Source organism: Adiantum capillus-veneris, chromosome 4 (assembly GCF_014529385.1).
Source record: "Adiantum capillus-veneris isolate H3 chromosome 4, ASM1452938v2, whole genome shotgun sequence".
Lineage (NCBI taxonomy): Eukaryota > Viridiplantae > Streptophyta > Polypodiopsida > Polypodiales > Pteridaceae > Adiantum > Adiantum capillus-veneris.
Genome location: NC_140934.1, coordinates 157,393,000 through 157,464,632, shown reverse-complemented (window position 1 = coordinate 157,464,632; position 71,633 = coordinate 157,393,000). Strand labels below are relative to the sequence as shown.

At 42.0% G+C, this 71,633-nt stretch overlaps 1 protein-coding gene across 8 annotated transcripts; it reads left to right on the top strand.

Annotated features, from left to right (window-relative positions):
• Nucleotides 1-13,516: 13,516 nt before the first annotated feature.
• Nucleotides 13,517-46,557, top strand: LOC147460205 (co-chaperone protein p23-2-like). Of its 8 annotated transcripts, none has more exons than XM_086511299.1 (6): nt 13,517-13,673; nt 44,673-44,859; nt 45,558-45,726; nt 45,830-45,867; nt 46,013-46,061; nt 46,148-46,557. In XM_086511299.1, the coding sequence occupies exons 1-6, from the start codon at nt 13,669-13,671 to the stop codon at nt 46,174-46,176; spliced, it is 477 nt and encodes a 158-aa protein (XP_086367425.1). In that variant the 5' UTR covers nt 13,517-13,668; the 3' UTR covers nt 46,177-46,557. The 8 variants fall into 8 exon arrangements, 4 of the variants coding, with proteins under 4 accessions (XP_086367425.1, XP_086367424.1, XP_086367423.1 ...); XM_086511298.1 differs by lacking the exon at nt 13,517-13,673 and adding an exon at nt 13,761-13,918 and having other exon boundaries at nt 46,016-46,061; XM_086511297.1 differs by lacking the exon at nt 13,517-13,673 and adding an exon at nt 13,762-13,918.
• Nucleotides 46,558-71,633: the final 25,076 nt, after the last annotated feature.

Below are 71,633 nucleotides of genomic sequence, written 5' to 3'. Positions count from 1 at the left end.
TGATAAATCACTTGAGAACACATCACTATACTCCGTGAGTAAGTGAGTCAGCTTTTGCCATGCAAAAGGAGAAAGTAAACTAGAGTTATGCTGGGATGGAGAATCTTGTAATTCTTGTAATGTTTGTTTTACCATAGTTGCACGTTGCTCTATAGAATTAAAATTGAGAGCACTTTGCTCGTTATATTTGTTAACACTTTGTTTATCAGTAAAATTCATTGCACTTTGCATACCATTACTAGAATTCACCGCACTTTGCTCTTAAGAATTCACAAGATTTGGAGACAAGCAGTAACACAAAAAGACTTCATCTATTAAATTTGCTTTCTACAAAATAGAAAGCTCGGCTGTACATATAAGAGGTGCAGATGGCATATTTTTCTCACCAAGCAAAAGCACATGTTTACCATTGGCCATAAAGGATAAGGAGTTGTGTTCATAACTAGTGTGCAATGTGTTTCCTAAACCATGCAGCCACTTCCGTCCTAAAACTACATCAACATGGTCCATGTTCATAACTTGGAAGTCAAGGGTCATCGTATGATCTTGAACAATAAACTCAACCCCTTGAAGTACCGTGTCCCATACTTCTTTATCATTCCCAGACATCTACTCCACCACATACTTGTGAGAGCAGGGAGTCTGTGTAAGCTTCAATTTCTTGACTAGCTTATAGTTCAAGAAGTTATGAGTTGCACCATCATCCACTAAAATACGAACACGTTGTCCGTTAATAGTGCCATGCATGCGAATCAAATCATGGGGGCCAAAGGTGGGTTGCCACATTGAAGCAGGCACACAACACTTGTGCTTTTCTTCCATATGAAGAACCTCTACAACACAATATTTAGGAGATGAATCTAATGTGAGGCGTTGCACCGTGTGCATGGCCTTTTCTTTGCCTTGCAAAAGAGGACAATCTTTCTTGTTATGTTGGTCCGAAAGACATCTAAAACACAAATTGTGTTTCTTTGCACGCTCAAAATCAGCAGTGCTGAGAGACCCACATGGAGTATCTCGTGATTGCTTAGGCTTCTTAGCCTCTTGTGGGCGTGGAGAGGTAGATTGTCTCTTGTTCCTCTTGGACAGTGTGGGAGATCTACCTCACCATTGGCTCTTAGCCACATTGCTCTTAACAAAAGTATTCTTAGAGTAGGGAACATTTCCTTTCCTCTCTTGGTCATCATCATATCTTTGTGCATGACTAATGGCTTCTTCCTAAGTTTTTGGATGTTGGGTCTTGACATGAAGACGATAGTCTTTGTCAAGACCCCTATTAAAACCCCGTATCTTTTGGAATTCATCTAGACCTTCTACTTTTAATATGATTTTCCATTACTTTGAAAGATACTGTGTGAGAGAGAGACCATACATGCAGCATGTATCCCATGCTAACCAATTATTATCTTCTTCATTGGAGTCCAAAAACTCTTTGGAGAAAGAAGCTTGAAACGCAGCCCAAGACGGAGGACGAGCATCTATTGGAAATGTCATCCACCACTTATAGGCCTTGCCTTTAAGAGATAGACTTGTTTCCACAGCCGTCTTTATATCCGGGGTGTGTCTCAATCTATGAATATCACTCCATTTGTGTAAGAACATATTGACCGCATCCTTGTTGCGATCACGCTCTTCCCTGTGAAACTCGAGAATGGTGATATTCTTAAGTAATGCATTGCTACCTTCTGCATCTTCTGCAACACTTGTCTCTTGGACTCCTTAAGTCGTGCGAGCTTGGTTCCCTTGAACCGTGCCACTTGTGGCTCCTTGAGTTGTCTGTGAATTCATAAATTTCACAAGTAACTCTGTAAGATTGGTAACATTTGCATTGAGTGCAGAGAGGTTTTTTTCAAGTATGCTTTGGCGATGTTCCAAAGTCTTGAAAGAAGCCATATCTACAAGCCCATGATCTCCTAGATCATCATCATCATGCATTGTGCGCTCCTTGCCGCACTGTCGAAGCAAGGGACTTGCCAATACACCGTGTGCGAGCCACAAACGGCTCCAAGCACACAACAAGCCTAAACTAGCAAGCTCAAGAAAACAAAGGGTGTGTCACTCACCGCTCTACGCTCGCCTTCGTGGTGGATTCCTCGCCGCGATGAAGAAGAAGCTGCAGTCGTGCCGCGCTCAACCGCTTCGCCGCCGTCGTGCCTTCGTAATGCTCGATCACACACACACTCTCCCTCTCTCTCTCTCTCTCTCACACACACACACAAGGAGGTGAAGAAGAAGAAGATGGAGATGGAGCAAGAGCACTCTTCAATTGCACAAATGAGAGAATGAGTAAAAATTAGGTTTAGTTGGCTTTTATAGGAGCTCACCTCATTCACACTTGGGCGCCCATGCTTAACCAACTAATCCCTTGAATGTCCAAGTTAAAGTGCGCCTCTCATCGGCGATCACTCTACCTTTCCCTATTGGTCCGACAAGCCCGGTACCTGACTCTAAATAATACAACGTTTATAGATCATAGGGTGTCCGTGTGCCGTGAGGGTTAACATGCCCCCCTTCCTGATGTAGATTCCGTCCTCGGAAGCTATTGAGTTGAAGCTGGTTCGTCGAGGTGGAAGAGCATTTGAGATGAATGTCCTTAGCCTTCGTCAGTCACTGCAAAATCAAACAACATTGGCACAGTAATTGCATTCTCTTAAAAAGCATATGCAGTTTTAGGTAGACACATTGATTGGTCAAACAATTTGTTAGCAATGAACATTAAATTGCAATGTAATCAAATGCATAAACAGATGTAAAGGTAAAAAATTAAACAAGTCTGGGGTCACTAATTTGACGGTCGAAAAGCACTAGAGATCGAATATTAATACCATGGGTAAGCTTCTTAATTTTCTGTGGTCAATTAAGTTGTTTAATCGCGAGAGCCAAGTATTCATGTTCGAGGGCTGACTAGAGGCTATACCTAGAAAACCTTGTAGTTAAGCTACCATAAAAGGAATTTCTCATGAAATCATCGCCTGACTGATTACTTTTTCTTTGACCCCCCAAAGTCTTTTCACATTGATTCAATTATGAAGTGGGTGCTTATTTTGTATGCCTTGGGTTTTTTGCTTTTCAAGGAGAAGCGCCCACACTGGGAACCTCTAGGGCTCTAGTACCATAGGCGATACATGTGAGTGAAGTACCAAATCAAGCTGAGATTTCTCTTCCAGCTTAAAATTTTACATTGTGGCACTTTGATTTTTTGTTTGTTCATTTTCAACATTTTAATTTTGTAACTTTGGGGGGTCATATAACATTGTTACACTCCCCAGGCTCATCACATTAGTAAACTCCCTTTATAATACTTAAGCTAAAGGTCACTAGGGTTAAGCCCACTAGAAAGCCCTAGTACATTTCATACAATGCTGCCTAAATCGGATTAAGAACCTAAGTAACCATTGTTTATTAGGAAGGCATTCCCCATGGTATTAAGAGAAGATTTCTAATACCTAGCTTGGTCAAACTAGCTTAGTCGGACTGCTTGATTTTTAAACCTAGACAAGTGATTATGACAAAACATTACATTGAATTAAATGTTTGATACTAACCAATGCGCTGAATATTATGCTACCAATCACAATCAAAGCATACAAACATGCATGCACAAAAGATAAGGGCAATGCTAATGGACAAGAAACACCTGTTTGTGTTGATGGTCGTGCTTGATTTGAAGGTTCCATGAAGGTCCAAATCCTATCAATAGCAACACGCTCCTGTACACACTAGGAAACAAAAACAATACCTCTAGGAGGCACATTAGTGGGAAAAGAGAACTTCGCTAATCTCTCAACTCTAAAACAGAAACACTCCTATCGTACTAATCTTACCTACCCTCCATCACTCAAGTGATGAGGATCAAAGGTGTTTTATGGCATAGGTTTCTGTTTCACTGTACCAGATGTGACATGTGTAGGTCTGAGTCAATGTTTTCACTTTTATTGTGCATACTCGTTTGCTAATTGCTCTTGCTCTTTTTTTTTTTTTATGAGTATAAAGCTTTATATGTACATTCCCTAAGATTGGTGATTGAGAGGTCAGGGAAAAAGGTTGAGAGGGAAACAAGTGAATGATGGATGTCCACAAACACTCCCCCCTTCCTTGGGTAGATCATACCGTTTGAAATGAGCTTGTCACCCTTTGAAACCAATTGTTCCAGTTGATAATAGGTGAGGATTTTTGCCAGTAGTTTTCTATTACCCTAGGTGCCTTGTCAAGTTGCAAGGGTGGTAAGGTACTCTCCCAGGATTGAACTTGAAGTGGTTCATCAGGTGATTCTTGAACACTGGGAGGTGTGGATTCTTTTGTAGCTTCATGGAGGTCCACTACTATAGATGGAGGCTGTGTAGAAGCTTTTACCTCTATGGATGTATTACATGATGAGCTAGAATCTTCATGGGACTCTCCCCTTCCTGAGCTAGGTGGAACAAATCGTTCTTTCTTTGGTACCCAAACTAGCTCGGGAGCGGGTGTGTAGCATTCTGTGATTTTTTTCTTTTCACGATCATTGATTCGTTTTGGAGCTATGGGATTGGGCTCACTTGGGTCAGGTGATAGGTAAGAGCACAATCTACGTTTTGGCACCCAGATTTGATCATTTCCTTGATAGTAGCCTTGGGCTTCCAATAGTCGTTTAGGGATCCATCGCAACATTTTCTTACTTTTCTTGGAGCGAGTGGTACGTTTCTTACAAGGCTTCTGTTTTTTAGCACTAGCTATGGTCACTAAAGAAGCTTTAGGGACCCACTTGTATGTTTTCTTCGTTACATTAGGATGAGTCTTGTCGGAAGCGATATGCATTGCTTGTAGCATATTTAAGGGTATAGGCATTTCATCCCCCTCAGGTGTTACCGAGGTCGTCCCCCTATTTCCCCAAGTGTCTATGGTTGATGCTAGGTGGACCCAATCCACATTGTCCGACTCAGTCATCCCAGGTAGGATATCCATATAAGGAGAATCTTGGCCAATGTCTGTATCCTTCTTACAAGTGTAACAATATTGTAGTGGGGTCGAGTGAACTGTGGTGTCAGAGCGATGATCAATAATGGTTTTACTCCCTAAGGGGTGTACCTTACCAGTCACCAAATCCACTCTAAGGACAGAGTCTTGGAATTGCAAATAGACATGATTTTTAGACCAATCGTGAACCATTTGTGCTTCCCTCATGAATGGTCGTCCTAAAATCATTTCATATGACATAAGGTGTTTAGAGAAATCCATTACAATGAACGTATGTCGTACCTTGTGTCCTAGAACTTTGATCTTAAGATCCTTGAGCATCCCCATAGGTTTGGCTATGGTACCATTTGCCATCTTTACCACAATGTTAGTAACACTGAGGCGGGGTTTTCCCATGGATTCCCAACAATCTTTTGTAACGATGCTAACTCCCGCACCACCATCAAGAATTCCCTTTATAGTTAATCCCTTGGCAGTGATGGGTAGGGTCGCATTAGACTCGTCGCCTTCAAAATACTGCCCTAATTCGTTAATGGGTACCTCGATCACAGACTCGTGTCCATCTAAGTCAAGTGATTGCACATGATTTTCCTCATCAATCATAATCGAGTCAGGCCTATTTGGTTGCGCAAACTGCGGTAATCCCGTTCGTAGCTCTCCGTTAAGGAATGCTCGAAGTGCAAGGAATAACTCAGGATCTCCATACAGCTTTGCTATGATCGTGGTTCGGACCTCAGAAGACATGAAGTCCACTAGTTTGGCAACATTCATTGGCGTTTTGCAAGGTGTAGGTCCTTGACTAGGAACTGGTGAGGATGGAATCTCATATTCCTCAATGGGATCAGGTATTCCTTCATTAAACATCCTTTCCAACAAGAAGGGTGTATGCTCACTTTCTGATGTCCCATCCTCACTCCCTTCTTGGATGATACTAGATATGGCTAACGGTCTATGATTCATGTGGGGTGGATGAACTTGCGTGGGAAACACTGTGTCATGAATTTTGACCTGCATGGGTTCTGGTTCTAGTTTCCTTTGAGTCTCCTCCACTAAACCTCTTAGATGTTTCACCTGCTTAATCTCGTCTACTGGGTTTGGGTACGTCCCAATCTTCTTTTTACGATTCTTCCCTTTTTGCCCCTGCGGTTTATCTTGGGAGTCTTGGATTGGATTTGGAAACACTTGTGGTGTTTTCAGAGGCTCTTTATGGTTTTCTCTCATTCGGTTTTCATTTGGTTCCATGTTACGGTTTTCTTTGTCGGTCTTTCCCTTTGTGGTATTGGTTCTAGTCTCCATTGTCTCGATTGAATCTGAATCATCCTCGAGGTCATTCATATACACGGGGTCATCTCCTGTTCCTATGTTTGTTTTGGAACTTGGCTTTGAATTTTCCGTATTCTGCGACTTCTTCCTTCGTGTCTTCTTTTTCTTTGCTTGGATAACTGACGCGGTATCTCTCTCTTCGAGGATATGTCCTGGCCCTTGAAGCATGGACCGTGTAATCGCATAAGCAGGTGCGACGGGTGGTATTGGCGACGTCACACTAGCAATTTCGACCAAATTCAGGGGTGTGATTTTAGGCGCATTTGGGTTATAGGGGCATTGGGCAATCAAGTGATCTATGCCACAACGATTACATGTGAGTATTGGCATTGCAGACGTGCTCCCTTGATTCACTTGCATCTGTGCAGCATTCTTTTGCAGCCTAATAGGGCACTCCGCTGCTCGATGTGGTCCACCACACTCGTAGCATTGAAGAGGTGGCCTCCTAGCCTGGGTGTTGATATTTTGACCTCTGGATGCGAGAGCAGCAGCTTGATAAACCGGCTTGACTTGTCCCCAACAATCTTCCATGTAGTATATAGGACACTCTTCCAATGTATCATGTCCGTAGGCAATACTAGTGTCTATTTCCTCCTCACAACCATCTGCATAAGCATTAGATGGCTCGCAACCCACTTGGTTCATAGGGGCGACTCTTGGATGCGGGGGCTGCGGTCCTAGCACAGGAGGTGGTAGCGGTGTCGCTTGTACAACATTTTGAGATCTAGGGACCATGTGTTGCGGTAGTTGCTCAACAGGTGGAGTAGGCATCAATACATGAGCTCGAGGCGCATCCGTCCAGGCTACAGGTGGTCTATTTGCCATCATACGTTTGATCATTAAACAATCCTTAGCTTGGTGACCATACCTACCACATGCGTTGCAAGTTCCATTAAATTTTACTCTAAACGTAGGGCACTCACTAGTGCTATGTGGACCTAAGCAAATGGAACACCATTGTTGCTCCCTTCTTGGATACATGTGACTATTTTGAGGGGGTCGGTTATCCTTAAGAGACTCTTGGATTGCCTTGGTGAGGTCTGTCAAGAATGTCTCAAATACCTTTGGCTCATTGGCAATGGGCTTTGCAGTCATGGGTTCATACTCCATGGCTTGTGAGCTAGTGGATCTCGTGTCAGTAGACACCCTCATGCCTGCTATCATCAAGTTGTCCTCTAATTGGATTGCATTGGCAGTGACATCTTCCCAGGTTGTGATACCTCTAATCACTAGTCCATTATAGATTCCTTCATTCCTCAACCCTCGAATGAATCGATCAAGCAGTTGGTTATTGTTGAAGCGCTCATTTACAGGGCAGCGAGAGTTTAAGTGCTTAAGACGACTAATGAAGTCCCTTACTGACTCTCCTTCCTTACGTTCGGCCTTCTGTAGCTGAGATGCTACACCCCAAAGCACACCTTCTCGTATGTACTCCTTTAGAAACAACCTTCGAAGGGTAGGGTAGATTGTTTTCTCGTCCACCCTTAGGGTCCTATACCAATCTCCGGCCTTCCCACTTAATGTCAAGCTTAAGGCATTGCACTTATGTAGTTCGTTGCGTTCCCCTAAGGAATCACATACTTGTTCAAACACTTCAATGTGTTTTCTAGCATCTTCGTCCCCATTGAATTTTTGCGTGAGTTTGGCAATTTGTACTGCCTTACTTCTAGGCTCTCTATCAGATGCGTGACGCATATTTTCCGCGAAAGATCGACCTATGGTTTGAGCAAACGCTGCCAAGTCACCTATGTGAGGAGGCAGGGCCGGTGGAGGTACTCTTGGAATCATATGTGGGAGAGGAACGGGTGCCGGTCTTGGCATATGGGTGGATGATGCAGGATATGGAACATAACCGGGCATAGGTCCACTCGGATAAGGGCTAGGGAGCGGCACTCGAGGAGCATAAGCAAGTGGTACAATTGGAGGTGTGGGGGCCATGTGTGCATAAGGGGCTAGAGGCACATATGGTCGAGGCCCCATATTAGGTACTACGACACTAGGTAGTGGCACTGCGCTAACCGTAGACGTCATCGGTACATTCTCTGTCAGGCTTATCCCTGGAGTGAGCACTGTGTTTTCCTTGATAGAGGGTTGAGCCAAGTTAGGGAAGCTAAAGTTTTCGCTCGGAGGCTCAGATTGCATAGAGACCCCAGGTGAAATGACGTAAGATGGGTCCATGGGGCTCATTAGAGGAGTCTCCATTTGTGATAGAGTAGGCTGTTGAGCCTTGCTCGTATCCAGAAATCTCATGGGGCCAGTTGAGAGTATATTTACCCCTCGGTTTTGCCTTTCTAATTGAATAATGCCATGGATAACATTACAGATCATTTTCTGTTGATCTTCGATGCTCGTGGCACTAGAGGTGGATTGTACAATCTCTATCCATCCTACATGGTAGGCGTGGCCAGAGTGTAGATCCGTCAACACCTCAGTGTGGAGGTCGTATGCCCAATGATCATTAATGAACAATCCTTCTAGAGTCGACGTGTTAACGGTTTCTTTTGAGGTAGAAGCAATGTTGCTCCCCGTGGTTTTACTTGTCACCAATGGTACTCTAGAGGGAACTTCTGAAGGAGGCAGCTCAACAGGGCCTTCTTGGTAAGAAGTTGGCAGGATATCCACATGGACACTCTTTGGGGGTGTGGGGTCCACGTGCGATGTGAAAGGAGAGTCCCCTTCCCCACCCCCTTCGTGTGCTTCATTTGCATCAGGTTCCGAGCGAGTAGCTCTACCTAATGTTTCCATGAAACGGCTAAACATACTAGTACTAGGCTGTGGAGCTTCGGGAGGTGCATGGCCTTCTCTCTCAGTGTTTTGGGTAGGGTATGCTTCCATGATTTCTGAGTTGGAGGAGGAATCACTAGCGGCTATTTTAGGGTCTTGGGTGGTGCTACCTTGTGTCCCCGCTGAGGGTCTAGAGCTTATCGTGGATGGGTAATGGGTGTCCGTATGAACAGAGGCACTCTCAATATGCTCGTGCTCTAACACTCGTCCAGAGCGTAAGTGCATGTGCTTTTGATACCCTAAGGTGTAAAAAAGCTGCTCTAGGAGGCCTCGTGACTAGTTTTTAGCGTGTTTTTTGTTTGATTTTTTTGCTAGATTTTTTAGAGCGTGTCATGGAATGGGCCGTGTGATAGCTCGAAACGAGCGTATCGGTCAGAGGGTCGTGCCGTGCTTTACAGCCCTCCGTTTGGTCACTCTATGTCCTCGGAATCCCTAAAATTGTCAATTTCCAGTAGGGAACTAGGCCCAAACTAGAAAGTCTAAGGGTGCAAGTGGGAAGAGAAAGGAGGAGAGTGGAGGACTTGTCCCACATGCTCTCATTCTCTCTTGAGGGAGTAGGGTATATATATAAGAGTGGGTCTAGTTTATATCATAAAACTGAGGCCTGAGGCCTGGGCTTGGGCTTGGGCTTGGAAAAATGATCCTGATCCCGATCTATCTTTTATACAAACCAACCCGTCCGTTTTAAGAGTCACGTTTTTTATTTTCGAAAAATTTACCCGCTCGCTCGCGTTTTTATTTTCCGATTTTTTTTTCCTTTTTCTTTATACAGAAATTGAAAACGCAGATATGCAAAAATTGCAGAAAACGCAGATATGCAAAAAATTGAAAAGCGCAGAAATTGCAGAAAATTGCAGAAATTGCAGAAAATTGAAAAAAAACGCAGAAATTGCAGAAATTGCAGAAAATTAAAAAAACGCAGAAACGCAGAAAATTGCAGAAATTGAAAACGCCGAACTTGAAATTGCAGAAATTGAAAAAACGCAGACAATAGCAGAAATTGAAACTTGACAGCAAATGCAGAAAACGCAAAAAACAGAAATCTCCACACACTCCTTCCCTGCCTTTCCTATGATAGAAATTGCACCACAAGGAAGCGTAAAGTGCTAACCGAGCTTAGTGTAGGGCATATCCCCGGCAGCGGCGCCAAAAATGTGCGCTCCTTGCCACACTATCGAAGCAAGGGACTTGCCAATACACCGTGTGCGAGCCACAAACGGCTCCAAGCACACAACAAGCCTAAACTAGCAAGCTCAAGAAAACAAAGGGTGTGTCACTCACCGCTCTACGCTCGCCTTCGTGGTGGATTCCTCGCCGCGATGAAGAAGAAGCTGCAGTCGTGCCGCGCTCAACCGCTTCGCCGTCATCGTGCCTTCGTAATGCTCGATCGCACACACACTCTCCCTCTCTCTCTCTCTCTCTCACACACACACACAAGGAGGTGAAGAAGAAGAAGATGGAGATGGAGCAAGAGCACTCTTCAATTGCACAAATGAGAGAATGAGTAAAAATTAGGTTTAGTTGGCTTTTATAGGAGCTCACCCCATTCACACTTGGGCGCCCATGCTTAACCAACTAATCCCTTGAATGTCCAAGTTAAAGTGCCCCTCTCATCGGCGATCACTCTACCTTTCTCTATTGGTCCGACAAGCCCGGTACCTGACTCTAAATAATACAACGTTTATAGATCATAGGGTGTCCGTGTGCCGTGAGGGTTAACATGCATATTAGTGTCAGCAGCACCCGTGGTGCCCTGATTTTGATCTACGTGCTCAAAATCAAACGTGTGTGTAGGTTGGATATCCTCACTGGCCATGGTAAACACACACTAATGCAAAGAGAGAAAAAGAAACGACAACTTGTACCTTGAGAAATTGAAGTCTTTGTGTTTTGTATGCTCCGCGATTTGCGTTGCATGCGAACCTCGCCTTGCGGGAAGTTGAGCGCTTCACTTGTCGTTCTTGTAAGAACACCGTTGATGATTCTTCACAAAAACTCGTCGTTTTTGTGAAGACTTTTCTTCACTTTGAAGCTACCTCCTTGACGAAAAAAGAATTTTTGGAGGAAAACTTGTCTTCCTCCAAAAAGTGAAAAGGAAGGGTAAAGCTACTTCCTTGAAGTTTGAAGCTTTCCCTTTCCTTCTAGACTATCTTTCCTTGTTATACACAACAAGGGCCAATAGCTTGATGGTAAAGTGTTGGCCTCTTACTCTCATGGGGTGGCTTCAACCCTCCTTCATGCAAGGGTTAAGCGGGCCTTCCTACGCGCGCAACCAACAACGCCAATGGAAGCCTTCGGAGCCTCGGTGCCGTCGAGTTGCCGGTCGAGTTTGCCTTGGTCGCCCGCCTTGGTCGGGCGTAGTTGGGGCGGGCGCGGTCGGTTGTCGCTGTCTGTCCATGTGTCGCACAGAAAACTGTGCCTGTATTCTTTTTGCTGCACTGCGGAACGTGGCGGAGAAGCACGACGTCGCACACACATGCAAAGCCGCTTCTAGCCTCCTTCCAAAAATAGCTCGAATACCAGTGAAAGGGCGGTGGTAATGCGCGTGCTAGTCTCCACCCAACCGTGCTATCTTATAGCCTCCCCCTAGCGTACACACTGTCCGGCCGTGCGGTGGCCTTGCCCATAGGACCCATGTCCTTACAGAACTATGTATAGCCAGTTGGCAGATGACTCATATTTCATACCCAAATTGACGTGCTCTTGAATGTCAAAGCAAACAATGGCACTCGAATTCTTTCTGATTGACGAGCTCCTACTCTTTCAACTTCAAGCTACTTTCCAGTAGTCACATGGTTTTAGCTTCTTGACATATTAGCATGCTTGTTCAAGAACCATGGCAACTCTTGTGAGACGTTCACAACTCTCCCCGAGTGATTTGCTGCAAGGGGAAACACTTAATAATTGACTTGGCCAAAATTTTCAAATAAGGCCCAGCGTCATCCACATACTGCAATTATCTAGCGTTGGATTGCTGCAATCATCCGACGGTACCGCAACACTGCTTTATCAGTGCAAATTTATGTCCTTGCTTGACGAGTTGCGTATAGTAAGCAATAATAAGAAGCAAACGATTGTTGCAATCATCCTATGATAGCAACAAACGATGAGCAACAAACCTGCAACACTGAGCAACACAACACCGATCATCAACACAACACCGAGTAGTGGACGTCGTCGTAAGCAACGTGCAACGAGCAGCAACAACATCCAACATGTAATATGCTAATATTGCTCTCTCTCTCTCTCTCTCCAGCCCGCATGTGATGAAGAAGATGAATATTCAGAAAGCCAACGGTCATTTTCTTTTTCTGTTCTTGGGAGTTGTCTTACCCAAAGAGATCATCATAAAGCTAGGCATATATATTGATGTCTCCGAGGACCACATGACTATAGAGGATGCAAATCGCCTTTTGCAGACAAAGACAAACGTTAGACCGTACATTTTAGAAATGCTACAGTACGCCTATGATATTGAACCCGTAGAAGATTTTGGTCAAGTTCAAGAAAGAGTGCAAAGAATACATGGCATCTATCACAGCACAAAAGGTCACATGGCAGCACGACAAAGAACTTTACGCATTGTGATTCAAACAGTTTGACCCACATGCCTACATTAACAACCAGGCCTAGCCTATAGGCGAGCTTCTTTTGAGTTAATCAAATTTACCTGCATATATTCTTTCTTGTAATGTTCTCTCCTTTTTTTTCGTTTTTATCATGACTCTTGCCATTTAAAACATGACAACAAGAATCATGTACTGCTACTCAAACAGGACAATGCAGGCATCAAGAGGCATTGAATAACAGATACATTGTATATTCCATCACATGTAGCAGGAATGGACGCAAGTATATAGGCGTCACTAACAACTACGATAGAAGAAAGAGGGAGAACACTCAAAACCCTTCTTCCAAGATGCGTAATGATGTGCTCTGCTTCAAACCTTTTGCTGAAAACTTCATTTTTTGCGCCACTCGTCACTTGTGAGCATTACATGTAGCAAGAATAATAGACAAATCATTAATTTGTAAGTATAATACCACAATTTCCACAGGATACAACATCTTGCAAGCTCACCTGCCACATTGCACAAAATATACATACCTAAAAGAAACATGAAAAATCTGAAATCTTTGAAATCCTGATAATGTCTTCTTTGTCTTGTCTTCCATGTTCGAGTTTAATGTGGTCTCATTCATATACATTTTGATAACTTCAACTGGACTTAGTTTTGGAATGCATTTAATTTTGAATATATTGTAATTTGAACAATCTTCACTCTAGCTACTACTGTATGTTGACTTCTACTACCTGATGTTCCAAATGTTGCCACATTCATATGTCTTTCTTCCAATTTCAAATTGAGTTTGGCCGAAATTAGAGTGTTTTTTGCCAATCTTCTCTCTCACTAATGTTTTCTACTGCACTCTAGTGCCTCATCTTCACAATGTGTGTCTATTAACACTAGGTATGTTGTCATCCTAGTTTGAAGAGCGATTTCCGGCAAAATATGAGGGTTCTCATATAAATACGTATCTCGAATACAAAACCCTAACTTCAAAGCACGCTGCCGCTTGTCTTGTCGTCTTGCTCACGTCCTCAATATGAGGTATGTATAACCGGTTCTTGCAAATTGCATTGCGATGCATGAGGGCACTCGTGATTAGAGAGAGAGAGAGAGAGAGAGAGAGAGAGAGAGAGAGTACGTCGGTACGTTGCCTTTCATTTGGCTGCCATACCATAGGCTTAGGCTTAGGAACCCACCTTACAGGTCTAGCAAAGCTGTGGTGTTTTGAAGAATGGAAGGCAGTGGATCGGAAAGTCTCCTTTTTGAACATGCATGTCTGATCAATGGTAAGGGGAAGATTAAGCGCAGCATGTGAAGGAGCCAATTTGATTTGCATAGTATTGTTATGTTTTTACCTCGGGCTTTGTCACTTGGTTGACTTTTGAAGTCTACGGACTTCAAGTAGAGACTTCTGGGGATTTCTAGGGTTGAACATTGGGTCAGGGTCAAAAAGTTTGGAGACCAATTAAACAAGTGTGATTAGTACTGGTAGTTATAGCTGGTTTGCATGGAGTTAGTCTAACTTAGAGTTAAGAAAACAGCTACCTGATGCATGGGAGCTGCCAATGCCATCTCAAAACAGCTCACATGGGACTAAACCTTATTTATGTAATTTGATGTCTCATGCGTAATGCCACCCACACACACAATAGAAACGTATAGATTTAGATGTTAAAGTCATGGCGCTTTAGTAAGAAACTCATGAAAGTTATCCAAAACCATCAATACCTTCATGTGACTAAATTCTAGCATGTCTCTATTGATCTGTTAAATTCGGTAGTGGGTGTCGAACAAGGCATCAATCCATAATTATTCTTCATCGTAATTATGTGTGAAGTTGGATAGAGCTTTTACTCATCTCAGTAGCCAAATGGTACTACCATGGTGTCGTTTTCAAAAGTTTAAGCACTAATAAGAAGTTTGATGCCTTATGAAGAGGCAATATGTTTTTGTTTTTGTAGCTTTGAATGTTAATACTAGTGTCTATTGTGTTTGTGTTGCTGCATATTGGTTTTGATGTGCCACATGACTATGACTAAGAGCCAACCTGTACTAGGCAAGCCTATGGGACTCTGGGCTAGTAATTTTGTGAATCTATTTGCATTCCTCGCATGTCCAAACATTTCGTTAGGTCCATTAGTTTAGTTAAAATCCATTGCCCACTTTGCATGATTCATTGTTCAATTTATTTTGCACGCTTGGTAGCCGACTCTATTAGTTAGTAGGATTGACTAATAGCACGCATATTCTTGGTCATGTATAGCTCGAATCGGTGAGCGCAATGGAGCTACCATGCGCATGTCTTATCAGACACATTTTTGCAGCTATACTCAGTGCAGATGAAGTATGAAAACTTGTTTGATTCTTATGGCAGATTATTGTCACGACGTCTTTTCGAAAAGAAGTATCACAAACGAGAGGGCACACGAATAATCAACAAGGTGGAAATAAATAAACTCTCAATCAAAAGAGACGAGGGAAAAGATTGACACAGTATTGGGGACTAGAAGATGGGTTGGTTCCTTCCTTACAAGGGAGAACTTGTTTACGAACACAAGAACTGGAAAAATCCCTCCGTTCTTAATCTTGAATTGGATGGTCGATTCCATTCCATGCGGGATATTGAGAGAGGCGAGCTTTCAATTTTGTCTTCATCCGGAGTATGAAACTCCACACACCGTTCTAAATCTTGTTTTCGGAATCTTCGAGCATAGGCCAAGGTCCTTGCTCCTTCTCCGTCTGAGAAAAGCACAAATACGAAATGACGACTTGTATAGCATGAACACGAAAACTTGTTTGACTCTTATGGCAGATTATTGTCACGACGTCTTTTCGGAAAGAAGTATCACAAACGAGAGCGCACACGAATAATCAACAAGCTAGAAATAAATAAACTCTCAATCAAAAGAGACGAGGGAAAAGATCGACACAGTATTGGGGACTAGAAGATGGGTTGGTTCCTTCCTTACAAGGGAGAACTTGTTTACGAACACAAGAAGTGGAAAAACCCCTCCGTTCTTAATCTTGAATTGGATGGTCGATTCCATTCCATGCGGGATATTGAGAGAGGCGAGCTTTCAATTTTGTCTTCATCCGGAGTATGAAACTCCACACACTGTTCTAAATCTCGTTTTCGGAATCTTCGAGCATAGGCCAAGGTTCTTGCTCCTTCTCCGTCTGAGAAAAGCACAAATACGAAATGACGACTCGTATAGCACAAACACGAAAACTTGTTTGACTCTTATTGCAGATTATTGTCACGACGTCTTTTCGGAAAGAAGTATCACAAACGAGAGCGCACACAAATAATCAACAAGCTGGAAATAAATAAACTCTTAATCAAAAGAGACGAGGGAAAAGATCGACACAGAATTGGGGACTAGAAGATGGGTTGGTTCCTTCCTTACAAGGGAGAACTTGTTTACGAACACAAGAACTGGAAAAACCCCTCCGTTCTTAATCTTGAATTGGATGGTCGATTCCATTTCATGCGGGATATTGAGACAGGCGAGCTTTCAATTGTCTTCATCCGGAGTATGAAACTCCACACACCGTTCTAAATCTCGTTTTCGGAATCTTCGAGCATAGGCCAAGGTTCTTGCTCCTTCTCCGTCTGAGAAAAGCACAAACACGAAAAGACGACTCGTATAGCGTATTTACAATGTTTCTCTGTCGCTCTCAAATGCGGAAAACCAACTTTCGCACGATGGCTTCTTGCAATCACTCGCAGATTCGTGGCGGTGTGGAGTCTTTGTGCTAGCGTTGGTAGAATTGAGAAGAGAGCAAACGTTGGATTGCATTTATAGGTTCTAGGTTGTGGTAGTAATTGTCACAAGACGGGCACGTGCCAATAGAAAAGAACAGATTGAACAAACTTTAGCACTTCAATAACAATTGAACTGAAAGAGAGAGAGTACACGCGACACGGAGTGGCGGAATTCCACCCCAGAGAGTATTGGCCCCAAACCTTGGCGTCCCTTTCGATATTTCTTTTTATTGATTCAAGTGAGTACAATGCCAGTACTCCAATCCTTGCACCTTCGTACTGAAGCATGTCAGAGAATGAGCCCTCTGCACATATTTAAAGGCCCATGGCTTCAAAAGCAGTTACATGAAAAGCAATGAACTCAAAAGCATATGGTCCAATAGTAGGTGCTTAAAAGCTGCCATCGTAAATAACGGAAATCCGTATAGGTTGCCACGTTAGCAAGTCAACGGAAAAAGCGAAAATCCGTACAAGTTGCCACATCATCAATCAACGCGAAATCTGGGATCCGTATTGGTTGTCACGTGATCAATTTTTACGCTATTCTTTTGTTTGGGTGTGTGAGTGGGTCTAGCTTTATTTTAATGCCTTTATGTCCTTTGGGCCCCATTGAACGGGGTCCCAAAAGTTGTTGGAACTTTTACTTCTTTTGCTACTTCTTTCTAAGGTTCAAGCCCCTCGGCGGGGATCTGAAGGTTAGCTCCGTTCTTCAGTGGCTTTACACGTCAGCAATTTGTGACAGGATAGCTGGTTGGAATCCTGTAACAATAACAGAGGGTAGATAGCGATGGAAGAGAGAGAGAGAGAGAGAGAGAGAGAGAGAGAGAGAGAGAGAGAGAGAGAGAGAGAGAGAGAGAGAGAGAGAGAGAGAGAGAGAGAGAGAGAGAGAGAGAGAGAGAGAGAGCTGGCGGAAACTTCTAAAGAGAGGAGATAGTGCGTGCTGTTTTTAGCCGTACTTAACAATGCTGGTCTTTTTTTTTATAAGCTTGGCTTTATTTTTATTAAGCTGCCAACTTATTAAATAGATGGCCGATCACTTGATAAAATATATGAACGTGTTAAAAATAAGAACTCAATGAGCTGAAAACCGATGCTACATAATACTTTCTTAGGCGTCCCTGGATGCAACCTCATGCAAAGATGCAACGCAGACCCAAATTTCTCGCGAGAAAGCATCTGTCTTCTTGAAACACTTAAAAATATTTCGTTTTTTAGAAAAAGCTTCTCACAATCCATTTTTATTCTTTTGTCTGGGTCTTTACACGTATTGCTTTGTTTAGTTCGGACTTCCTCTCAGATCAATGGAATATTCCTTATTCGACGCTCTCATTACCCACCATGTGACGCATCGGGAATACCCACTTCCCGGTCTCTACCACCAAACAAACAGTACAACTCCTTCACGATGTTGACACATCAAAGTTATCCGTTCCTGATGGCTTTTATTATTAATTCCAGTAGATCTATTGTTCCTAACTTTTACAATTCAAGTGTACACATTTAAATATCCTAATTTTAATAAATAGAAATTACTGAGAAAAATAACAAAATAGTCCATTTAGCTACATCCCTCTAGCTTCTAAATAGTTTTTCCTCAACTGCAGTGCTTGTGCATATCGTTCCAATCTCAAGATAAGATTCTAATTCCTACTGCGTCATCCAGTGAGCGTTTAGATTTGACTTTAGTGGCAGCTCTTGATGATGAATGTTCTGCACAAGATAGAGTATTTTTTCTGTTTCCTTAACCTTAGGAGGTTACTCAACAATAGGCTGACTTTGAGGCATTCCACATATGGACGGAGTAAACTAACATGGAAAGCATTATGGATCTTTCAATTTTGAGGTTCCACACATGGCCAGAGTAAACATCTTTCAATTCAACAATAACTCTAATCGGAATGTCACATCATTCACTTGGTCAATTATCTTGAACGGCCTATAATAATGATTTGAAAGTTTACCACTTTTCCTTTATGAGTTGCTTGTTTCTTTAGTCTTACCTTCTCAGACTTGAGTAGGACCAATTGAGCGAGTGTTAACTCCAAATTCCCTTTGTGCTTGTCCGCAACTTTCTTATGTTTTTCATGAGGGCGTAATATTGCTCTCTTAACTTGCCGATATGGAGTGTCCATTTCCCAAATAAACTTATCCGTTGCAAATACCTTATCATTAGTTAAAAGGATAGGTGGAAGCAAAGGCTTATCATAAAGAATCTCAAAGGGTGCCTTCCTCGTAGACGAATGTACGGTATTGTTATACGGGTACTCAACAAGGGGCAAATACTTTTCCTAGCCAGATTGTCTCTTAGACACATAGGATTTCAACATATATAATATTATGGAATTGGCGATCTGACTCTACCCATGCGTTTCGAGATGGTATGCAAAAGAAAAATTCAACTTCGTGCAAAGGTTATCAAATGAGGCATGCCAAAAATTTCCTGTCATGCAAGGATTTCGATCACTCACAATAGACTTGCGCATCCCATGATGCTTGAAAATCTGTTCTAGAAAAGTTCTAGCCATATGATCAGCTTTGATCGTTGTCCTGACTAGAATAAAGTGAGCTTACTTGCTAAATCTGCCCACGATGGTCCAGATCGCATCATTTCCGGTATGAGTCTTTGGGAGATCCATAATAAAATCCATGGCAATGCTCTCCCAAGGTTGATCAGACACAGATAAAGGTTGGAGTAACCGGGGCGTCTTATGCCGATCGTACTTGATTTTATGGCAACCCAAACATTCCCTGACATATTGGTCGATGTTTGCTCTAAGGCTTGGCCAAAAGAAATATCTTTCCAATGCAAAAGTTGTTACCATATACATGTGGTAGTGATGTGTGTCAACATGTCACAAACTGTTGACATGTCAATCCACCGAAGAATGGAGCCAACCTTCAGATCTCGGCCAAGGGACCAAAACCCTAAGAAGCAACAGCAGCAGAAGAAGTTTTACAGACTCACAAAGTCTTGACGAGTGGCCTATTTTTAAAGAAGACTTCCACCAACTTACGAGACCCCATCCGATGGGACCCAAGTGACATAAAGGCATAAAAAATAAAGCACACTCAAAAGACTTTGCACAACAAAATATGATGATGTGGCACCTGTATGGACGTTCCGCGATTCGCGACAGATTTTTTCGGAAAATCTCAAAATTTTAGGAAAGTGTTTTCTTAGGGTCAGCTTTTCATACTTGATGCTTTTAGGCTTTGGGCCTTTACATATGAGCCTTGGGGGCCCTCTCTGGCAGTCTTCAGTGTGCAGATTGCAGAGGAGGTGCTCCATTGCTATTGTACTTTGCGAATCAGCAATATTAAAGAAATACCGAAAGGGGCGTCAGCGTTTGGGGCCAGTGCTCTCTTGGGGTGGAACTTCGTCACTCCCCGTCTCGTGTGACGCTCTCTCTTTTAGTTCGGTTGTTATTGAAGTGCTAAAAATCTGTTCAATCTGTTCTTTTCTATTGGCACGTGGTGCCCGTCTTGTGATAGAACACACCTAGGATCGCCGGGGCATTTTTTCCCTTACTAGGAGGTTTTTTCCCTCGTGCATTGTATATACGTCCATCACTCTAGAGCTATCTATCTTTCCACTGTACACTAAGTAATACACTCTCTATTGTGTGTCGAGCTTCCTTCGTCTTCTCCAAGCTGTGCGTGTTTTCTTGCAACCCTAATTCCAACAATTGGTATCAGAGCAGGTTATGTCCTCCTTTGCTTAGTCGCCAACAACTCCAGCACATGCTTGCTCACTTTCTCCAATTTCTGTGAGCTTTGGCCAACGTCAGCAGGCCGACAAATACCTCGAGATAGTTCGTAGAGTTGGGTCTGCTCATATTTTCGTTTTAGGCTCATTTCGGCCTCTGTTTCCACTACAGGTAGTACTGTGCAGGCAATTTGTTCATTTTGTGTAGAATTTTTGTCAGTGTCGTTTTTTGCATAACAGGTCCCTTACAATCTTCTACGGTTTGTGCTATATAGCACGTGTTCTTCGTTTCTCCTCTTTTCGAGCAGTTTTCACATTACGTGCAACATTTGCCATGGTTGACAACAACACAAATGTACAAATGTGTTCAAGATGTTTGCTGTTGAGGATAGATTGGATGGGGACAATTATCTTATGGGGGCTTATATGATGTAACATGTCCTTGTGTGAAAGGTGGTTCTGAGGATATAGGTGATGTTGAGGATGTTGCAGGTTTTGGTGGCAGGATTGCAGCTGCTAGAGTTGTTTTGCCTAAGGCCGAGCAAGCTCGTTGGGATGTAAAAGATGCACAGTCTCATACATTGATTGCATTGTCTGTGAAGCGCACTATTACTCCTCACAGTCGTTAAACGAAATTTGCAAAACAGGCTTGGGATATTCTGATTGTTCTTTATGTAAGTCGCAATGAGGCAAAAATTGCATTGCTGCATGAAGAGCTGGAGTCGAAGATTATGCATGAGGAAGATGATATGGACACTTTCCTTGTTGGTGTCAAGGATATCAATAAGCAACTTATTTCTGCAGGCGAAGTCATTTCTGACAGTTCCCTTGTGCAGACTGTTCTTGATGCTTTGCCAGATTCTTACCATACTTTTGCTAGTACTGGGAGACTTATGGCCCTAGGAAATCTAGAAGTTGTTAAGTTTGATGCATTATGCACATTGCTGTTGCAAGAGTCACTTTCCAGAAAAACAGGACTAGATAATGTGCAGTTGAATAAGCCTTTATTGCTGTTGAAAGAAAAGGTGGTAACAGCAATGTAGCGACTTCTCATGGTTCTTCTACGAGTGGTGAATCACTTGTTCCTAATGTTTCTGTTGGTAGCAATTCGTCAGGGAATTCTTGTGAAAAGGGCAAAAAGAAGATGCATTGTCATTATTATAAAGCTAATGATCACTTGATCAAGGAGTGTCCTAAGTTGAAGGCCAAAGAGGCTAAGAAGAAAGAGGCTGGTTCCACTACAAATGCAACTATTGTTGAGTCTTCTCTGAAAGGGGAGAGTGCAGAATGGGCTTTTAGTGCAGAATGCACTTATGAACCTTTTGTCCATGATGCATGCATGCCAGTTGCTGCAGATTCACATGTGTGGTATTTTGACAGTGGTGCTACAAAGCATATTTGAAACAGGCCCGTAGGGCGGTAAACTTTAGCTCTCACCCGATCTTTATACTTTTAAACTTTACGACACAGAGGAACTTCACGCATAAACTTGTGATTGGGAATTTCACTTCAAAACGAACCACCGCGTGGCAGCTAGAGCGCTCCCTAGCAGACAGTGACACTCTGTAGGCCCCAAAGACTGGCGCCCCTTTCGATATTTCTTCATTCTTATTCAACTTGAGGAAAACGTTAAACTTGTATAAGCTATCCCACTTTTATCGAGCTGAAATTCCCCTACTCTAACCCGATTTCGGCAGCATGACAAAATCCCAAGTAAACAATGACTTTCCATGCACTTTAGAGCACTTTAGAAAACCTGCCAAGAAATTACAGCACACTGAATTCTTTGTTTTGCGCTTTGATTCGCGTGTCGATCACGATCACTTCTGTGGATAGCTCTCGAGCTCTCGCACCAGTAGGGTCACTTGCCCGTTGAATTACACGAGATTCCTCACTGGAAATGTCTCTAAATTGTCCTGTACAAGCACCCAATGCTTTCTCGAGGCTCCCTTGGCATATAAACGATTTGAACGCTTTCACCTAACCCTCACCAAGCTGTCCAAACCTGTCCATGGCTGTAATTGCTGGTTTTTGACCCAATTTTGCCAGCATAATGATGCAAAAATCGCGGTAGGTCAAAAGTACTCGTCAAGGACACTTTCTCTTGCGGCTGGGAAGCTTTCCAATGAGCTGCATGTCAATTTCAGCTGTTGTAATTCCATGTTTTGTCACTGTCATGTGCCCAAAGCCCTGTTTAAGCATCCAACGGCTTTCCGAGGCTCCCTCGGCAATGTCCTGCAGTTTAGGTGCGAAACCCTAAACTTGCTGAAAAACACAACAGGCTGTAAGTTTCTATTTTGGGTGGAGCAAACACGTCTATGCGTCTCAGAGGCACCCGCACGAAATGAGACAGTTTCCCTGTAAATCAGACGAGTTTTGCGCAAGAAAACTCTTTGTTTTCGTGATTCTTCGCGATGGAACTGCGCGTATCTGTGGGGGTGTCACGAGGACGTGGCAATTGCTAACTCGAGTTATTGGTTTCTTTTCGATGATTTTTGTTTAATTTTTGGGTCTTCTTTTTGAAGTTGCAAATGTCCGAAACATTGTATGGCCAGTGTGAAAAGGTAGTCTCACCCGCAGACATGAAGTTGGTCGACATTGGAATTCCAGTAGTAAAAGGGTGTCTAGGCTCAGTTCAAAGTCATCTAGGTCCCCTCGTCGCACTTAATATGTTGGTGGATATTAGGAAATTAACTTCACAGAGGCACAGTGACAAGGTGGGATCACCCATAGAAAATAACCCGAGAACTAGGCTACATTGCATTTTTGGATGTGGTCCCAATGGTAAAGATGGTCAGATGACCAGTGAGAGTCCAATGGAAGCATCTCTTAAAATTTAGGGAACTGCTAATTTGGGCCATGAAATTAGTTCGCGTCATTAGCTCCAGAATGACAAGAACATTTCATTACTCTGCCGCTAAGTCAACTGAGCAACCGATTGAGATATTTTTAGACCAGAAGGTCCAAAGCGGGGAATTAATGTACGAGTGCCACTTGGCACTTTTTGGGCATTTTCCAACTTGAGAGAGAGAGAGAGAGAGAGAGAGAGAGAGAGAGAGAGAGAGAGAGAGAGAGAGAGAAGCTTTAAAACAAAACATGGGCTGCCCTATGGACAAAGTTGTAGATGCTCAGATTACTGAAGAGAAGAAGCTGATTTAAGAAGGAGATGTTATTCAATGCAAGGGAGATGAAGTCCAAACGATGATGGAGGAGGAGGAAGCCAAGAGCAACTCATGAGCCAAAGGAGTTAAGAGGATTGTCAGCTACCCCCAAACCTCACATCAAAGAGACTCACCTCTTTGCAGGAAGAGAAGACGAGCTACTCAAAAGAAGAAGTGGTGATGGACAAGAAGGGAATCCAAGTGGGGGTGAGCAACAGAAGCCACCAATATCCCATACAAACCCATATGGACATCAATCTTGAAGAGGATGAAATTTAGGGAGATATCAGATTTCAGTGTAATGAAGAGAAAGAGATGAAGATAGATAAAAACATAGTGTGTGGTAATGATGAGGATGACGTGATGAATCAGTTTTTGATGTATCTTGATGAGGATTATCATTCAAGCGATAGTCAAGAGCGTGTTTGTGTTGATGGAGAAGTGTTTTTTGGAGTTTTGAAAACTGAAAGACAATTTCCATGAGTGGATATGAGTTATTCAAGTTGTGAAGATAAGGTGTCACGTGACACATCCAACCCTCTATGTGTTCGTGGACAAGCTACAACACGACAAGGGTTCAGTCAGTCCAGTTAGTCTAGATTTAGCAGTGATCTGGCACTTTTGTGAGTCTGTTCGCAGACCGTGCATGTCCAGACACTTAATTTAGATGCATATCCTCTGGTTGCACATAGCATGATCATAAGCATTCCCATCAGAATCCATCAGAATCCTTCAAGGGAATTTTCGAGTGCATTTAGCCTATTTTCCTATTTTTGACATTTGTCACTTATTATTTTTAAGTGACTTTTGTTGGAAAGTAGGTAGGGCAAATTGAGTAAGTTTGTATATAAGCAAACCTAGGCTAGCACTAATTGGCAGAAGAGGCAGCAGGAGCACTCGCTCAATAGGCAACTTCTCAACAGAACCCCAAGTCCTAGCGTTTTTGCTCCACCACAACCACCTAGCGTTTTTGGATAGCAGAACCCCAAGCCCTAGCGTTTTTGCTTCACAGCAACCACCTAGCGTTTTTGGACCAGATCAGCCAGCGTTTTTGCTCTTGTAGATCCCTGGCGACAGAAGACTCAACAAGAGACCTAGCGTTTGGCAGTTGCAGGCCATCCGGCGACAGCAGAACCATTTTCAGCCCTAGCTTTTTTGATTTGCAGATCAGCCTCAACGTTTTGCAGATTCATCGCGACGGAACATCAAGAACCTCCAGCCTTTTTTCAGTTTTCAGCCTTTAGTAATCGCAGATCAAGTCCCGAACCTCGCAGATCTCACCTTCTCGCGGTAGATACTCGACGCACGGTCAGATTTCGCAAGGTTGACAGTTTCAGCCCAGAAAACGCAGATTTGAGCATCTGCGTTGTCAGCGCGTCGTCATCACATCGTCGCCACCGACATCATCATCGACATAGAGTCAGAATTCAGCAGATAGAAGATTTGCAGATTTCAGCCCTTAGCGTTTTCAGATTTCAGCCTGTCTCGTCGTCGTCCTCATCGTCGTCGACATCATCGGCAGGTCCATTTAAGCGCGAAGCAGAAGGTACCGGTAGGTGCGCGTCGCGATGTAGTGCAGGATTGGGGCAAGAAGCAAGAGCCGGAGTGCAGCAGAGAGGAAGCGCTAGGGATCGAAGCAGGGAGAGAGAGAGAGAGCTCATGTTTTTAACTCAATAAGTGAGTTTTGGGTTTTCTCACTTTTATTATAAGTGACTTTAAAAAAATGTGTATTGAACTTGGATAAAGTATAAAAATGTACAAAAAGGGGTTATTTAGGCTTTTAACCCAACAACCTTCCACTTAAAGGCATGAATGACGCCTTTAAGTTAACCAACTCCCACTAGCTGTATGCAATGCTCATGTTGAGCCTTAGCAAGACTCTTGGTGAGAACATTTGCAAGGTTATGGATCTTAGTCAAGGTGACTAGATCATCCTCCAATACCTGTCGTATGAAGTGGTACTGCACATCTATGTGTTTGGTACGCGCATGAAACATGGCATTTTTGGCTAAATAGGCAGTATTTTGGCTATCACAACCTAACACGGATGTATGAGCAGGCATGCCAAGTTCTTTTGCAAGTCTGCCCAACCAAATGGCTTCTTTTGAAGCCTCTGTGCCTGAAATATATTCAGCCTCAGTAGTACTCAATGCCACATTTTTCTGTAACCTAGAACACCAAGAGACTGCACCACCAGCAATGGCAAATACATATCCACTGGTAGATTTTCTACATATCCACTGGTAGATTTTCTGGTATCCATGTCACCTGCCATGTCTGCATCACAATATCCCTGCAACTTTAAGTCACTTTTGCCATAACAGATACACTTTGATTGTGTACCTTTCAAATATCTCAGAATGCATTTGAGAGCTTCCCAATGCGCTTTGCCGGGATTTGACATGTATCGACTAACAACTCCCATTGCATAAGCAATGTCGGGACGAGTGGCAACCATAGCATACATAAGAGAACCACAAGCTGATGCATAAGGGATTCCCTTCATTGCTTTTAATGCCACCTCATCCTTTGGGCTTGCTTTGCTAAGCTTAGTGTATGGAGGCAAAGGTACCCCAAGAGACTTAGCATTAGCGATATTAAATCTGTCAAGTACTTTTACAATGTACCTTTCTTGAGATAAAAAGAGCAATTTCAGCTTTCTATCTCTTTTACTACGCATGCCCAAAATATGCTCTGCATCACCCAAATCCTTCATAGAAAATGCTGAATTTAGCTTACGTTGCAGAGCATCAAGACTAGTTTTATATTTTCCGGCAAGCAGCATGTCATCAACATAGAGAACAAGTATGATGGGACTACCATCTTCATCCCTTTTCGTATACAAACAATGATCTGCATGGCTGCGTTTAAAGCCTTGAGACAGCATAAAAGTGTCAAACTTCTTATACCACCGTTGTGATGATCGTTTCAAACCATACAGAGCCCTTTTCAGTTTGCATACAAGCTCCTCACGTGTAGGAACTACAAAACCTTCAGGCTGTTTCATATATATGTCCTCTTCAATGTCACCATGCAAAAACGCTGTCTTTACATCCATTTGATTCAATTCCAAATCAAGCACTGCAACGAGAGCAAAAAGGATACGTAAAGTTGTAAGCTTTACAACATGAGAAAAGGTTTCTTGAAAATCAATTCCTTCTTTCTGTGCATATCCTTTTGCAACCAATCTTGCCTTGTACTTAGGTTTTTCATCCACTATCTTAATCTTGTATACCTATTTGTTAGGAAGAGCCTTTCTCCCTTTAGGCAATGACACAAGATCCCAAGTATCATTTGCATACAAGGATTTCATTTCCTCTTGCATCGCAAGCTCCCACTTATTGCTTGACTCACATGATTTGGCCTCTTTATGTGTAAGAGGTTTACCCTCATCTGTCAACATTACATGATCCAAAGAGGGATTAAATCTCTGCGGTTGCCTTCTCAAACGAGTTGACCTACGTACCCAATTATCTACATTCTCAGGCAACGGTTCTACATCATAAGGCAACTCATTTTCAGCTCTATCATGCTGCTGAAAATCATTTTCAGCCAATTCAGGTGGCTGTCCATCCTCATTAGGAGCATCAAAATCATGTCCTACCTATCCTGGCTCAAGGTTAACCGGTTGATTATCAATTTCAGGTTGCGGTAATGCATCATGAGGCTCTTTTTCAACATCAATGGGTGGCACGGAAGGTTGGAATCTGACTGTTTTCTTGTCAGCATTAGATTTTGTAGCATTCGTAAGCAATTTTGTCTCATTGAACACTACATCTTGGCTGTGTATTATCTTTCTAAACCGTGGTAATCACACTCTATAGCCCATTTCACCTTCTTCCCCATAACCTAGGAAGACTCCTTTAATGGACTTCATATCAAGCTTTGTTCTCAAGTCATTGCGTACATGAACAAAAGCTTCGCATCCAAATACTTTCAAATGATCAGGTTTGCCAGACCAAACCTCCTCTGGAATGTCATTTTTCAACGTACTATTAGGAGAGCGATTGCAAATAGGAACTATAGTTTTCAATGCCTCCCCCCAAAACTCTTGGGAAAGATTAGCGGTGGACAACATACAACGCACTCTCGCATAAAGTACGATTATACCTCTCAGCCACACCATTAGAAGACGGATTATAAGGGGCTGTCAAGTCCCTATTAATCCCATTTTCATCACAAAAACGTTGAAATTCAACTGATACATACTCTCCTCCATTATCAGATTTGAGATATTTAAGCTTAGTACTCTTTTGCGTAGTGACAAAAGCATGAAACTTCTTAAAAGCATTAAAAGTCTCACTCTTACTTTTCAACAAATGCACCCATCCTTTCCTAGTACAGTCATCAATGAATGTAACAAAATACAATGCACCACTGAAAGACTTAACAGGTATAGTGCATACATCGGAGTGAATAAGATAAAGAGGATTAGCGTTGCGAGAGACACGAGAGCAATAAGAAGATTTTTTTTGCTTTCCATAAAGACAATCGTTACAAAAATCCAAGTTTTTGCCTTTTACATCAATCCTCTTCAGAGAGGAAAGCACATCAATACCCTTTTGGCTCATATGGCCAAGTCTCTTATGCCACAATTCCGTATGTGAAGCAACTTCAGCAACAACAAGAAACTTGCCAGGCAAAGCTTTGCATCGAAGATAGTACAAAGTACCTCTTTTAGATCCTTTTGTAACAAGCATAGAGCCTCAAGCAACTTTCATGAACCCCCAGCAAAGATGGTAGTATAACCATGTGCATCTATCTGGGGAACAGATAACAAACTTTTCTTAATGCATGATATAAACCTGACATCATTCAACACAAGCTCTTGACCATTGTTAAGAGCCAAACGCATAGTACCAATTCCCTTAATATTGCAAGCAAAATTATCACCAAGGTATACCTTGCTATAATTGTCTGCAATATATGTAGCAAAACACTCCAAAGATGGAGTCACATGGAATGAAGCACCAGAATCCACTATCCATGACTGGAATAGGCCATCATTAGCACTGAGCAATGTATCAATGACATCTTTCTTCGAGATAAGCTTTCTTCGAGATAAGCATGTATTCTGCATTAGCTATCACCACATCTGAGGGGCATGAAGCCGCAACCAAGATTTTCTCAACGTTTGAAAACTCCTCAATGACCACACTAGAGGATACATTTGCATTCTCAGCATCCCTGGAGGAATCACCTGCTGATTTTTCCTTTTTCTTCTCATCTTTCTTCTTCTTATCTTGCGTTTCCTTTTTCCTTTCCTGTTCTTTCTTGAAATACCTACAATCGGGTTTCTTGTGACCCTTTCTGCCACATTGATAACAAGTGACATCCTTATTCTTTGTCTTGCTCTTACTTCTATTTTGAGTCCTGTTGCCCGCATCACACTTTTGATTTCTACCTCTTACATTGTAAGCAGAACTGCCACCTTCCCCACTAGAATTGCGTCTAATCTCTTCATTGAGAATAGACCCTCTCACACCGTCATACGTGAGGGTGGGACTGTTGCTCAAGAAGACAACCAAGGTCTCCCAAGTATCTGGCAATGTCATAAGCAAGAAAATAGCTTTCAGCTTATCATCGAATTGCCGAAGCCCACTGTCCTGCAACTGACTCAACACAACTCAAATGCTCAGAAGCTGACTTCGAGTCATCAAGCTGCATATTCATCAACTTTCGTATCAAATACACCTGGTTCAAGGCGTGGTGTTTTCATAATTTGACTTTAGCTTTTGCCATATTACATAAGCAGAGTCCAAACGCTTGATGTCCGTCGAAATGTCATCATTGATAGCCATTTTGATGTAGGCCATAGCCTTCTTATTCAACCTGGCCTACTCTTCGTCAGACAAACCTGACGGCTTATTCTCTTCAAATGCATCTTCACAATCTTTTAAGAAAAGGATACCTTGCATGTGTTCTTGCCAGAGGTCGAAGCCTTGACCATCGAACCGTTTGATTTTCATCAAACTTTTAGTGTCAGATGCGGAAGAGGAAGAAGCCATTTTAATTCAACCACAAGTGTGTATACAAGTGAGATGCAATAGGTTGAACATTTCAGCAAATACGAGCAACCACAAGACTTTGCATACGATAGACCACAATTTCTTTACATGAAACTGTCCAAATCTGAAATTTTAGCTGAAAAGTGCAATTTCAAGCACCTGTACTCAGCTTTTGACTCAATTTGTCGCGACAAACATCAATACATGTGATCCCACAACTTTGGTACACCTGCGTATTGCTGTTTTGACCCGTTATAACCTGTAAATCACTTGTTTTGACCTAAAAACAGCTCGTTTTGGATTGTTTTGGCAGTTTTGGTGACCTTTTCGACTCTGGAAGCAAGGGGTTATTCCAATACCGAAATAGAGACCTTTTTTCGCGATGGAGTCGCACTAAACTTTATGTACGTGTAATGTAGGTAGAGAAGAACTAGATTCTATGAGTACTTGGCTGAAATTCACCCTAATAGAGGTGGGTAGGGGCTGAAAACAGAGAATTTGCAGCAGCTAGGCGTGAGAGAAAGAGAGTTTTGTTCTACTTTTTGCGATGAATCTTCCCCCACAACAGCCTATGATAAAGAGAAATGTTGTTTTAGGTGATGGGAGCTCCAAAACTCCACATACACAACAAAGGTTGATTCTCAAGCTTCAATGGAGAGCTCTGGTGCGTAGAGTATGCTCACTTTAGGGAAGGTGGGTGCACTGTCAACTTGTGAAGAGGGTGCTCTTATAAAGCTAGCAAGAAGAGGGGGCACTAGAGGATGAGGGAGGGTGAGAGAGAGAATGAGAGAGTCACTTTGCATTGGTAAGTGTGCCAAGTGTGACACACTTAATAACGTAAAAACCATTCAACTTTCACATTTAAAAGTTCCTATGTTATGAATGAAATGTGCAAATTAACTCACAACTACACACTTGGATGCTACTTATGAAAACGTTAGCTGCTCCTCGGCGCAATGCCGCACCGGCACTGCTCCGGCATTACCTGTTCGCACTTGTTCGGCCATTTGGTTTGCGGCACAAATAATTAAAATTAGTTTAACTGACTTATCCTAAGGCCTTAAAAATAATCCAGGTCTCAGGATTACTATTCTAAGGACCCCATCTCATTCTTGTGCTCCCATTGATGCGCGTAATTTTTTGAGTCTTAAATTTGAGGCTACTATCTACCCCTTATTGAAGATCTAATTTCCCAATCACTAGGGCTTCATGGTATTTTCTGCTAGGGTCTCCTTGAGGTGCTTTGGCCCAAGTTTGGGCACACCTGAGGCCCTAGAACTGCTAGTTCTATTCTGATGTGCACACTACTAATTAGATAACTATTTTTGCATGAACCCACACAACCGTAAATACAGTGGACAACCCTTGAGCTGGGCATTACGATTCTCTATCCAAAGGGGGAAAGAGATGCGCGAGAGCGGAATCATCGCGCTACATAAGACAAGGGAGAAGGGAAGCTTTTCATTAAAGATGTGATCACTTGCACCCACTACTCACACACACTTGTGTTCAGTTAATGAAGCAAAATTCAGTCTCGACTCTCAAATTGGGCCTCCTCTTCATGGTGGACTGGCAATTCCACCTAGAGCCGCCATGTGTCCCTTACGTCTCTTTTGAGTTAATTCCTAGTACCTAGCGACTTATAAAGTGTAGCGAGGGGCCTAAATGACTTTGAACTGAGCCTAGACACCCTTTTATTGCTTGCATTTCAGTGCCATTGGCCCGATCATCTTGTGGCGACCTGCCCTTTCTGACTGTGAGAGAAACTCTCGGCCGTCGGCCACACAATGTGCGGCCATTTGTGACTTCAAAAAGAGGTTCCCAAAAATTAAATAAAAATCAAGGGAAAGAAACCAACAACTAAGGTTAGTGGTTGCCACAGCCTTGTAACATAACTTCATCCATCGAGACTTTCTAAAGCAAATGGACTTTCATTATGATGCAGAGAGTGAAGAAATTGAAGCCGAGTTAGCGACCAGTCAGACCCTAGAAGGTGGTACCTCTTATTGGTGCGCTTCCAGTTACCATACGAGGATACCATGGAAAAGCCAATTTCGACATCATGAAGTTAGGTAATTGCGACGCTTTCTTGGGCATGCCTTGGCATGAAAAGAATGATGCTATTCTCTAGATCTGGAACTGTACCATTACATTGATGCAGAAAGACAAGCCAATTGTCCTCAAAGTTCGGATGTTCGAACAAAAACCTGAATGTATTATCTAGTTGTTTCAAATACTTTTGAACTCTGTTTGAGAAAGTAGTGTTTGAAATGGATGGTATCTGTTTAAACTTGCCTTGGTGCTGATTTGAATTGTTTGACTTTGATTGTAATATTGGTGCAATGTTTGGTGATTTACTCCAGGGTGTAGTAGTGAAAAATGCTACTTTGGTATTGTCTGAACCTCGGACTGACGCGGACGGGATGTCTGGGGAGCGTTTCGTTGTATGCTTGAAAACCTCGGAATGACGTAGATGGGATGTCTAGGGAGCGTCTCGTTGTACGTTGGAAAACCTTTGAACGACGTGGTCGGGATGTTTGGGGAGTGTTTCGTTGTACGTTTGAAACCTCCAAGCGATGCAGGTTGCGGTTTGGGGAGTGTTTGGTTGTATCGGTCCTTTGAGCTCATGACGTGGACATTTTTAGATCATTTGCTGGGGGAGTGACGAGGTAGTTGTTGAGTAGCTTCATACTGCAGATCGTTTGTCTTGGGGGAGTGCTTAGCGGCGCTGCTCGTTGTGTCTTGTAACATAGCATATGTGAGCATTTGTGTTGCATTGTGATGTGCCAACCATTGAATATTCCTAATTGGGTGAGATTGATTGGTATGTAATTTTAGTGCATCGAGACACCTGTTAGTGATCAACGTGGTCTGGGTGTGATGGCTAATTTTGCTACGCAAGAATATCAAGAGCTCTGATATGGAATGAGACACCATTACAGATCAATGCGGTCTGAGTTTGAAATTGATTGTGCCTCGGAATGTCCCTCGGAATGACCCTCGGAGCTAACTTGAGCTGCTTTGCAGATGTGCGGTAATTGTTGACGATTACTCTTCTATCAAGAAGGGGGGATGTCACAAACTGTCGACGTGTCAAGCCGCTGAAGACCTGAGCCGACTTGCAGATCCCGGTCAAGGGGCCCAAACCCTAGCCGCAATAGAAGAAGAAGGAGTTCTCACCAACTTACTGACCCTCGCTGATTGGGGCCAACAACTTAAAATAAAGTGTTACCACCTATGAGACTCCGTCGGATGAGCCCAAGTGACCCAAATACAATATAACAAGGCAGCCCACACACATTGGCAAATGGTTGATGATGTGGTAGGCCTGTACAGACGTCCCTGCAATTTGCGCCGACATGTTGACGTGGCACTGTACGGATTGCCATGATTTTCGTTGCTGCTGTTGATGAGAGTACGAACTTTCAGCTTTTACGCTTTTGGAATCCAGATGCTTTTCAAAGTTGATGCTTTTCATGGACTGCTTTTGGATAGGCCCAGCGCCTTTAAATATGTGGCCAAGGCTCCCTCTCCGGCATGCTTCTGTGTGAAGGTGCCAAGATGAGTTGCCATTGTTGTACCGATTTGAAGGAATATAAAGAAATACAGAAAGGGTCGCCAAGGTTTGGGGCAGTGCTCTCTTGGGGTGGAACTCCGCCACTCCCCGTCTCCTGTGTTGTGCACTCTCCCTCTCATTTCATGGTTATTTGAAGTGTTTAAAGCTTGCCAGTGTTTTCTTTCGTGATTGGCAGGTGGTGCCCTCCCGTTACACTGGGACTGCTTTTATAGGTTCCAAGTTGCGGCAAGAATAGCTGGTGGGAATCCTGCAACAATAGTAGAGGGTAGATAGCGCTGGAATAGCTAGAGAGAGAGAGAGAGAGAGAGAGAGAGAGAGAGAGAGAGAGAGAGAGAGAGAGAGAGAGAGAGAGAGAGAGAGAGAGAGAGAGAGAGAGAGAGAGAGAGAGAGAGAGCGTTGTTTTCAACCGTACGTAACAACTTTGGTCTTTTTTTTTATAAGCTTGGCTTCATTTTTATCAAACTGCCCACTTATTAAGTGGACGGCCGATCACTTGATAAAGTATGTGAACCTGTTAAAAAATCAATAAGAACTCAATTAGCTGAAAACCGATGCTACACAACACTTTCCTAGACGTCCTTGGATGCAACCTCATGCACAGATGCAATGCAGACCTAAATTCCTCGCGAGAAAGCATCTGCCTTCCCGGAAAACATTTAAAAAATATTCCGCTTTTTAGAAAAAGCTTCTTAGAATCCATCTTTATTCTAGTGTATGTGTCTTTATGTGGATTCCGTTGTTCAGTTCGGATTTCTTCGAGACCAATGGAATATTTCCTATTCGATGCTCCCATCACCCATCATGTGATGTATCAAGAATACCCACTTCTCGGTCTCTTCCATCGAACTAATGGTACAACTCCTTCGCCATGCTTAATGTCACCCATCATATGACGCATCAGAGTTGTTTGTTCTTGATGGCATTTATTAATTCCAATAGATCTACTGTTCCTAACTTTTACAATTCAAGTGTGTACACATTTAAATTTCCTAATTTCGATAAATAGAATCACTCAAGGAAATAAGAAAATAGTCCATTTAGCAACAAGAAGCACTTTTTGGGTAGATCTAATTATTCAGACTAGCTTGGTGTGGGTTGCGTATGCCTCTAAAACAGAGATCTTGGGCTGATTTGTGTACCCTATGTGAGAGAAATATAGGGCTGATTTCTAGCTGCAATGTAGAGAGAATAGGGGCTCAATTTTGAAGGTACATGCATCAATAGAAATGGGGAAGAAGATTACTAGAATGAGAGCGAAACGCAAAGAATTCTAGCAAGGAAGATGGTTGAACGCTATGGCACAAAGGAGACGGTAAAAGATAGGGAGCAGATGGCAGTGATAGATGGAATTGAAAAACCTGATGGCTGTGTGAGATGCAAGAGAGGTGAGAGTCGGCAGATGAGAGAGAGAGAGAGAGAGAGAGAGAGAGAGAGAGAGAGAGGAGCTTTTGTGATGGCTCGCTCTTGCCCCCTTGTGGCCTATTCTTGCTCCGCGTTGTTGCCCCCTCGTTGCCATTTTCTACCCCCGCTGCCTCCCTCGTTGCTCTTGTGTGACACCGCCTGCAATCATGCGTCCATGCCTCGCCTCTTTTGTTGCGCATCCCCTGCGGATCTAGCTTGTTATGGCCCCTACCTCTGTCGCAGCCTCGTTTCCTTGCACGCCATGGCTTGTTTTTCCCTGCACACGGCAACCTCTTTTCCCTTGCGCTTTGCTGCGACGGAATTCCCCTGCAGATCTTAGCTTCGCGACGCCCTTTGCCTGCAGCACTGTCCCTGCCGGTTCTGGTTGTGCCGTCGTTGCTGTCACAAATTGCTGACGTGTCAAGGTGCTGAAGACCTGAGTTAACTTGCAGATCTCGGCCAAGGGGCCTAAACCCTAAGAATAAGCAGACGACGAAGAAGAAGTTCTTAGACCTCGCCCGATCGGGCCCAAGTGACACAAGAGAATAAAATAAAGTAGGACACACACACACACACACACACACACACACACACACACACACACACACACACACACACACAAACTTGCGCAAAAACTGATGACGTGGCAGTTGTATGGACATCTCGAATTTTGCGTTGATTGCTGATGTGGCAACCTGTACGGATTTCTTCGTTTCAGGTTGACAGCCTGTACGGAATTCCGTGATTTGCGCTAGTTGATTTTGAGTTTGAATACTTTTCATGTAAATTGCTTCTGGGCCTAGGGCCTTTAAATATGAGGCTAGGGCTTATTCTTTGGCACTCTTTTGGGAGAAGTTGCAGAGCGTGGAGTAGCTTGTACTGTGTTGATGCAATATAAAGAAATATTGAAAGGGGCGTCAAGGTTTGGGGCCAATACTCTTTGGGGTGGAATTCTGCCACTCCGTGTCGTCTCTCTCTCTCTCTCTCTCTCTCCTTCAATTCAGTTGTTATTGAAGTGCTAAAAGTCTGTTCTTTTCTATTGGCACGTGGTGCCGTCTTGTGACAGTTGCCCTTTGCACTAATCAAGTTTGAGGCCACCTCCCCAAGCTTTTCCGTCTCCCTACGACTCCCAAGATGTTGCTTAACTTCTTCTATTGGAGCCCGTTGGGATGGCTATCTCTAGGTCCACTGATAATTTGGTTAAGAGGAGTTGGAAGGATTTTTTAGCTCTTGATGCAAAGTGGATGGGAGAAGAGAACCTCACAGATGCTCTTCAATTTTGAGTTGTACCTTTAAGGCTTTTGATTTTTTAGTAGTGTTTATTCCTTAAGGAGTTAGAGGGGAGCCACTCCATCCTCTTGTAACAAGTTGCCTAGATTGAGTAAACTCACTAATATCTCCTTGAGATTTTAGGGATATCGATGGTCTAACAGTATTTTGCGGAATGACTTTATGAAAATGTACACTGATTTGGAAATTTCCTAGATTAAACTAATTGCATTTGGTCTTTCATGTATATATTGTTAGAGTAATGTAAAGAAAGACGAAATGTTTGCAACGTTTTATTTGATGAATGATTTAATGAACTTAGTGCATCTAGACATCTGTTACAGAGCAGTGAGATATGGATGTGTTGGCTAAGTGAATGTGATTCTAGTGCATCAAGATTTCTATATGGATGAGATGATTGGATATTGTTTCAGAAGGATGAGATGGCTATACAGGGGTCTAGATGCATCAAGTGTTATGGACTAGATGGGATGGCTACAGAGGGATCTAGGTCTATCAAGAGTTTTGGGCTAGATGGGATGGCTAGATTGAATGATTGGAACAGTGTTCAATGTGAACTAAGTTTGTGATTTGTGAAGTGTATGCTCTGCAAAACTGACCATGATGTACTCTGATAATTAGAGTTGTATAGCCATTGTGAGCAAATTGGTTTTTCATGCTCGGATCAAGCATATAGAGAAACAATACCATTTTGTTTGTGAGAAGACCAAGGATGGTTCTATTCGATTATAGTATATCTTGACGTTAGAGAACCCTCTTCTGTAGGCAAAATTATCCTCTCATGCCAGCTTCCTTGGACGTGTTTGTCGTCCTGGAGCTGTGAGGGGTGTTAGAGTTCAAAATTCTCGTCCAGACACCGTTTCTCGGTGTTGCACTCCACGGTGTTGCCCACCCAGTAGGTTGGCATGAGAAGAGGGGACCCCTGTTCCTAGGGTTTTCTTGGGTCAGAGTCTCTAGCGTTCTGCACTTGTGCTACTAAATGTTTGTTGCATGTCACTTTCAGTGAGTTTACATATTTATCAACATTTATTAGCCATTTTTGGGATTGTGGGGTTTTTATGCGGGGTAGGGCAATTTTATAGTTTCTTTATATATGCACACCTCCCCGCCCCCCCCCCCCCCCCTTCCCCCCCAACCCCCCCAAAAAAAAAAAAAAAAACTTTATGGAACGTTGTGATCAATGAGCAGAGCTTCCAGCGTTTGGGCCATACTCTCTCTAGCGTTTTCTCTCTCTAGTTGATCTTGGCATTTTCTCTCTCCTTGTAGTGTTTTTCATGTGCCATCTCTCTCTCTCTCTCTCTCTCTCTCTCTCTCTCTCTCTAGCGTTTTCTGCTATCACGTGACACATCCAACCCTATGTGTCCGTGGACAAGCTACAACATGACCAAGGTTCAGTTCCGTCAAGTCAGTCTAGAATAAATAGTGATCTGGCACTTTTGTGAGTCTGTTCGATCGCAGACCGTGCATGTCCAGATACTTAGATTCGATGCATATCCTCTGGTTGCACGCAACATGACCATCAGATTCCAGTCAGATCCCATCAATAGCATTTTTACAATGCATAGGCCTATTTTCCCTATTTTTGACATTTTTCACTTATTATTTTTAAGTGAATTTTGTTGGAAAATAGGTAGGGCAATTTTGCTAAGTTAATATATAAGCAAATTAGAGTTAGCACTTTCTGGCAGAAGAGGCAGCAGGAGCACCTTGCTCAACAAGCAACTTCTCAGTAAGACCAACCCCCGCAACAACTCTGGCGTTTTCTCTCAATAAAAGGCCTAGCGTTTTTTGCACCAGATCAGCCAGCGTTTTTGCACTTGCAGATTCCCGGCAACAATAGACAGCAGATCAGCCCTAGCGTTAGCAGATTCCCACAGCAACACAACATATTTCCTAGCGTTAGCAGATTTCCCCGCAAGGTCAGTTTTCAGCCCTAGCGTTTTTGGTTTGCAGAACAACCCTAGTGTTTTTGCAGATCATCGCGACAAAATCAGCCATAGGACCAGTGTTTTCAGTTTTCAGCCCTTAGCACTCGTAGAAGAAGTCCCGAACCTTGTAGATCTCACCTTCCCGCAGCAGATCCTCGCGGCACGGCCAGATTCCGCAAGGTTTACAGTTTCAGCCCGGAAGATGCAGATTTAAGCATCTGTGTTTTCAGCCCATCGCCATCGACATCGTCATCGACATAGAGTCAGAATTCAACAGATAAAGATTTGCAGATTTCAGCCCTTAGCATTTTCGGATTTCAGCCCGTCTCGCCGTCGTCCTCATCGTCGTCGACATCAACGGCAAGTCCAAGCATTGTAGAGATTTGTGCAATCATAAGTAGACCGCTTTCGCCATAGAGAGTGGGGCCTTCGGAGGAGGGTTTTACAACATCACTAGTGTCGTATTCTCTTCTCTATCTCTCAGTCTCATCCACTTCCATTGACAGTGTCCATTCACTTTGTTTGTGTCTATTGCACTCTCTCATTAAAGGAACGGAAGGCTCTCGCTCTCCCTTCCGTAAGTAAAAAAGACCCTTGAGCACAGTTCGGAGCACTCATCTTGAGCAAAGGTCAAACATTCATTCCGCTGCACCTTACATTGGTATCAGAGCTTTGGCTGTGTTCTGTATCACTCAAGGAAAGAACCACAAGAACCACATAATTTTTTTTGCTTGTTGTGGTCGCACGAACGCAAGTTCGCTTGGGCGTGTCGATTCTAATCGTGTTTTTGAAGAGTGACAGGAATCCCAGGAAAGAAGGGCTTGTCCACCCTCCCCTTGTGCCTCTTTTCTCTCATTGAGAGCGGACCGTGCACTTATCGGCCGGCCAATCGATGTAAAGTGGGAAAAAGCAACCTTGGTGTGAGCGTAAGGCCGCCAAGGGGTGCGTCCGCGGAAAAGAGCAGAACTCGGATGAAGAGAAGATCCTTCTCTAATATAGATTGCAAGCAAAAGAAGAACCTCAAGATCCTCAACAACTCAAGACCCTCACGAACCCAAGAACCCAAGACCCACAAGAACCCAAGTTCCTCGTGAACTTGAGAATCCACAACTGCAATGCATGGTCATCACCCGAAGCGGAATGGATACCAGGCATGAGAGTGATGGGCAAGACAGTAGTGAAGAAGAATTTTAGCAACAAGGAGTTTTTCTTGACCCTCCCCCTTCGCGATCTACGCCAAGAATTGCACCAAACCCCATGGAAGCTTTGGTAAGTCGATGATGGACATGATGGCAAAGCAAGAGGCGACTCGCATTGCCGCGGAGCGTGACCGCCAAGACAAACAGGATCGCGATCGCTTGGCAGCTGAGGAACGAAAAGAAAAAAAAGCAGCAAGAAAGGCTGACTTGGAGCAAGCTCGCTTGGCGGCCGAAGAAAGAAAGGCTACTATTGAGCGTGAGCTTGTGCAAGCGCGCTTGGCGGCCGACACAAGAAGGGAAGCCGCCGAAGAAAGAAAGGCTACTTTGGAGTTAGAGCGTGAGGCCCAGAGAGAACAACGCATGAACGACTAGGTACTACATGTCCTTACCTCGAAACCCGAACTGGCTAAAGAAGTTGGTGGTTCATCAAGTGGTGCAAGGCGAGATTGAGACTCCAACAACCCCGTCACCGAGAAGTTGACGTTCAGTAAGTATGATGGTAAGATGGACGCTAGTGTTATTTATTCTTGGTTGCATCAATTTAATGCTTATTTTGCGACAACTAAGAAGACAGGAAATAGCAAGGTTTTGACTGCAGCTATGTACCTTGCCGGTGATGCCATCAATTGGTACCACGCATGGCAAGAGGCACAGCTAGCCGCACACCTAGAGGAAGTCGACGGAGACGCGCCCCTTTCCTTCAATTCGGCCGACCTCCAAGACAAGCTCAAGGCGTGGTTTATGCCTCCTCAGTACTTAGCACGATTGAAAGAAGATTGGCACAATCTCAAGTAACATGGTATGCCAGTCATGTCTTTTTCTAACCGTGTTTTGTAGCTCGACACTCAATTACGCAAATCGGACGATGAGCGCAAAGAGGCTTTCCTTTTTGGGCTAGACGAATATATCAAGTTTGATGTAGAAGTTTTCGATCCAATCGATCTCAACGAGGCGGTAGCGATTGCTCTCGCACAGGAGATGAAGCACAACAAGAGAAAGCCTAAGAAAAACAAGACTTCCACAAGTACCTCTCAGACTTCTGAGAACCCTCAGAACGATAAGAATAGTAAGAACGGTAACTCTTTTAACCAATCTTCTAATAGTCTCTCAGAAAAGAACTCTCAAAATGAACCTAAGGGTAAGGCTAACACAATTGCTAAACCTAAGCTTACTCCAAATGAAAAGGTAGCACAAGGAATTTTAGGAGGATACATCACGTCAGAAGAGCAAAGCACTTATTCTAAGGAAGGTCGTTGTTTTCATTGTCACATTAAGGGTCACATAAAAAGAACATGTCCTAAGCTTGACCCTAATGAATCTAAAGAATCCATAGAACCCACCTCCTCTGTCAATGCAATCAATGACAACACGAGTGTGCCCCAAGTTTCTCCTGACCCTCGCATTGATGAGTCTCTCATTAAATGTTATGGTCATATGACGGGGCAGTGTTTTGTCATATTGTTTGACCCAGGCAGTATGCATGATGTGATCAATCCCTCTCTTGTTGAGAGAGTCCGCCTAGAGGTTAGTCAAAAATCTCCTCTCGAGGTCTCTGGCTTCGCTCCCGGTATGGACTCTCATCACGAAAGAGCGCCTTGATGTGTTGTTCACAGTTCAACAAGCTGCTTTCCGTAGAAATTTTTTTCTCTCTCCTCTCTCAGGATGTGATATGATTTTGGGCATTCGATGGTTTCGTGAGCATAACTCTCTTATTGATTGGACGGAAAATACGTTCACTTTCAATGCCAAAAGTGACTCTTTCATTGTCATTCGTGGAGAGCAAGTTGTTCATTCTGCCTTTCTCATTGCTAATGTGCAGGCGAAGATTGAACGGATTCAGGAGAAGGAGACTCTCTCAGTCTCTTCTTCTCCAAAGCATGACACACAGGATTTGCATGATGATACGCATGATGATTTGAATGAAAATGATGAACATGATGATTTGCATGATCAAGATGTGATTTCTCACAAGCATGATGAGTTGCATGAAGAAGATGTGATTGTTCACAAGAAGGATGAGTTACTGGATACTTTTTCTAGTGCAGCTAACCTCATTGCAGAGACAATCAAGCACGAAGCACCGATCTTGGCTCTCGAGCCTAGGTCCAAAGAACCCCCACGGGAAGATTCTACCAATCAGGAAGAACCGATCTTGGCTCTCGAGCCTAGGTCCAAAGAACCCTTACAGGAAGTACTATGTGTTCGACTGATTCGTCAGCACGCATCGTTCGAGTGTTCCATTCGTGATTGTTTCTTGTATTTTGGTCAGCGTCTTTATGTGATCCCTTTTCTTAGGCATGACATATTGTACGTTGAGCACGTTTCACTTATGAATGAGCACGAATGTATGCGGATTGTTCATGAAAAGCTGAAAAGTATGCATTCAAAAGAGTCACATTCCATGTCTCTTCCTTGGCATGACACATTTGTAGAAAGAGTACAAGAAAGTATGAGCACCAAGCATCCATGTCTCTTCCTTGGCATGACACATTTGTAGAAAGAGTACAAGAAAGTATGAGCACCAAGCATGGGCATTTCCGTTGTGAATTGCCAGAGTTGATTGATTTGGATCAGAAAGACAAGATTCGATCTCATTGTTTGCGTGTGTGTGGTGAACAAGTTTAGCACTCCGTCTTTTTGTTCATCTACATTGCACGCACAGTCTTTGAAGAAGACAAGATTTTTTCCACTCACCTTACATGGAATGGGTATGTTCATGGTTTTGTGTTGGACACGGTTTCAGGATTTTCAACCATGGAGATTCTTGAAGAAGAAAGAAGCATGACTGTAGACGAAGTTGAAGCATTGAAGGAGCCACAAAAGACTTTGTGTCGCTTTCGGTGCGGCCCAAAGAAGCAAGCATTGCAGACCTTTATGAAGTTTAAGTACCGCATGACCACACATTAGAGTGGGCCGACGAAGAGTCCTTTTGAGGACTCCAGATGCTATTGGCGATCTCCCTCGACGCCATACAGTTCGGTACCATTACCTCACTTTGAAAAGGAGGGGATGTCACGTGACACATCCAACCCTATGTGTCCGTGGACAAGCTACAACATGACCAGGGTTCAGTTCCGTCAAGTCAGTCTAGAATAGGTAGTGATCTGGCACTTTTGTGAGTCTGTTCGCAGACCGTGCATGTCCAGACACTTAGATTAGATGCATATCCTCTGGTTGACTTAGATTAGATGCATATCCTCTGGTTGCACACAACATGACCATCGGATTCCAGTCAGATCACATCAGTAGCATTTTTACAGTGCATAGGCCTATTTTCCCTATTTTTGACATTTTTCACTTATTATTTTTAAGTGACTTTTGTTGGAAAGTAGGTAGGGCAATTTTGCTAAGTTAATATATGAGCTAACCAGAGTTAGCACTTTTTGGTAGAAGAGGTAGCAGGAGCACCTTGCTCAACAGGCAACTTCTCAGCAAGACCAACCCCCGCGACAACTGTGGCGTTTTCTCTCAACAGAAGGCCTAGCGTTTTTTGCACCAAATCAGCCAGCGTTTTTGCACTTGCAAATTCTCGGCGACAGTAGACAGCATATCAGCCCTAGCGTTAGCAGATTCCCACAGCAACACAACAGATTTCCTAGCGTTAGCAGATTTCCCCGCAAGGTCAGTTTTCAGCCCTAGCGTTTTTGGTTTGCAGAACAACCCTAGCGTTTTTGCAGATCATCGCGACAAAATCAGCCATAGGACCAGCGTTTTTAGTTTTCAGCCCTTAGCACTCGCAGAAGAAGTCCCGAACCTCGGAGATCTCACCTTCCCGCAGCAGATCCTCGCTGCACGGCCAGATTCTGCAAGATTTACAGATTCATCCCGGAAAACGCAGATTTCAGCATCTGCGTTTTCAGCGCGTCGTCGTCGCATCGTCGCCATCGATGATAGTGGGGCCTTCGGAGGAGGGTTTTACAACGTCTTTGGTGTCGTATTCTCTTTTCTATCCCTCAGTCTCATGCACTTCCATTCACAGTGTCCATTCACTTTGTTTGTGTCCATTATACTCTCTCCTTAAAGGAACGGAAGGCTCTCCCTTCCGTAAGTAAAAGGAACCCTTGAGCACAGTTCGGAGCACTCATCTTGAGCAAAGTTCAAACATTCATTCCGTTGCACCTTACATTTGCCAGAGCTCTCTCCCTTGCTCTAGTGCTCCCCTTCTCGTCCGTGTTGATAGCCTACTTGCAGGTTTGCACTTGTAGATTGCTATCCGTGCTCGTTCAAGGGGCGGTATGCGATAGAAGGTCGTTTCTGAGGAGATATGTCTCAATAGATCCGAGATCCATTGGCTGCCCGGTGCCGAAAGGTGGTTCGCTCATGGTTGCAGACGAGAGCATCACCCAATTCACCCATCACCCGATTCACCCTTTTTTGTTGCACCTTTGACAGAAACACCATCGATGAGTTTACTTTGAAGATGTCTCTAGCCCTTCTCCTTCTTCTCCCTCTCCAAGCGAGGAAGACCGACGGAAGTCAAGGAAGCAGAAAGATTATAAGAACATATCCAAAAGATATTTTTGTTCAGATATTGACACTACTTTTGACGATTTTGATTTCTACACTCTTAGGAATCTCTTCAACCGAAAGAGAACTCAGAAACTACATGTTTCGCGAACCTAAGTACGACAACTTTGAATGTGGGAAGGGGTAAGAAGGAATTCAAGGATGGGGGCCAAAGTATCAAGGTTGATAGTTTTTTCTGTCACAACAAGGATACCCATTGAGCTCTTTCATTTATACAGCAATTTGACACCGCCTTTTTTGGAGGCAATTTCATAGAAGCCTCGAAGGTTCGGATGGTTGCTTCTCACTTGAAAGGGAATGCTCAGTCATGGTGGTCTACGCTTTTAGTGGGTGAAGTTCAAGAAGCTGTTCGCATCTATTTGGTTGACTCCCTAGTTTGAAGCCCATGTTTTGATGGCTTGGAATTATTTGAGGATGAAGAAAGAAGACACTATCTCCACTTACAACTAGAGAGGTGGGCACTGGGATATGTTTTTACCAGTGGCTTCTTTCATAAAAGTCTCTTTGAAAGAGCAAATGGAATGGCATTGCTGTGGTATACCTAAAGAGATCCAGAGAGATTGTGTCAAGAAGAGGTCTTCAAGCATATAGCTATTAGTGCCTCATGGAGCATGATATGGACAATTTCTCATCGCGCAAGGGGTACTGGCGGACATGCATTTAAAATCCACATAGTCAGGGTTTGCGATGGTGAACTAGGGTTTCAAGGGAAGGGAGGTTATACTCTCTCTCTCTCTCTCTCTCTCTCTCTCTCTCTCTCTCTCTAAAATAATGGACTCCGATCAAAGATGCCTAGTGCTTTTCTTGCTACAGTTTCGCAGACATTGACGTGCTCGAGCAGAGGACCCATTCTGAGACAGTTGATAGATTCTTTTCCAGAGCAGCACTCCTCAGAAAAATTGCAGGACTAGTCACTTTCTTGTACAGCCACAGAGATTAGTAGATATCGACACCCGTCGGATAAATCTTTGAGGTCTCTTGGGATGTTCTTACAATGTTAAAACCTCTCTTCTTCTTCTCCATATATTTCTTATTGCCGCATCTGGAAAAATATTAATATGCATAAAGCCTTGAACAAAAGAGCAGGCGTATAAATTTGTTGGTGTTTGATTCAATCTATTTAGTCCGTATAATGAATTATATAACCTTGCGTTTTTTCACAGTTGAAATATTAATTGAAACATGGGCTGCAGCATGAGTGTGACCTGAGAGGCAAGAGAAGAGTTTCTTTTTGATGTTTTTCCTTATTTTTTCTTAAGGTTTTGTTTGGGGGGGGGGGAACGTGGGGGCACAGAGGAGGCGTGCGCAGATAATAGAAGAGAGGATTGCTCACATTTCCTTCACGACTAAACATATTTGGTTGGAATTGATCAACAGATTCTGTATATCAAATATTTTATGCCTGCATTCTTTACAACAGATGTTTTGGGGTTATGATGGCATTTGACAGAGAAGGATTTGTTGATAATTTTTGCAGTAGGCATCCTGAGATTGTGTGGGCACAAAGATCGGATTGTATTTTCCTTACTGTGGAATTGCCTGATGCAAAGAACCCAAAGGTGAAACTTGAGCCAGAGGGGAAGTTCTTTTTTTCTGCTGTGGCTGGGCCTGATCTCCTTCTATTTGAGATTGAATTGGAGCTTTTTGACAAAGTGAATGTTGAGGTATGGGTCTAGTTCTGCTTCTATTATGATGTTTTGCTGCGATTTGTTTTCTGTCCTCTGATCTATGTTTAGCACCCAGAGCTTAGGATTCACCTGTGATACAAGATCTTCAGGACTAAATTTTTCAACGACGCTTAAAGAAGTGAGAGATATTGACTTGAAGGATATGGGTAGGTATTGAACTGAATTGAACGGAATTGTACTATATAACCGCTTCAAAAGGCCAAAATAAGAGACTCGTAGTAATGAAGTGGTGGGTAAATGTGACATACAGGAAAGAGCTAAACTGAGGGCTGAATGTGGGATTTCAAGGGAATAAGAGAGGGGAGACTACAAATGTAGGATGGGGATTTGCCTAATGTCTCTTGGGATGCTGAATTATGAGCACTCTAAAGCTTGACGTGTATGTAGAGGGCAGTGAACGACAGATGAAAGGGCCTGGGAGGATCATCCAACAGGCTGCCACACGGGGCTCTGTAGTAGAGAATCAATCTCCTTCGAAGTAAGAAAAATGTTGATAGTGTAGTTTGTTTGGTGTTATCTTACTAGTAAGTGGACGAGAAATGTAGGGGGCACGGGGAATCATCGAACAGGCTGCCGCATGGGTGTCTGTAGCATAGCTCCATAGTACCAAATCGCTGATCGTGTAATTAGTCGATGTTCTCTTAACTTAATTGCTTTTATTGCTCGTTTCACAGGCAAGCAAAATCAATGTAGGTCTACGGAACATTTTCTGCGTAATACAGAAGCAGGAGAAAGGCTGGTGGAAGAGATTGCTGAAAGCAGAGGGGAAGCCACCATTGTTTTTGAAAGTAGATTGGAATAAGTGGGTGGATGAGGACGAGGAAGACGTAGAAGGATCAAAGTGTAAGTGCTTTTTCACTTGTTAAGTGCACCAACAGTGTATAGTGCTTGTGTTGTGTGGATGCTTGAGGAGACAACAATAAGTGGTTTGTGGGTTGCCTTGCAGTCGATGACTTTGACTTCAGCGGCATGGACGACTTTTCGGTATGAGGATTTGACTGCATATTCCATGATGTCAGTTCTCTAGCCTTCCATCTGGAAGCTACTTTTGTCTTATGATTGTATTTCTACTCGCACAATTGAAGAGTCAACAAATTAGACTATGTTTATGATGTGTTGTGCTTTTTAGAAGGCAAATGGGGATGCTGAGCCAGATAGTGATGATGAAGGCATGCTCTGTAAGAGACATAATTGCAAGTGCTTTTGGTGATTGGTTCTCTCTACCTTTGGTATGTAGAATTAACCAAAACTCTGTTGTTTTCAGATCTTCCTGACCTTCAGAAATCTGGTTGATACTATCGTATTTGATGGGGGCTTTTGTAACGTCCCCATTCCTCCTCGGAGGGTGTACAACTTACATAAGAAGATTTTTTCAAAACATCACAAGCAAACATCAGCAAAGAAGATATACACCTATAGCTTGAAGTTTTCGTGTCCTCGCATGTGGGTATACTCTTGCCCTCTGCGTGCTACTATACCTCGCTTTTTGGGTAAAGGCACTGAGCAAGGCTGTGGAACTTTATTTTGAAGTTTAGTGACTTAGAAACTGTTAAAGCTCTGAAAATGGCAGGCATTCTATACATGTTGAAGCTCTTTTAAATATATTTGAGTATTGGGAAAAATATAAAATACCCCATTAAATTTCTGAAAATACTATTGTAATAATTTTGGATAGATAGCTCCAGTATTGATGTAGTTTGTTGTTTTTGCTACGAAAAATCTATCGAAGTGTGCAATAATACACAAAATTTAGTCAATCAGCTCATAGGTAGTGGCGTTTGTCTCTTAATAATGAAATGTGTCATCTTGTGGCCCTAAAAGTATTGAATATCCTAGTTCTGTCATGCGTAGGGAGAATCAATCTTCGAATGCAAAATATTCAGTCTTTAAGAGAGGAGTGATATTGATAAGTTGGCAAAATTTGACGAATGAGGGATAGTTTGGACTACCTAAAACTAGTTTTAGAATTTGCATTAGGGGTATTTTGGTGATTTTTCCTTGAGTATTGGTGTGATTGATGCAGTTAGAATGATGCCATCTTTTTCACGGCACTGCATTGATTTGCCTGTGTCAAACTATGTGCCTCAACATTTCGTTTGTTAATTTATGTAATTTTTGCCTCGCCAAGCTAAACCTGCGCATGAGGCTAAAAATGGTAGGCTTTCTATACTTGTTGAAGCTTCATTAAAAATTAATCTTTCAGTTGTATCTGCATATCATTTTAGTGACTGATGTAGTTGTCAATATATCATATGTTTCAATATATCATCTTTTTCTCTGGATTTGGGTGCTTTACTCGTCCATGCTAAATGCGACAACAGGATTTTGCTATGTGCTGCTGCTTCCTTATTTTACACACAAGACCAATCAGACATCTCAATAAGCCTGCTTAACCTCCAAACAAATCCATTGCCACTGTGGTCTTTTTGACACCTAATGTTTCTACCATCCATGCCTACTCCCTCCCTGGTTTTGCCTTGGTGGCTACCCTCATCAAGCCACCTTCTTGGTCTCAACCTGCACCGGGAGTAACCCCCACCACCACAGCCAAAACCTTTTCCAGTCCAGAAGGGATCCTTGGATTAACGGCAAACTGACCTCTCGAAGATCTCGATCACTCCCCCCGCTACCAAAACCTTCGGCCCGACTAGCTCTTCCAAAACCTTTCAAAGTGGCCTCCTCGCAAACCCTCCGCTCACTTTCCCATCCACTTTTAGTTCCCTCTTTGCAAGCTTCTCATCTCTTGCCATTACTCACCCCTTGCCAACAACCCGTCCAATGCACCTCTTCCCATCTTCCCTGCCATTGACAAACCCTCTGAATTCCACATGATAGTTTACCTCTCCTTGGCCCTCAACTACAAACTTCAGAAAGTCAAATACCATCTTACACACTAGCAAATGTTCTAGGCCAACTAAAAAGCCCCTCTTAGTCTTGGTTTGAAGCCTCCCCGCCTCTCCTTGGAGGATATCTCAAGCACAAGCACTCTTAAGCGACAAGCTAGAAGCCCTTAACATCCATTCTCTATTGGATTGTATAGAAGCTTTTATCCAAATGCTTATCAAGAACCTCCAATCTTAATGAGATTGTTTCGTAGCTTATATCCAAAGAACTTTGTCGACTTTGTCGACTTTGTCGAAGAGAGACTCGGACCTCACCAAAAAGCTTGCACCAATCTCCTTCCAAGAGTCTTTTCATTGGCATGGGCAAATCAGCTCTTCTTATGGAAGCAAGCCTCTCTGCACGAGTTTGATGCTAATTTTTTGAATCTTCTAACCCATTTGGCCTCTTCTCCGAGCTTCGCGGCACATAACGCAAGAAAGAGAACATAAGCAACCCTTTCAAAAGAAGTGGAGTCTCTACTAAAGAAGAGATGGTGGGAGAATTGGATCAAATTGGTTCATCATGAAGTCGCTACTCAAATGAAAAATCTTCTTTCACCGTTCCCAAGGATGCCTCCAAACCATAAGCATCCCCACCGTTTGGCCCATAATAACCTCCCCCCCCCGCCCCCCCCTCTCAGCAAGATCCTCCCATAAAGAATACCCTTCAAGAAACCCAACCCCTCTATTCCAATGGACCACCCTTCCGAAATGCCTCCCTCTTGTAATTTCCGCATTTTAACCTCTCCTAGCAACCAACTCCTCCCTCCTTTTCCAACCATTCTCACATTCCCCTCTACTCAAAACCCCTAATTACCCTCTTGGCACACTCTCAACAACCACCCATTTGCCACACCCTAAACCCCTCCATCCTAACTATAGCCTACCAAGATCTCCTAGAGCTTCAAAAAAGTTGCAATGGAAGAGGAAGAAGTAGGTTTAGAGCACCCTTCTACATGGGTCCAATTGCTTTTCTCTCAAAACCCTCTTTTTTCTAATCTTTGAACGCCTCCTTATACCTGATCATATGCATGATACTAATGGTGACCGTGGTAGTGTTGATAATCTAACCCTAAAAAAAAGAGAGGCTACACTTTCATCAATAGAACTCCAAAGACAAAAGACCCACCAATTTCTCTTTCTTACATGTCTATGGAATCAGTGCAAAGGGTATCCTCAATTGATTGTTGTAAGAATAAATGTTGCCAAGTTGCAAATTGCAACAGGGTCTTGCACATACGTCGGATTATTGGGGCCAGTTCCAAGAGACTGAAAGAAATAATGTTGTGCTCTTCGTGTCTTAGATGATGGATTCAAATTGAAAGTATGAATTCAAGCTTGAAGGAGTAGTTGTGTGCTGCAGAGCGTGGTATGAGATCCATGGAATCCCTAAGGCATCCTTTTATCACTATAGGGAGAAATTTGAAGCTAGTGTAGGTCAACATGTGCATGTAAATACAGGAAACGCTACAAGAACCTTAGAGCATACTAGTATGGCTAGAGCTCTACTTGAAGATTTTGTGAATATTAACTCTGAGCGAATGCCTAAAAAAAGAAAACAATGCTAGGTGGGTCAAGAGAGACTCAAATAAGAATACCACATACATATAAGTAGGTGGACATATTGGATGATATCACCCTACCGTCGACTCCACCTTGAGGGGTTGGTCGAGGCCATAAAAAAATTTCCAAATGTTCATTTTCAAGGATTTAGAATCAAGAGTACCCACATGTGGCATTAACTAAGACTAGCGAGTTCTCAAAATGTAGCTTATGTAGCTCACTAAAAGTTAGAAGCCAATAGAGGAAACATCCAGTATAAAGAAGGAATAAAGGTTCACATGTGCCAACAATCAAGTTCAGAAATATGTATTATGCATGGCGATAATTTTCAAAGTTACAACCAAACAAATACTTGTGAATGATTCATGATAAGATGGATCATGAAAGGATATCAATTCCTCAACTACACACTGTGCCAAAAGATAGATTCAGTTTGGCAATTGCAACTGGCATTGATAGGGATTATCACACATGAACATGGAAAAGGATATTATGGTCACTCTATGTTGAATGGATTATGGCCATCTGATCCTAATCTAACTATTTATTGATTGCATTATGTTTGTGTAGCCTCCAGCGTATGGAAAATCATTTTCTTGGTGATTTAACATCAAATGTAGCCTCAAGGAGCAGTGTCCTGCTTCTTGAAAGGCTGAGCTCAAGGGAAGCTTTAAAATATCATTACATCATTGATAATAAAGAGCTTATAGATCAACAAAGGAATGCAACTATAAGCTCTTCAACTATTAGCACTAATTTTCAAAAACTACCAAAGAATTCGCTTCTACAACTTGACAATTGTGCAAGTGAAAACAAGAGCCGATACCTTTTTGCTTACTTGTCTCTTTTGGTTGCAAAGGGTGTTTTCAAAATTGTTCAAGTAGGCTTTTTATTGATTGGCCATAGACACAAAGACATATGCTATGTTTAGCAGGTTCTCTAAAAGATTAAGAGTTGTCCAAACCTTCACTTGGCCACATTTGATGGATACACTAAGGACTAGCTCGACCTCTTCTACAACATCTAAAAGATTATGAGTTTGCCAAACCTTCACTTTGCCAAATTTGATGGATACACTAAGACTTTGGAAGAAAGATAACAATGACAAGCCAATGTTATCAGATAATGATCCTCCTCTATTACCAATGGCAAAGTGCGTTAAAGGCCATGAGGACATCATCCTGCTAGGGATAATGGCTTACACTAAATTTTGGAAAACCATTGGGATTGGATCTTGGGTTCCATGCTATTACAAACATGTGATAGGCTATTGGCATGATGTGCTTATCCTCCCACAGGTCGGATTGTGGATACTGTCATATTTTTAGGATATGAAGAATTCAATGATCATTATAATGGGTCTTAGAGAGACAAACCAAGGGAAGAATTCGATCCATTTGTAGATGTCCAATAAGGAGACTCTGGTCTATTGCTCCCTTTAGATTAAGATGTATGGCTTGCAATGCCTATGTCAAACATTGACATGGATATAAAATCACACAGCTATAAGAATTAATAATGCATTAGTGGGCACCATGTGCAAGAAGAAGTGGCTCGACAGATGATGAGGTCTATGCTGATTGTTGTTGGAAAGGCTTTTGGATGGAGAATAAAGCAAATCCTTGTGTTTGAGAAGTTATTGATGTAATTGTTTGGTCATGGAAACCTAAAAATCTAGGATTGTATAGAAGAATAAAGATTCATGACAATTATAAAAGCCCATATCTTTTTTTTTTCACCTCCTCTTATTATTTATGGTTTTAAACACCTCTTTTTCCAAGAAATACCAATCTCTTTGAGAGTTACTTTGTTGCATGTCATGATTGGAGAGAGAGAGAGAGAGAGAGAGAGAGAGAGAGAGAGAGAGAGAGAGAGAGAGAGAGAGAGAGAGAGAGGAGAGATCTCCAAAATATATTAAAACTTCCCACATTATAAAAAATGCACCAAGCAAATTTTTTCTCATTTTATCTAATTCAATCTTAACAAGTTTGTGCATGACTTGAAGGAAAGGAAGATATAGTATTGGAACTAGTAAACATAATCCTAGAAGGTTATGTTTTGGGCAATTTAATATAGGTGGATAATGAATCTCAAGTTCAAATTGAAGTTGATGGTAACATTTTAGAGATTTCTTGTGTTGTAGTTGCTTCCATCAGTGGTTCCAGTAAGGATATAAATGAAGATAAAGGATGTGTTGTAGTTGATTTGCAAGCTTGTTCCCTCTGCATGGATTGTTCTCAGGTATCTTGTTATTCTATGCAACCTATTATAAATGTGGTTTTGGTTCAAAAGTCTTTGGTGAGTCAATAATTGGTGTATCATTATTTCATTGTGCTTCCAATGAGTGTGAATCCTCTTTTGAGGTTGAGCACAATTTTGGAATGGATCTTTGGATACCATGGAAGTGTGTGGAGCCAAAAATAATGACGGATTCACTGAAGAGGATTGCATAGAAAAATCCATTTGTATGTCTTTTACATCCGCATGACTGATGAAGTGCATGGCATCACAAAAATGATACATGGTGTCATTTTTGTGACACCATGTATCTCCTCATGGTGTGCATGAGGAGATACATTAGTTTATGTTTGTTGATGACGACATGCTTATAGGTGATGATGTCACAAAGCAAGACAAAAATGCTATTACTGATGCTTCTTATCGGGATTGAAAGAAGAGAAAGACATTATTGATGTTTTCTAAGCTGATTTTGATGCATATGAACATAGCAATATGAATGGTTTTTCAATGTAAGTACCTATTTAGAGGGAGTGCAAAAAGAGTCTAGGGTATCAATGGATCTCTAGGTACATGTGCAATAGAAGAGGATGAAGAAACATATGAAGATTGCATGGACGAAGTTTTTTGTGTGTCCAACATCTTTGTAATGGCTAAAGTAGAGGATATCTCCTTGATCCAGGAATAGGAGGCTTGAACCAAGATTGCTTGGTGCTGGTTGAGATAGGTGATATATGGCCATGTGGATTTTTTGGTGATCATGTACTTGGACAATTAATCTATATGAGTCTGGAGAATCTACTGTAGGTTATGCTCTATGGTAGTGGAGCTCTCTTGTGTTTGGTTCAATAGACATTTACTATGTGCAAACTTATGGCAGCTTGCCCATATATCTAGTAGTCTTTGTTATAATGATACCAAGTTTTTGCTATTGTTGATCCAGAAGGGTATTATGTTGTCTACGGCTTGGGCCAGGGTTTGTCTATGTGTCATAGCATAGGGGATTCATTCTGGATATAGGGTAGTTCTACTCTAGTGGCTCAAATTTTTGAGTTTCTCCTATGATCCTATAGGGGGTTATGCTTTCATGAATCCAACAATTGGAAGATTGTTGATAGCATGTTTACAGGAGGGCAGTGATTGGATGAAAACCGCTTGTAGTTTTGGATGACGGCTAGCATATGTCAAAGGATGTGTAGGTTTAGAGGGGGTGGAAGTTGTGTCACTCCGCTTCTACGATAGAAAAAAGACCAAAGGGATGCAATATATGCAAGCTTGATGTGTACACCATATTTATTGGAGGTAGAACTAATCTTCTTCTTCTTCTTCTTTCTCTCTCCCTAACTCTCTCTCTCTCTCTCACTAAAAACTAAGGATACTTTGATGGGAGTAGTTGTTGTGTAGTGACGGGACATGGATGCAAGCTAAAGTAAACATGTATACATGCCAAATGTGCATTTTGGAGCCATAAAGTGTGTTTTTGATGCCAGTGACCCGGGGTGTTTAGAAGTTTCCGAGTGCAAGTAATTATATAGTTTTCAAAGTGCTCTCCAAGCTTGTCTTTACAACTCGTTGATTGGAGTCCAGATAGAAAAGTTATGAGCATTTGGAGTTTTTGAGGAGGTTTGTAGTTTTTGGATTAGCTTTTGGATGCGGAGGGTTCATTTTCAAATTTTTAGGGTTTTAATTGATAGCCTCTGCTATGAGCTATGAACTACGATCTACGATCTACGAGTAAAGCTTTACATCGCTCAAATCGCCCAAGTTATGCATTTTTCAGTTATAGCATCCATGGGATTCACGATTTCTGACCTTCATTGTATGGAGAAACTGTAAAGCGCAAGGAGGGATGGGTGCATTAGTTTGTGGGGAAAAGTTGGTCTTAGGATGTTTTCATCAAGTTGGAGGACTTATAGGGATTTTCAAGGACCAAATTGGGCTCCATTTGGGTCACTCATGAGCAAAAAACTAGGTATTTAGTTGAAACTTTGTGAAGCTTAGATGCTCAATGGAGGCATCTTTGTATTGTTACCATGTGGAAATAGGAGAGACCCACATGCGGGTGCAAGCTTATAGTTCTTGAGGTATATATAGGGAAGGGGCACCCCAAATTTTGACCCTGAAGAGAAAATTAAGCTATCCTAAGGGGTCTTTTTTGCATGATATGAAAAGAAAAGAGAGACCTCTCATTGAAAGCAACAACGGGTGGGGCTTGGTGAAAAAGAGGAAGAGGAGGTTAAGAAAAGAAGAAGAGAAGAGGCCATCAAACCCTTTGCGTGTGGTGCTCCTCTTTCAGCTACAGCGCGTACTTATAGGCTTGGGGGGGAGCGGGGGAGGGGGTTGGGTTTGGTCGCATGTGTCCTAGGGGCAAGGGTTGCTCCGGGAGGGGAGCACCCAATTGCCCCTCCCCTCCCCTCCCCTCCCCTCCCCTTGGGTGCTTCAAATGACCTATTTTTTGTTGGCAGGGTTGGCCGCTCCCCAGCTTCTTCATGAAGCTTAATCACTTTCCCAGTGAGGGTCTGCGTAAAGATCAATGGACTCTGATTGGCATGCAAGGCAAGCTGTGCTAGGCTTTGCCCTGCATGGTGGCACCGAAGGTCTCTCCGTGGTGGGTTGAGATCCCCTTGCAGCTCGGGTTCCTTCTTCTTTGGTCTTCTACTGTGCTGACGGTGCGTGGCTGGCCAAAAAAAGCTAGAAGATGTTGGTGCTCTGTTCGAGGTGATGGAGCAGGATGCTCCACCCTTATGCGGCTCTATTTAGGGAACTCAGTTATTGTCTGCTCCGGTTGTTTTGGTTTGGCTATGCTTCAGCTTTACGGGATCTTTGCTCGGGTCATGAATCTGTCTCTGGCATGGATAGCTTCCTTGTGGCAACCTTGCTCACTTTCTCTTGGTCGACCTTTTGTGCTGATATGGCCTTTTCTGGCAGCCTTTGTGATGTTTCTTTTTGGATTTTATGAGTAATGGGTCCCTGTAAAACCTTCGATGTGCTGAACTTCTATGACCCATTTGGTTTATCAGATGTATTTATTGTTATCTATGGTATGTTGGGCTCTCATGGCACACGATGTGCATGAGAGTATCTTGAAAATTTTTTGGTGTTTAATTCAATTCCAACTCACCTATTGGTGAGTATTGCAAAAAGAAAAGAAAAGCAGAAGAGAAAGCAAAAGAAGAAGAAGTGGGAAGGAGGAAGAAGTGAGGAGGAAGGTTGAACATGAGTCTTGCCCACTCTCGCACATTTGTTTTCTCTATTTGGGCAGAAAAGAAGGTGAAGGTGAAGAAGAGAAGAAGAAGTGTTGGGGTAGAGGACTTTGTGCCTTGCCTGACCGCCTAGGCTATGGGTGTCCACCCAGTGACCACCTTATTGCTTTGTACATATACAAAGAACAAGGGGTAGCTCATTACGAGTCTTTCTCCACCCACACACATTGCACTCTCTCTCCTTCCCTTCTTGCATGCACAACACCACACCGTGCACGCATTTTGCACTGCATGGCACTCTTCCATTGGTATTAGCGCCACGACGATGATCGACACGTGTGCGACTGCTTCTCGACGATCACCACGAAAGCAATGGAGCTTGGAGATTGGCTTGAGCTTGGCGTATATGGAAGCTTGACATAGCTTCCTTGAGCAAACCTGACCGAATTAGGGCGGATCGATTGCACCGGTGGATCTTAGAGTATTGCATGCGCAACCCCTCTTGGGCTTGGAGAATTGAAGCAATTGAATTTGTACAACACAGAGGTCGTGAGCTTGGAGAATTTGGGGCAATAGTCGGCATTGCAAAGTTTGCAAGGGCCAAGCAGGAGATCGAGAGGTTCTGGAGCATGTGAATTGGGATCTATAGGTCAACACATGAAATCAAGCACACACAGAATCTATGCGCTGCAGGAGAAGTGGACATAGAGCATCAAGTCAAGGTGTGTGTGTTTGTTTGTTAAAGCAAGCAAAAACTAGCAGCCAAGAAGCAAGTGAATCTTGGATCTTGGTTGTGCTTGCTTGCCTTTGTGTGGAGCCTTGTGTGACATGGCTGATCTTTGTTGTTCCAAGTTGCGCTACTACTTTTGGTGACCATATTTGAGTGTTAACGTCATAAGATTTCTCTGCTTAAAGTATCTTGACTAGAATCATCCGTTGCGTCACCTGAATTTGTTGGGTAGCTTGGTTGAAGTTTGACTTTGGTACCCATACTTGTTGCATTGCTAGTTCTTTGAAGGTATTTTCTTTGGCCCTTTGCGGTTGTCCCTTCTCTTGATTGAGGCGTTTGTCTTCCGTTGATAGCTTGGCTTTCTCTTTGCAAAATAATTCTCTTGAGGTGAGTAGGTCCAAGCTATTACTTTAGGATTTTTGACCCAAATATTAGTGTTTCCTTGAAAGTAGCCTTGAGCAGTGATTGACTCATTTGATGCTACCAACTCTGCCACTTGTGGTTGTTGAGTTTGGACTTCTGATTGGTATATCCAAATTGGATCTTCAACTTTGATGTGCTCGTTGGATACTAACAATTGGTTGACTCGTTTTGGCTTCTTCTGGAGACTTTTTTTTGTGATGGAAACTTTGGTTGATAAATTTTTTTCTTAGGTTTCCATTGCATCTTTGATAGTGTGGCTCTTGATGTAGAGATTGCGTAGGCGGTCTTGATCGAAGCTTGTTGAAGATAAAGTTAAATTGCGAGGTTTTGATCGAGGCTTGTTGAAGATAAAGTTGAATTGCGAGGTTGATCTGCTTGGGTTTTTGCTTTAGCTTTATCATTTTCGGTGACGATTGGTTGTTTCTTTTTTGCATGGGCTTGAGATACCTATGGGACTATTGATGTTGTTGTTGTTGAAGCCTTTCCTGGTTGTCCATCCAGATTTTTGTCAGGATTGGACTCTCTTTGCTGTGATGGGAGTTGATTATGTAGAATGTGTCTTTGAACTCCCCAAACTTGAGTACGACTTCTGCTATGCCAAAGCTATTTTTTAGTGTTCTAGAACTTGTGTACACTGTTTCTTCTAGTTCTGTGATTGACGGTTTTCCCATCATTATCCACGTACCATAAGTTATTAGATTCCTTGTTGCATAAGGATCTATTACAAATGAACACCTAATTTTGAGTCTTGTTTCTTCGCATACGTTGAATTTGATCACTGTAGGAGACTTTTTTTTTTTTTTTGGGTATTCTTGTCCTTTCTTTGATCTTGAGTTTTTTGATGTTGCGGAACTTGGAAACACTGCTTCTTTCGCTACTCTCAATTGCACTTTTGGAGTCAACTTCTTTGAAACAAATGTTGTCAAATCTTGAGGTTTGTCAATGATGACATATTCTCGTGGTCGCTTTTCTTCTTTTGTTTGTGCTTTTGTATCATGGTCCATGATGTAGTTGTCTGTCTCACCTATTCTACTTTCATACTTACAATTTCATTAGCTTCCTTCAACACTTTTATTATAAAACAGGGAGTTATGTCATAGCCATACTCAGTATAAAACTTTGTGGGAGTTATTTTGTTTACGCACACATCTAGAGTAGCTAGCATCTAATCCCATCCAAAAGGTTCAAAAAAATGTTCAAGAAATGGATCTCGAATGTAGTCCTTATCCTCTTTTAATATCTCTAGGATGCAATCTTCTTTCCTTAGGCTCCCAGCTTCAGACGCTCCACACATCCAAATATGCTCTTTGTCGTGCACCAGTGCAACAATTTTGTTTCATGGACCGTAGTTGAGTGAAAGTCTCCCATAGGAGTTCGATTAACCCTAGTTCTGTAATCGGACACTCAAATGTCTTGAGACACTAAAGTGTTCTTTTTTTCTAGCAACTTGTCATAATTATTTGGTGAATCTAGAAAAAAAATCCATAGGTCACGTTCATATCTCAGGTAAGCTATGAGGTGAAGAACATAGCCAAATTTACTTTTGCCAGAATTAATACCAAATTAAGATTATAATGATAAGTTTTAAGATGCAAAAATCATGGAAATTTAGTGCAATTTTAGCAAAATTTTCCTAAATTGAATATAACTTCTCATCAAAATAAGATTTGCATAGATTTCAAGGTATATGGATAGGAAAAAACTTATTATAGCAAGAAATTGAGCTTCATAACCTAGTTATGGGACTAGATTTTCGTTATAATCAAAAGACCAAAATCTTGAAAATGCTGACAAAGAGGAAAATTTTGGTCTTTCAAGGCCTCTTTCATTAACATGATGAGGTTATGGGACAAAACCTAAAGTGTATAATGTATCTATAGGTCAATACCCATCAACTAAGCATTTTTCAAGGGTTCAAACTTATAGGCATCTTGTAATTTAAGCTCATTTTTAAAAATTTGTGGTACGTAATTTCTTGCCAAAAAAACATTGCTATGAAAAACTAATGAAAGTGTGTATATAAATCTCCCAATTGTGTCCATATAAGGTATTTGTATACAAATAAGTGAGATGAATGGAAAAATAAAAAAATGGACTTTATTTTAAGATTTATCTTTGATAAATAAAAAATCATAATTACAACATGCACAGTTTTTTGGATATGCCATAAATCACCAAATGTGGCTTGCATAACCATGAAAAATTATCACCTTCTATAATGGAGTCATAGATCTAGTATATATGCATCATAAGACATTATAAATTTAGATGAACTAAATGTTTTTTGTGATTGTTAATTGAATTTGTGTACGTTGCATATTTGACCCACATTACTTTTTTTATTTAATTCTAGTCACAAAGGATTTTGTTTTACATGACAATTGCAAAAATATCAAACACATATATAAGTAGTTACCACGGATTATTGCATGCACCCTGCTCATTTTTTTCTTAAGCAAAGGTACAAGTTTTAATGAAACATTGAATGCTGTTTTGCGTAGGTTCTTTTCATGGGTGTAGTTACTATTGAGGTTATGATCAAAAGTGAGGGATTATAATTTCTATGAGTACTTTGAATAACATTTTATAAGTTTGCAAAAGCATTTCTTGAGATGTGTTCTAGATTTCATGTACCATTTTATTTCTTTTCGCAAAAAAATGGCACTAAAGTGTCCTTTTTGGTACCAAACTAGTGTTAAGAACTCTTTAACTATGGTCCTTGGTGATGATCCTCGTTGTTACACCCTTATGCCTTAGATAGAGGTGGTCATAGCCCCAATCTTGCACCATTTTGAGTTGACGCATGAATGGTCTCCCTAAAATAATGTCAAAGTTGTTGCTATGGCAAAAGTAATGCTCATATACAATCCCACAAGAGGATACAATTATTAGTTCAATTATACCCAAAGGTCTTTCTATAAATTTGTCTGCAAGTTGCAGTTTCATTCATGTTTTTCTGAGAGCTGGTTTCCCCCGTTTCTCCCAGGTTTCTTTTTTGGCAATGGCCACTCTGCCCCGCTATCAAGTATAGCAATCATTTTCACTACTTTGTTTTCTAGTGGCAAGGCGGTGTTCCTTTCTTCTCCTTCATAATAATCTCCCATCTTGTTTACAGGTATTGGTTTCACTTTTGGTTTCTCTAGTGGAGTTTTACCCATGTTTTCATTTATAGGAAGTGATTTGTTCACCTCTTTTGAGTCTGTCCCTAATTGGAATTCAGTTACTTGTGCCAAGAATGCCTCTTATCCGGTTCAGGGACTTGGAAAGATTGTGCTTACTACTGCAAATGGCAGTTCTCTCACACTTGTTGGTGCACTTTATGTACCTGTGATCCAGAAGAATCTTTTGTCTGTATCTGCACTTGCTAGACTTGGTCTTGTAGTGTGGATGACAGATGTACAATACATGATCTATGTTTTGATGATGAACTTGTTGCATATGGCATTTTATGCTGTGGCTTGTATAAGCTCACTTTGTATGAAAAGTGTGAGTAGAACTTTGCAAACAAAATTTTGGATTCTAAGGCTATTTCAGATGCAAAACTTTGGCATGCACGTTTTGGTCATATGAATTTTGCTAGTTTGCCACGTTTGTAGAAATTTGATATGGTTGCTTCTTTACTATCTCTTGAAGCACCGTCAAACATGTTTGTGAAGGCTGTATTTTGGGTAAGATGCAGCATTCTAAGTTTCCAAAGGATGGTTCAGTTAGGGTCACATGCAGGTTGCAACTTGTGCATAGTGATGTTTGTGGGCTCATGTAAACTCTGTCCTTGGGAATTACCTTTACTTCGTGACTTTCATTGATGATTACTCCAGGCATGCATGGGTATTTCCGCTTAAAGTGAAGTTCAAAGTTTTTATGTGCTTCAAACAATTTTTGGCTATGGCTGAAAATGTATCAAAATGTACTATGGACACCCTCCGTTTCGATCGAGGGGGGGAGTATATGTCTCATGAATTTAATGCATTTCTGGCTAGTTGTGGGATAAAACACCAATGTACATTTCCTTATACGCCTCAACAAAATGGTGTGGCTGAGAGGAAAAACAGGTCACTTATGAAAATGGCACGATATATGGTCAAAAGTCAAGCTTGGCCGCATTCGTTTTGGCTTGAAGCCATCATATGTGCCACTTATGTACTAAATAGGTGTCCTACAAAAGCTTTGTAGTCTTTTACTCCAGATGAAGCATGGTATGATAGAAAGCCTTCTATTGAGCACATGCGTGTTTTTTTGGTTGTTTGGCATATGCTTTGGTGCCACAAACACAATGCAAAAAATTGGATGATAAGGCTGTTAAGTGTATCTTTGTTGGTTATAGTGTTGAAAGCAAAGTTTACAGGTTGTATCATCCACAAACAAAGCGTAATCTGGTTTCACGGGATATTGTGTTTGTGGAAGATTCTGTTCAACCCTTGTTGTCATGTACTAGAGATAGTAATGTAAGCTCATCACAGGACATTTATGACACTTTATTGCCTCGTTTTAGTGGTGGAAGTTTGAATGTAAATTCCAATGAGGCAAATGTACAACCTATGGGGACTTCTAAAAATGTTACAGATCAGCCTATTACTGATGCAGATGTACATGATGTACTTGATGGGGAAAGGACTGAAAATGAGCAGGCTAGAGGTATGCCAAAATGGCTAGTGCACACATTACTGATGCAGATGTACATGATGTACTTGATGGGGAAAGGACTGAAAATGAGCAGGCTAGAGGTATGCCAAAATGGCTAGTGCACACATTGCATGACAGTAAATTGGATGCACCTTTGTCTAGTCATACTCGTTCAGGCTCTTGCCATGCATCTTATGAATTAGATTTTTATGCTTTGGCTGTGTCTAGCGTACATGATGTTGAGGAACCTCTATCTTTTGATGAAGCACATAATTCAAAAAATTGGATGGCTAGCATGCAATCAGAATATGATGCACTTATAGAAAATGACACATGGACTTTGTGATTTGTGGTCCTGGCAAAAAGGCAATTGGTATGAAGTGGGTTTACAAGTTGAAACACAAGCCGGATGGTGAGATTGATCGCTATAAGGCTTGACTTTTTGCAAAGGGTTATGCACAAGAAAAAGGCATAGATTATGAAGAGACTTTTTCTCCCACTTGTCGATGACTACTATGAATTTTCTATGTGCATTGGTAGCGCATTTTGGTTGGGATGTACTGATATCAGTTAGACATTGTTACTGCTTTCTTGAATGGTGACATATTTGAGGAATTTTATGTAACACAACCTCGCGGTTTTGTCAAAAAAGGACAAGAGAATAAGGTGCAAATGTAACAAAGCTTTGTATGGGTTGAAGCATTCTCCTCATTCTTGGTATGAGAAGGCTGACACTCATTTGGTCAAACGAGGCTTTTATAACAGTCCAACAGAAAGCACATTGTATGTAAAGTGTGAGGGTGCTGTACTTCTCATTGTGGTTCTTTATGTAGATAATTTGCTGATCACTAGACCAAATGAGAGACATATTGCTGAATTTAAGGCTGATTTGCATGCTACTTTCAAGATGAAAGATTTGGGGCTGTTGCATCATTACTTGGGGTATACAGTTTAAGCAGTGTGATGGTGGTATTTCCTTGTGTCAGAAAAGTTACATAGAGACATTGCTATGTAAGTTTGGATTTGAGGATTGCAAACCTATTGCCACTCCTATGGAAAGAGGTTTGAATTTGAGTCTACATCATGCTGGTGATCTTGCTGACGTCACTCTTTACCAAACTGCTGTTGGCTGCCTCATTTACGCATGCAACACGAGGACGATATTAAGTTTGCAGTCTCAGAGGTTAGCAGATTTATGCATAGCTTAGGGTCTAAGCATTGGCAGGCAATCAAGAGGATTTTTTTCTACTTGAGTAGCACTTTATATATTGGATTGTTTTATCCCAAGGGGGGATCATTGCCACCAGACTTACATGCTTTTTCGGACTCAGATTGGGCTGGTTGTTTTGACACGTGAGTGTTCACAAGTGGTTTTTGTTTCATGCTTGGCAGCTCATGTATATCATGGTTGAGCAACAAGAAACCTACTATGGCCACTTCTATTTGTGAGGCTGAGAACAATACAATCTCACAGCTACAGTTGAGTGTGTACGACTCAGACACCTTATGGCTGATTTGGGTGTTGGACAGGACACTGCCAATACTATCTACACTGACAGTGAGAGCGCATTGGCATTTTCAAGGAACCTAGTTTTTTATGCTCACACAAAGCACATTGAGGTGCATTACCACTATGTCAGGGAGAGGCTCTCAGTAGGAGAGATCAACTTGGCTTATGTGCCAACACAGGACAACGTTGCAGATTTTTTCACAAAGGCATTGTCTTGTGAGAAGTTTGAAGCTTCTGCAAAGCTTTGGGCTTACTCCCCTTTGTGGACTGATCATGTCCTGAGGGCATGGCACTTCCCTTTACTCATGTGCTAGCTCTCATTCATTGCATCATTCCAGGGGGATTTGTTACCATATACATGTGGTGGTGATGTGTGTGAACACACTAGGACCGGCGGGGCATTTTTTCCCTCTTTAGGAGGTTTTTCCCCCCGTGCATTGTATATATGCCCATCACTCTAGGGCTATCTATCTTTCCATTGCACACTAAGTAATACACTCTCTATTGTGTGCCTTGAGCTTCCTTCGTCTTCTCCAAGCTATGTGTGTTTTCTTGCAGCCCTAATTCCAACAATCACCTCTCTGTAGGCCTTGCAATTGTTAACTAGATATAGAGCTTCTCTAGTTAGTTTCTTGAATGTCGTGCATCCTTTTAATTGTAGGTTCTTTTTGAGAGTTTTGTTCCTCAAGCCCTCTATGAAGAGAACTGATAATCTCTCATCTTGTGGTAACTCTCTCACAGGTCATCTTTTTCATTCTCTTTCTGTTTGAAAGCGTAGATCTGTGACACCATGTTGTGCTTGATTTCCCTTTTTGAGAGTTCTCATGCAAATTCTTGCAAAAGTTGTTGTATGTGTGGAGAGTCATCTTTGTTCAATGGTTAGAACCACCCCAATGCCGTTCCTTCCAATCTCAATCAAAATCCCTTGTATTGGGTGTGAAAATTTGCAATCTATTCAGGTCTCAAAACTTGCTTGAAGAGTGAGACATTAGCTTACAAATATCTTGATCCATTATACTTTGTTTTAACACATTGGGCCACTTGAAATGGTGTCATTTGTTTTGGTTCAATCACCCATCTAACCAATTCGTGGTCTCTTGCAAAGTCGGCTCTTGCTCTCTTTTGTTTTCTTGGAGAAAATCTTGGTGGAATTTTCTTTGATACATGCTCTGGCCTTATTTTTGGCTGAAATCAAGTAGAGATTGGTCTCTCAAAAGTCAAGTATTGTGATCTCTTAGTCTTTGGAAACTGGTTTTGGGTATCCTAAAATTTTAAAATTAGGAAATCTAAAAAAAAACCCAGATTTCTTCCTGGCTTTACTTGACTCAATTTGGAGTTGTGTATCAAAAGTTAGTGCAATTTTTGTGAACCGCTCTTGAAACAACACTCAAAATAGTCTTAGAACTTGGACATAGGAACTTTTTCTTGTATCTTGGTATCCATAGGGTAGTTTTGGCTCAAACTTGATATTTGAGATGTAATCAAGTATAGCTACAAGCTCATCAAGTCATATAAACCCCACTATGGAGAGGTACATGGATCGCGATCCATGTTCCTGTGTCATATTTTGACTTCAAATTTTGATAGTGGCTAGACAAGGTTATGCACAGGCTCTGTACCAATTTTTATCAAATTTTGAGGTGGAGGTACTTGGATTGCAATCCATGTTCAACCACACATGGACTTGATCTTTGGACAGCTTGTTACACACTATGTCTACAAACTATATCTCAAATCTTTTTGAATTTGGACTTGTTTTGATAGGTCAAATGCCCAACCCTAGGTCTACTATGGGGTTTTCAATTTGTCTTCTGTTTTGATGCATTTTGACCCATATTTTTTTTTATTTTTTCCCAAAATTGGACTTGGGGATATGTTTCCTTATGTATACACTACAAATCTATAAAATTCCAAGTCAAGCTCTCACCGTAGGTACATGGATTGTGACCCATGTTTGAAGGCCAAATAGAGTTTTCTTTGTACCATTAGGGTCAGAATGAAGAGTAGATGCTATGATATCAAACTTTTTGGGTTTGGACCTCTGGTTAGGAAGTTAGGTCAATGTTTACACTTTCTCAGAGTACTTGGAAATTCTAGGATTTTGGTTGGGGTTTTGAAATCCAAATGAGATGGAACTTTGGGGTTATGCTAGAAATACCATGTAGATCATAGTGTCTAGGTTCTGGTCCAAAAATTTGCAAAAGGTACATGGATTGCAATCCATGTTTGGAGATCTTTTGACCCCAAATTTGAATCACCTATAGATGAAGGTATTTCTAAGTTATCCCCAAAATCTTTTTGGATTTGGACAAGTTTTGGTTAGTAAAAAGTAAAACCCTAGGTCTATTTTAACAGTTTACCACTTTGAAATGTTTTTGGCCCTTTTGACCCACTTCTTGAATTTTTTTTGGCAACCCTCCTTTTGGGAAGTTTTTTCACAATGGTCTTTGCTACATGATGGTAAAGTTTTTATTTAAAAATTCACATGAGGTACATGGATCGTGATCCATGTTTGGTCACTTTTGGACTTGAAATTTGGTGAGCTGATAGCTTATGATGTTTGTAGCTTGCTTCCAAAATCTTTTTGAATTTGAGTTTGGTATGGTAGTTTTGGACAATCTTCTGTTTTTGGCCCTTTTGACCACTATTTTCAACTTTTTTTGCAAATGCTTCTTTGGAAAAAGTGATTGTCAAATCTCAGCCAAAATTAATGATGAGGTACATGGATTGCGATCCATGTTTCATCAAATTTGGACACCAAATTTAGCGTGCTGATTATTTTAGTGCTAGTAGTCTACTGCACAACTTTGTTTTGGATTTGAACAACTTTTTATCAACCAAAAACAATTTTTGTGATTGCCATGTGGTTTTTGGCTAGTTTTTGTGTTTGGCACCCTTGACATCAGCTAGCTACTACTCAAATCTCAGTCCAAAATGATGAAAATTGGATCGCGATCCATGTTTGACAACATTTTGGCACAAAATTTGGTCAGCTAGTTGTGTATGCCCTATAGATGCCAAATCCCAAGTTTTTTTTAATTTGGATCACAAAATCTCAAGATATGCACAATTTTGTATCTAAAATCCCTTTTTCTACTATTTTTTTCTTAACAGCCAAGTTTAATGTGAGTTTTGAATTTTTCTTGCAAACAAACATTATCAAAGCAATGTTCCACTGATGCACAATGTCACTGACATCTTTTTTGCAAAAAAGGCATATGAGGTACATGGGTCGCGATCCAAGTAGGTCAAAAATTGGGGGGGGGGCACCTCCTTGTGATGTTAGTGGGGGGGTTGTCCCTTTGTTATATATACCTCAATAACTACAAGCTTGCACTTGCATGTGAGTCTTTCCCATTTTCACATAGTAGCATTACAAAGACCCCCCATGCATCCAAGCTTCACAAAGTTTTAATTAAAAACCTAGTTTTTTGCTCATAAGTGGCCCAAATGGAGCTCAATTTGATCCCTAAAAATCCCTGTAAGTCCTTGAACTTCACGACAACATCCTAAGACCAAATTTTCCCCACAAATCAATGCACCCATACCTCCTTGATTTACAATTTCTCCATCCAAAAACTGTGAAGCCCATGGATGCTATGACTAAACAATGCATAACTTGGGCGATTTGAGCCCAATTTGAGCTCCGTAAAGCTCCATTCATAGCTCATAGCCCATAGCAGAGGCTATCAATCTAAACCCTAGAAAATTGAAAACAAACCCTTAGGTACATATCCCAAAGATGATCCAAAAACTACAAACCGGGTCCTCGAAAAACTCCAAATGCTCTTAACATTTCTATTTGGACTCCAATCAGCGAGTTGTAAAGACACTCTTGGAGAGCACTTTGAAAACTACATAATTACTTGCACTTGGAAACTTCTAAATAGCCCAACTCACTGGCATTGTTAACTATGGTGAAACATAAGCAAAAAATACACAAACTGCGGAACATCCGTGTAGAAAGAGACAAGAAACAAAACAATCTTCTCCTTCATTGCTTGACAAGGAACAAGATTACAAGAAGTTATCTAGAAAAGCTGAACGACATAACTTTTGAGGTCACATGAAACTCCCAAGACAGCCACACAGATAATAAGAACAAAACAATTTTTGACCTTACAAATGGGAAATAGGTAATGGCTAAGTATGCCTTTTACACAGGCACTACCAGGTGGCTTGAAATTTTTGCAAAATTTGACCCGACTCTCACAATCCCTTGATGCAAAATCAAAGAACTGGGTTGGGAGGACCCCCCCCCCGCTGCGTAAGGGATTGTAAGCACTCAGCTGGATCTAAGCACTTGCTGCTACCGAAATTGCTACCCATTACTGGACTACTTTCTCCCGTCTTCACCATCAGGGACTTTGTTTTCTTTTCCACCAGTATTATCGAACTGCCAGCTTCCACGCTTTCTTGCAGTGCCTTAATGGTCAAAACCGCTATTTGGTCCACCAATATAGCTTGTTTTTCTTTTATCCGCCTGCACTTTTTTGAATTCCATCTGTAGCTCAGTCATTTGTGCCATCACATTTTCCTCAACTGCATCCATCCATGCCTTGCATGCATCTAAAGTTACCTGGAAGTCTAGTACTGCTCCACCTTAGACGTCTTCATGTGCTTAATCTCCCCTTCTAACTCTGCCAGATACTTTTGCAACTCTTTGTACTGTTGATCCACCACCTGTAGGGATTCTAATGTCTCTATATTCTGTTTAGCCCTATCTCTTGTAGCCTCTAGATATTCTTTTTGCTTCAAAATAGATTTTTGAATAGAGTTAACACAACCCATTTAATCCTCTACATCCGTCATTACCCACATTGGGGTAAACAATCCTCTCTCATGGACATTCACGTGTGGCAAATCAAATTCTACAACCTTAGGTTGCTTCTACCTTTTGCACCTTCTCAATGGAAGCTAAAACATAAGCATACAAACTTTCTAAATAAGGAGTTAGCCAATCAAGGTGTGTATTTATGTGCTTGTCCATCTAAATGTAAACGGGCAGCCCCTGAAAAACCCAAGTTTTTTGGAATTAGGGTTGCAAAGAAACGCACACAGCTTGGAGAAGACGAAGGAAGCTCAAGGCACACAATAGAGAGTGTGTTACTTAGTGTGCAATGGAAAGATAGATAGCCCTAGAGTGATGGGTGTGCATACAATGCTCGGGGAAAAAACCTCCTAAAGAGGGAAAAAATTCCCCAGTGGTCCTAGTGTGTTCACACACATCACTACCACATGTATGTGGTAACAAATCCCCCCTGGAGTGATGCGGTGAACGGGAGGTGGCACATGAGTAAAGGGAAGTGCCATGCCCTCAGGACACGATCTATCCACAAAGGGGAGTAAGCCCAAAGCTTTGCGGTAAGCTTCAAGCTTCTCATGAGACAATGCCTTTGTGAAAAGATCTGCAACATTGTCCTATGTTGGCACATAAGCCAAGCTGATCTCTCCTGCTGAGAGCCTCTCCCTGACATAGTGGTAATGCACCTCAATGTGCTTTGTGCGAGCATGAAAAACTGGGTTCCTCGCAACTGCCAAATGCCCTCTGACTGTCAGTGTAGATAGTGTTGGCAGTGTCTTGTCCAACACCCAAATCAACCATAAGGTGTTTGAGCCGTACACACTCAATCGTATCTGTGAGACTGTCTTGTTCTCAGCCTCACAACTAGAAGTGGCCACAGTAGGTTTCTTCTTGCTCAACCATGATATACATGAGCTGCCAAGCATGAAACAAAAACCACTTGTAGACACTTGCGTGTCAAACCAACCAACCCAATCTGACTCCAAAAAAGCATGTAAGTCTGGCGGCAATGATCCCCCCTTGGGATAAAACAAGACAAGATGTAAAGTGCCACTAAAGTAGAGGAAAATCCTCTTGACAACCTACCAATGCTTAGACCCTAGCCTCTTGTTGCATACATAAATGAGGCAGGCAACAGTAGTGTGGTATAGAGTGACATCAGCAGGATCGCCAGCATCATGTAGAATCAACTTCAAACCTATTTCCATGGGAGTGGCAATAGGTTTGCAATCCTCAAGTCCAAACTTACATAGCAATGTCTCTATGTAACTTTTCTGACACAAGGCAATACCACCATCGCGTTGCTTAAACTGTATACCCAAGTAATGATGCAACAGCTCCAAATCTTTCATCTTGAAAGTAGAATTCAAATCAGTCTTAAATTCAGCAATATGTCTCTCATTTGGTCCAGTGATCAGCAAATCATCGACATAAAGAACCACAATGAGAAGTACATCACCCTCACGCTTTACATACAATGTGCTTTCTGTTGGACTGTTACGAAAGCCTCGTTTGACCAAATGAGTGTTAGCTTTCTCATACCAAGCACGAGGAGATTGCTTCAACCCATACAAAGCCTTCTTACATCTGCACACTTTGTCCTCTTGTCCTTTTATGACAAAACCACGAGGCTGCGTTACATAAACTTCCTTAAATATGTCACCATTCAAGAAAGCAATAACAATGTCTGATTGATGTACATCCCAACCAAAATGAGTTGCCAATGCACATAGAAAATTCACAGTAGTCATACGACAAGTGGGAGCAAAGGTCTCTTCATAATATATGCCTTTTTGGTGTGCATAACCCTTTGCAACAAGTCAAGCCTTATGGCGATCAATCTCACCATCCAGCTTGCGTTTCAACTTGTAAACCCACTTCGTACCAATGGCCTTTTTTCCAGGAGGCAAATCACATAAAGTCCATGTGTCATTTTCTATAAGTGCATCTTATTATGGCAGCCATCCAATTTTCTGAATTTTGTGCTTCATCAAAAGACAGAGGCTCCTCAACATCATGTAAGCTAGACACAGCCGAAGCATAACAATTTGATGCATAAGATGCATGGTGAGAGCCTGAACGAGTACGACTAGACAAAGGTGCATCCAATTTACTTTCACGCAAAGTGTGCACCAGCCATTTTGGCATACCTCTAGCCTGCTCATTTTCAACCCTTTCCTCATCAAGTACATCATGTACATCTACATTAGTAATAGGCTGATCTGTAACGTTTTCAAAAATCCCCATAGGCTGTACATTTGCCTCATTGGAACTTACATTCGTATTTCCACCACTGAAAAGAGGCAACAAAGTGTCATAAATTTCCTGTGAGCTTACATTACTATCTCTAGTACATGACAACAAGGGTTGAACAGAATCTTCCACAAACACTACATCCCGTGAAACCAGAATACGTTTTGTTTGTGGATGATACAACTTGTAACCTTTGCTTTCATCACTATAACCAACAAAAATACATTTGACAGTCTTATCATCCAATTTTCTGCGTTGTGTTTGTGGCACCAAAGCATATGCCAAACAGCCAAAAACACTCATGTGCTCAATAGAAGGCTTTCTATCATGCCATGCTTCATATGGAGTAATACACTGCAAAGCTTTCATAGGACACCTGTTTAGTACATAAGTGGCACACATGATGGCCTTAAGCCAAAAAGAATGCGGCAAAGCTTGACTTTTGACCATACATCGTGCCATTTTTGTAAGTGACCTGTTTTTCCTCTCAGCAAAACCATTTTGTTGAGGTGTATAAGGCAATGTATATTGGTGATTTATCCCACAACTAGCCAAAAATGCATTAAATTCATGAGATATATACTCCCCCCTTCAATCAGAATGGAGGGTGCCCATAGTACATTTCGAGACATTTTCAGCCATAGCCAAAAATTGTTTGAAGCACATAAAAACTTCGGACTTCACTTTAAGTGGAAATACCCATGCATGCTTGGAGTAATCATCAATGAAAGTCACGAAGCAAAGGTAATCGCCCAAGGACGGAGTTTGCATGGGCCCACACACATCACTGTGCACAAGCTGCAACCTGCATGTGGCCCGAACTGAACCATCCTTTGGAAACTTAGAATGCTGCATCTTACCCAAAATATAGCCTTCACAAACATGTTTTGCAGGTGCTTCAAGAGGCCGCAAAGAAGCAACCATATCAGATTTCTGCAAACGCAGCAAACTGGAAAAATTCAGATGACCAAAACGTGCATGCCAAAGTTTTACATCTGAAATAGCCCTTGAATCTGCAACAACATTTGCAAAATTTTGTCTACACTTGTCATACAAAGTGAGCTTATATAGTCCACGTCATAAAAGGCTAGATGCAACAATTTCATCACCAAAACTGAGATGATGAATTGTACATCTGTCATCCACAAATTTGACTACAAGACCAAGTCTAGCAAGTGCGAATACAGACAAGAGATTATTCTTGATCCTAGGTACATAAAGTGCATCAACAAGTGTGAAGGAACTTCCATTTGCAGCAGTAAGCACAATCTTGCCAAGTCCCTGAACTGGATAAGAGGCATTGTTGGCACAAGTGACTGAACTCCCATGAGGGACAGACTCGAGAGAGGTGAAAAATTCACGATGTGAGGTAATGTGCTTTGTAGCACCATTGTCAAAATACCACACATGTGAATCTGTAGCAAACTGACAAGCATGCATCATGGACAACAGGATTGTAAGTGCACTCTACGCTAAAAGCCCATTCTGTATCAACAGCAGCAACACAGTCTCCTTTTACAGAAGACTCAACAATGGATGCATTTGTAGTGGAACCATCATTTGCAGTGGAACCACCCTCTTTCTTCTTAGCCTCTTTGGCCTTCAACTTAGGACACTGCTTGATCAAGTGATCATTAGCTTTACAATAATGGCAACGCATCTTCGTTTTGCCCTTATCACCAGAATCGCCAGATGAAGTGCTGCCAACAGAAGCATTAGGAACATAAAATTTTCCACTCGCAGCAGAACCATAAGAAGTGGCTGTATTGCTGTTACCACCCTTTCTCTGAGAACCAATAAAAGCCTGTTCAACTGTGCGCTGCCTAGTCTTGTTTTTTCTAGAAAGCGACTCTTGTAACAACAATGTGCATAATGCATCAAACTTGACAACTTCAGGATTTCCTTGGGTCATAAGTCTCCAAGTACTAGCAAAAGTCTGGTAAGAATCTGGTAAGGCATCAAGAACAATCTGCACAAGGGAACTGTTTGAAATGACTTCACCTGCAGAAAAAAGTTGCTCATTGATATCCTTGACACTAGCAAGGAAAGTGTCCATATCATCTTCCTCATGCATAATCTTCGACTCCAACTCTTTACGCAGCAAAGCAATTTTAGCCTCATTGCGACTTGCATAAAGACTAGCCAAAATATCCCAAGCTTGTTTTGTAAATTTTACTGAACGAATGTGAGGAACAATGGTGCGCTTTACAGACAATGCAATCAATGCATGAGCCTGCACATCCTTTACATCCCAAAGAGCTTGTTCTGCCGTAGGCAAAACAACTCTAATAGTAGCAATCCTTGCAGCAAGACCTGCAACATCCTTAACATCGCCTACATCCTTAGAACTAGGACGTACATCAATGCCCTGCACAATATTCTAGACGCCCTTTGACACAGGAATCTGTTGCATCATGTAAGCCCACATAGGGTAATTGTCCCCATCCAACCTATCCTCAGCAACAAACATCTTGAAGACATATGTGCTGTTGCCAGCCATGGTAAATGCTGCACTTGATGT

What these genes read in the sequence shown, in the direction of transcription:
- LOC147460205 (XM_086511296.1), top strand. Translation starts at nt 44,632, where the DNA reads ATGGCATTTGACAGAGAAGGATTTGTTGATAATTTTTGCAGTAGGCAT. An exon ending in AGACGTAGAAGGATCAAAGT is followed by an intron (nt 45,727 to 45,829) that starts GTAAGTGCTTTT and finishes GTTGCCTTGCAG; the next exon opens with TCGATGACTTTGACTTCAGC. An exon ending in TGATGATGAAGGCATGCTCT is followed by an intron (nt 46,062 to 46,147) that starts GTAAGAGACATA and finishes TGTTGTTTTCAG; the next exon opens with ATCTTCCTGACCTTCAGAAA.